This window comes from Ascaphus truei (genome assembly GCF_040206685.1).
Source record: "Ascaphus truei isolate aAscTru1 chromosome 12 unlocalized genomic scaffold, aAscTru1.hap1 SUPER_12_unloc_5, whole genome shotgun sequence".
Classification (NCBI taxonomy): Eukaryota; Metazoa; Chordata; class Amphibia; order Anura; family Ascaphidae; genus Ascaphus; species Ascaphus truei.
In genome coordinates, this window is record NW_027453841.1 from 23,067 (window position 1) to 95,155 (window position 72,089).

The window sequence follows — 72,089 nt, forward strand, 5'->3', positions numbered from 1 at the left end:
CTCATTGAATCCACCAGGTGCTAGTGTCGCGAGCTGGTAGATACAATAAGTCTCACGTCTACACAACTTTTTGAACCGATCACCCCCTAAAGTAAGAAGAGATATATACTCCAATCCTATAATTTTTAACGTTTTTGGATCTTTATTGTGAACCATTTCAAAGTGTCTATAGATCCCATGGCTGCTAACTCCGTTAACTATACTTCTTCGATGCTCCAAGAACTGAGCACTCAAGGGACGCGTGGTGCGGCCCAAATATTGTTTGCCGCAACCACACGTCAGCATGTATGTAATGTACATGCTTATACATGTAATAGATCCTACAACACTATGTGTATTGCCCTTGACAAAGGAGACAAACTGATCAGATGTTGACAGATGACTACAGGTGATGCAGCGTGTTCTGCCACACCTATGGTTACCAGCAGGCCTCAATTGAGACAAAGCAGACGGATGATTATTATTGATTTTAGTAGGTGCCAGAATATTTTTTATGTTTCTGGCTTTCCTAAACACTATTGAAGCTTTATCGGGTAGATGTGGCCCCAAATGGGGGTCACATTTTAAGATATCCCAATGTTTATTTAAAATTCTGCCAATAGTATTTGCAGATTGATTATAACCTGTTATAAATCTCAGGGACATAGATGTATCTGGGATATGTCTTGTATAATGCTTGATGTTATTTATCCTCTTATTTCTAGATTGTTCCAGAAGAGAGAATCTGTCTAGAGCAGCAACTCTGTCAAAAGATTGTTTGACGAGTTGTGTATCAAATCCCTTGTCCCTGAATTTCAACTCAAGTAGCTGTGATTGGGACACAAAGTCGCCATCCTTCGTGCAATTTCTCTTCATTTGATGAAATTGGCCCAGTGGGATGTTATTTAGCCAACGTGAGGCATGATTGTTCTCCGCACGAACGTAGTTATTAACACTTACAGCCTTGAAGTGTGTTTTAGTTAGTATATTAGCTTCTTCATCCACCTACAATACCAGATCTAGAAATACCACAGAATTGGCATGAATATCAAAAGTAAACTTAAGCCCTAAACCAATTTCATCAAATGATCTTATAATAGTTCTAAAATCATCCTCTTCACCATCCCAAATGAATATAAGGTCATCTATGAAACGGCCATAGTATACGAGACCCGCCCCCAGCGCCACATTCTGCCACACGGCCAACTCCTCCCAATAGCCCAATAGCCCATGTACAAGTAGGCATAACTAGGGGCGAATCTCGTACCCATGGCCGTTCCACAGGTCTGCAAATAATAATTGTCTCCAAATAAAAAATAATTATGTGTTAAAATAAAATTAATACTTTCCAATAAAAATGTTTTTTGATTTGAAGGGATGGTGGCAACCTGATTCAGCCAAAATATTATATTTATACATGCCTGGTTATCTTTAATATTTTTGAGTGAGCTTGTTTTCTCTCTCAATGTTTTTTTTATTAAATTTTTGTATGTTTTTACGCTATGGGTTGTGCGCTTTTTTTCTTCTGTCTAATATATATATATATATTATATATATATATATGTAGCCAGGTTCCCCCTGCCTGTCAACCCCCCTCACCTTGCTGGCGATCGCGGGGGCCGCTGAGCCCAATGGCGGTCCCGTCGGCCGATCGCAAGGTGGGAGCAGTGAGGATCCTGCTTCAGGGGGGTTGCCGGGGACGCGTGCGGCCAGTTGCCAGGGCCGCGATCGCGTTGCAAGGGCTCCCAGCGCTCCCAATGCAGGGCAGCAGGGCAGCAGGGCGCCGCCATTCCCTATGTGTTTGCGCATGCGCAGTGAGTCCCCGCATACGGCGGCGAGCCAGGAACATTGCGCATGCGCAGTGATTACGCGCGAGAGGCAGCCAATCAGCAGAGGGCTCTAGTTAGGGTATATGTGGGGCCCCTGCTACCTTCCAAAGACTGATGGAGAAGACTATCGGGGACATTAACCCTCGAGAGTGTCTCGTCTACCTGGACGACATCATTGTCTACAGAGGGACCCTGGAAGAGCACGAAGAGAGAGTGCTTAAAGTGATAGACCGTTTTGGGAAAGAAGGATTGAAATTGTCCCTCGACAAGTGTCGGTTTTGTCACACCTTGGTGACCTACTATATAGTTAGTGAGCATTGTAAAGTGAACTTCTACCTCTATCTAAATGTATACCATCTTCGTGTAAATTACTATAAAACTTCTATGTGCGTATTTTTTTTTTTTGACGTCTTAAATACTGACCAGTGTCTGTTTTTTATTAAAGCAAACTACCTTGAGTAAGAGAGTTGTGTAGCTTCAAATATAGTTGGAAAGCCATCAAAATATTTACTGTACATTTCCTTACATTTACATTTACACCCTACGTGTGACACATCATGTCTGCTCAAGGAATCGCCACCGACCAAGCCAAAGTAGAAGCGGTCGTGAACAGGCCCCGTCCCAGGAATGTCGCAGAACTACGATCCTTCCTGGGGTTCTGTGGGTATTGCCGTCGCTTCGTGGAAGGGTACTCTAGTCGAGCTAAACCCCTGAACAATCTGTTGAAGATATAACCTGAAGATACAGGAAGGAAGGCCACATCGGCCCGTCAACCGTTTGGCGATAAATGGACGCCTGAGTGTGAACAGGCCTTCCTGAAGTTGAAGAAAAGCCTGACCGAAGCTCCGGTGCTTGCGTATGCTGATCCCGATCAACCATACGTTCTGCATGTGGATGCCAGTCTCAATGGACAGGGTGCCGTCCTGCACCAGAAGCACCCCGAGGGCCTTCGGCCTGTAGCCTACATCTGCTGCAGTCTGACACCCAGTGAACAGAAATACCCCATTCACAAGTTGGAGTTCCTTGCTCTCAAGTGGGCGATCACCGAGAAGCTTCACGATTACCTTTACGGTGTTACGTTTGAGGTAAGGACGGATAACAATCCTCTCACGTACATCAATACCTCGGCCAAATTGGATGCAGCAGGACACCGATGGCTGGCAGCTCCGAACAATTACCGATTCTCCCTGAAGTATAAGCCAGGACCCTTGAATGTCGGGGCTGACGCCCTCTCCCGACGGCCAGGGCTAAGTGCTACTCAAGATGATGAGGAATGGGAAGAACTTCCATGACCAGGGGTGCGAGCTATGTGGATCACTGCCGCGATCATCAACGATCAAGTGGCCTTCTCATAATTACGGGTTGCGGATTCCTTGGGATGCCAGTCGCAGGCTGTCCCAGCCGCCTACTGCGATCCAAAGGGGATGAACATAACTCATAACAAAGTGCTACGGTGGAAAGATCTGGTAGACTACCAAATACGAGATCCTGTCATTAGTATCATTAGGCAAGCCGTTGAAAAAAAGAATCCAGCCCTTCTGAAGCGTGCTCCCAACGACTTGGTTTCCTCAATCATGCGGGAAGTGGACAAATTCGAAATCGATAACTGTTTACTCTATCGGGTGGTGCAATATCACAACCACCCAGACAGACGACAACTAGTCCTCCCTAGGAACTTACAGTACATGGTGTTAAAGTCCCTACATGATGAGCATGGACATCTCGGTGTAGAGAAGACATTTGGGTTTGTCCGAGACCGCTTTTTCTGGCCCAAGATGCGAGAGGCCATAGAACGCCATTGTCGTCATTGTTCGCGGTGTATCCAACGCAAGAATCTGCCTACCAGAGCAGCGCCTAAGGGCCATCTCAAAAGTTCTGGTTCCATTGACATTGTGTGTATGGACTTTCTGTGCATTGAGCCTGATAGCCGAGGAATATGCAATGTGCTGGTCATCACGGACCATTACACCCGGTATGCCCAGGCCTTTTCCACTATAGACCCGAAAGCTATCACGGTGGCAAAGATATTATGGGAGAAGCACTTCGTTCATTACGGCCTTCCAAATCGCCTCCACTCAGACCAAGGTCTGATGAGAGCACTCTGATCCGAGAATTGCTCAAAATGCTGAACATTGCCAAATCACGAACGACCCCGTACCACCCCGAAGGAGACACTTTGCCAGAACGATTTAATTGGACCTTGCTGGACATGCTTGGAACTCTAAAGGGAGCTCTGAAAACTGAATGGAGTTGACACGTGGAGGCCCTGGTGCATGCGTACAATTGTACCTGACACGAGTCAACTGGATTCTCCCCATACTTCCTCATGTTTGGACGAGAGGCGAGACTGGATGTACGCCTTAGAGTCTCGACGGATGGGATACATAATGCTACCCATTTCATATATGTGCAAAGACTTAAAGGCAGCTTGCAGCAGGCCTATCAACAGGCTGAGAAGTCTACAGCTAAGCTGAATGCTGACAATAAAAGGCGATACGATCATAAGGTCAAATATCGGGAGCTTCGTCCTGGAGACGCTGTGTTGCTTTGGAATCTGGGAGTCCCAGGAAAACCCAAATTGGCCGACCGATGGAGAGACGGTGTATATGAAATAGAATCTCAGATGCCTTGCCTCCCGGTCTATCGCATCAAAGAGGTTGAAATCCAAAGATTCCTGCGGTGCACAGCAAAATAGGGTAGAGGACCAGCAAGGTGTTGTTAAAAATCCTTTATTGAAACAGCATGGTACAGGGGACACACACTCTGACGCGTTTCGGACTGGTATAGTCCTTAGTCATAGAGCTGATCCGCACCATTCATCCCCACTGATTTAAAGGGCTAAGCCCGCCCCCCTACGTCATCGCGCTCCCTGCTTTTGGCGCGAAAATCGCTAATGTATAATCTAATTGGCTGGGACTCCCTGCGCACAGAATGACTAATTGCCGTGTATAACTTTGAAGGGGGGTGAAGTACCTCCCCCTGCGTCATCGCGCTACTCCTTTTGGCTAGAAAATCGCCAAGCTATAGCCTCATTGGCTGAGGCTCCCAGCCAATAGTAATGCCAGCTGCCCTGGGTATATCTGAGGACAGGGGGAATGACGCGCATCTGACTTCAGCGCCCAGACCCCTTTGCCGATACGTAGCACGTCGTTGCTAGGCAACGACTATAAACAACAACAGAGAGTCCTCAACACATAGCGATACATGGCTATGTAATGCAAAAAGGATGCCCAGGGAGGCAAGGAGGGATGGGAGAAGGAAAAAGGGGCGGGGGGGAAGGGGGGGGGGGAGAAGGGAAAAGGAATGAGAGGAAGGGGAGGGAAGGGGGAAGTGGGGAGGGGGGGGGGAGGGGGGGGGGAGGGGGGGGGGAGGGGGGAGGGGTTTTGACTTGCAAGAAAAGCATGTGGGGATGAACTAAACAAATAAAACTAACATGATAAAAACACACATTAAATCAAGTACAACAAAACATGAATAACATACAAATGCATAATGTGGCGAATCTAAAATCTGAAATGGAGGTTACATGTGTGGATTGGGGGAGAAAAATTGTTCACCAATATTTATCATGTTAGTATATTCAACTAATGTTCTTATTGATAATTAATTTTTGGTGATACATAAGTTTTGATCTATGATTAAACATATGTCATAAAAACATGTATAATGTAATAAAGTATCCATTTGGGACAATTAATTTCTAGCTGTGTGAACAATAACCCTGGTTTTTAACGTAAGGCAAGCAATGTTATTATATGAGAATGCACTGGACATTGTATATTCATATTGCATATTATCTAGTACATTTGAATAAACGAAAGCTACTCTAGGTTTTTGGACCAAAATCTAGGGTAAGTCAGTTGATAGATTGGGCTCATTAATCCTTTTAGATCAAGTTAAAAAATGTTTGAGCTCCCAATCTTGGTTCATGCCCCTGGGTGCCAATGTCCCAAGGGCATAAATCCAGAACATCTCCCTACGGTTTAGTGATGCTTCTCTATGTCCTCCTCTAGGGTGTATAGGGATGGTCTCAATGGCACTATACGTAAGTGTTTTAGTTGATCCTGAGGGACACGTGTTAAAATGACGTGCTACCGGAAAGCGTTCATCGCTGTTCTTTATACTCCGGATGTGTTCTGTGATCCTTACTTTCAAAGCCCTAATGGTCCTGCCTATATAGCCACTTCCACATGCACATTTTAGTAAATAAATTACAAAGTTGGTGTTGCATGTCATAAATGACTCCAACCGATAAATTTGCCCTGTATGGACATCTCTTACTGATTTTAATGGTTCAGCGTATCTGCAGAGATTACATAGGCCACATTTAAAGAATCCTTTAGGCAGAGGTTTTGTATTTTTAGCTTTTAACTCAAACAAACTAGGAGATACATAATTGCCGATGGTTTTGGCTTTCTTAAATACCATTCTAGGTTTTTGTGTGGTATAGGGATCCAAATCTGTATCTAATTTTAAGATTCCCCAATGTTTTTGGAGTATATGTCTAATCTGTTCTGCTTGTTTTGAGAACGTGGTTATGAACAGTGGACACTGATTGTTAATATTATTGGATAGTGTCTTTTTGGGGTTCCTCTTTTTCAAGAGGTACTCCCGATCGGTTTCTAGGGCATAATTAAATGCACTCTCCAGATCTCTCTCTACATAACCACGATCTCTGAATCTTCTCTTTAGATCCTCTGCCTGTGCCAAGAAGGATTCTCTTGTGGAACATAGGCGTCTTAACCTCAGAAATTGCCCTTTTGGTATTCCCTTTATAAGCGGTCTTGGGTGGGCACTGTTCGATCTGAGCAGGGAATTTTTAGAGTTTGTCTTCCTAAAGATATTAGTCTGTATTTTCTGACCCACATCAATGTACAAATGTAGGTCTAAGAAGTCAATCTGTGAGTCACTATAACAATGTGTAAATCTTAAATTATACGTATTGGCCTCAAGATATTCAAAGAAAGCGTGCAAAGTGTCATCATCCCCATTCCAGATAAATAATAAGTCGTCAATGAAGCGACGGTAGAAAATAATATTATCTCTAAAAGGGTTAGTGTCACCAAATATGTAGATAGATTCCCAAAATCCCATATATAGATTTGCATATGATGGTGCAAATGACGTGCCCATTGCTGTGCCTTGTGACTGTAAATAAAATTGTGAATCAAACATAAAATAATTGTGTTGTAACAAAAACATCACCGAATCTAACAAAAAAGTGTTTTGTGCCAAATTTAAATTAGAATGATTAAGAAAGTGACTGATTGCTCTCGTGCCCAAAGTGTGATCAATAATCGTGTATAAAGAGGTTACATCGAGTGTAACCCAAGTGTAACCATTGAGCCATTGAATTCTTTGAATATCTTGAAGCAAATCCGCAGAGTCCCTTAAATAGGCGGGTAATGTTTTTACCAGAGTTTGTAAGAAATAATCAACGTACCTAGATAGACCATCTCCCAAAGATCCAATGCTAGATATAATTGGTCTGCCAGGAGGACAAACCAAGGTTTTGTGGATCTTTGGGAGATGGTGAAAAATAGGCACAGTTGGGAATGGGTTGTATAAGTATGTTGACTCACGACTATTGAGTACTCCCAATTCCCTGCCCAGATCAAACAATTCACGAATCTCTGCTAGATATGATCGTGTAGGATCTTTATCCAACTTACAATATGCCTGTGTATTAGACAGCTGTCTCATGGCCTCTGTATGGTATGCTTCCGTGTGCATAATAACCACTGCTCCCCCTTTGTCCGCATTTTTGATTACAATATCAGACCTCTTCTTTAATGCATTAAGATTTATTCTGTCTTCTTTGGATAAGTTGTCAAAGGAAGGAGCAGTGAATATATAGCCCTTGGCAAGATCCTGTAGATCTTTCTCCACTAGCCTCTCATAGGTCTGTAAATGAGGACCCTTGGAGAATGATGGACAGAAAATGGATTTACTCCTAAATTGTGTGTGTTTCATACCACTCAAAAATAAAAACTGCTCCTCAGTACTCATGGAATCTGAAATATTATCATCTCTTTCAAGATCTAACATATCCTGAAGTACCCCATACTCTTTAAAAGAAAATCTCTCAACTTGAAGGTCGTCGACTGTCTGAGAGGGGTCTGTAAGATCCCTGTCAACCAGTGGAGGAGGTTCAGGGAGAGATTTATCTTTTGATGCAAAGCATTTTTTTAAAGACAATTTGCGGACATATTTTTGTAGGTCAATAACCGTGTTGAACAAGTTGAAGTTGTTCATAGGGGCGAAGTTGAGGCCCTTGTTCAACACGGCTATTTCACCCTCTGAAATGGTTATTCCTGAAATATTAATGACGTTATGGTCTTCCATCAGGGGTCGATTTTTCTTTTCTTTTGTGCCCCGTCTTTTGTTCGAGCGCCTTGTCCCTTTATGGAGTTTTTTGACGCCTTTTGACTCCTCAAGTCATATGATGTGGATGCCTCGCCATGTTTCGTATTCCGGGTTTCATAATCAGTATTCTCGCCGTATCTATCTGTATCTTCATCCGTGGAGAAAGATACTGTATGTTGACGGCTTTCTCCATCAGAGATGTCCGACATGCTAGAGGCTTCTGCAGATTTTTTTAGAATAGATCTTTTTGGTGTGGATCTTCTGGATCTGTCTTTTTTATTGTTATTATTCTGGACTCCTTTTTGACCAACTTCCTGACGTGCAGTATTTCTTGATGGTGGAGGTCTCTGCCAAACGTAGACTTGGTGACGCTCGTAGTCAATACGATCTCTTTCAAATTTTTGCTGTTTTTTTAGCATAATTTCACCTTCCACTTTCTCCACATTTTTTGACAACTTTTTATCCAAAACTTGAAAATCTTCCATTTCCTTAAATGTGTTGAGTTTCTGCTGTAGGTCTTTTATGTTCTTCTTCACAATTATCCTTTCTTGGATTTTTGTTTTAATAATCAAGTCCATTAATTTCATGGAACATTCGTCTAATGTACTAATCCATTCTTGTTCGAAATCTTTAGACGGAAATCCAAAAGATGGCGTCTTTTTGACGCGTAGACCTCTGGGAATCCTTTTTGTAAGGACATAATTGTCAAGTGTGGTAATGTCCCACCAAAGTCTTATGTTGGTTAACAATGTTTTTTCCAATTTAGTGAAGTAAAGTTCCAAGTCAGCATTATCTTCAACCATATCAAGGGGGACATTATCAAATAGATATGCTGCCCTGCGCCTCCTCCCTGAGTTGTCCGCACATTTGTATACAAAGGTTTCATTCACAGATCCCTCTGATTCAGAGCCTTCCATGTTGTCCTCCATTCACAGAACAAGTCACCCAAGTACCAATATTAAAAATAGAAAAATGAAAAATGTACACCGTCAAATTGACTTAAGCTGGTCCCTACATACATATGTTTGTATAATTGCTTGTTGTCATCCTCAGATGAGCGACTGTGTAAGTAACGTAATCGGTGGTTTGGGGCGTGAGTCCCAATCACAGTGCTCAATCCAAATCTGAACCTTTAGACAATAATCAATATAAGTCCACATATCATGGTAACAGGAAACTGTATCAGCCAGCAAGTAGAGTAATGAGACCCAGTGCTATATGAATGCAGCAAAAAAGACACTCAGTGTAATGGCAGTAGTCCATGTGTCATAATGGAATAAAGGTTAACATACCATTGTTGTATGGAGCTCGGCCATACCTAACCCTTGTGCTGCAGCACTATTCCAGGTCATCCAGTATCCCTGTGAGGGAGAAATATACTCACAGCAGGCTTGTTCCAATGCAGCGTGCAGCACGCTCAATATTCATGTAGAGGTTGAAATCCAAAGATTCCTGCGGTGCACAGCAAAATAGGGTAGAGGACCAGCAAGGTGTTGTTAAAAATCCTTTATTGAAACAGCATGGTACAGGGGACACACACTCTGACGCGTTTCGGACTGGTATAGTCCTTAGTCATAGAGCTGATCCGCACCATTCATCCCCACTGATTTAAAGGGCTAAGCCCGCCCCCCTACGTCATCGCGCTCCCTGCTTTTGGCGCGAAAATCGCTAATGTATAATCTAATTGGCTGGGACTCCCTGCGCACAGAATGACTAATTGCCGTGTATAACTTTGAAGGGGGGTGAAGTACCTCCCCCTGCGTCATCGCGCTACTCCTTTTGGCTAGAAAATCGCCAAGCTATAGCCTCATTGGCTGAGGCTCCCAGCCAATAGTAATGCCAGCTGCCCTGGGTATATCTGAGGACAGGGGGAATGACGCGCATCTGACTTCAGCGCCCAGACCCCTTTGCCGATACGTAGCACGTCGTTGCTAGGCAACGACTATAAACAACAACAGAGAGTCCTCAACACATAGCGATACATGGCTATGTAATGCAAAAAGGATGCCCAGGGAGGCAAGGAGGGATGGGAGAAGGAAAAAGGGGCGGGGGGGAAGGGGGGGGGGGGGGAGAAGGGAAAAGGAATGAGAGGAAGGGGAGGGAAGGGGGAAGTGGGGAGGGGGGGGGGAGGGGGGAGGGGTTTTGACTTGCAAGAAAAGCATGTGGGGATGAACTAAACAAATAAAACTAACATGATAAAAACACACATTAAATCAAGTACAACAAAACATGAATAACATACAAATGCATAATGTGGCGAATCTAAAATCTGAAATGGAGGTTACATGTGTGGATTGGGGGAGAAAAATTGTTCACCAATATTTATCATGTTAGTATATTCAACTAATGTTCTTATTGATAATTAATTTTTGGTGATACATAAGTTTTGATCTATGATTAAACATATGTCATAAAAACATGTATAATGTAATAAAGTATCCATTTGGGACAATTAATTTCTAGCTGTGTGAACAATAACCCTGGTTTTTAACGTAAGGCAAGCAATGTTATTATATGAGAATGCACTGGACATTGTATATTCATATTGCATATTATCTAGTACATTTGAATAAACGAAAGCTACTCTAGGTTTTTGGACCAAAATCTAGGGTAAGTCAGTTGATAGATTGGGCTCATTAATCCTTTTAGATCAAGTTAAAAAATGTTTGAGCTCCCAATCTTGGTTCATGCCCCTGGGTGCCAATGTCCCAAGGGCATAAATCCAGAACATCTCCCTACGGTTTAGTGATGCTTCTCTATGTCCTCCTCTAGGGTGTATAGGGATGGTCTCAATGGCACTATACGTAAGTGTTTTAGTTGATCCTGAGGGACACGTGTTAAAATGACGTGCTACCGGAAAGCGTTCATCGCTGTTCTTTATACTCCGGATGTGTTCTGTGATCCTTACTTTCAAAGCCCTAATGGTCCTGCCTATATAGCCACTTCCACATGCACATTTTAGTAAATAAATTACAAAGTTGGTGTTGCATGTCATAAATGACTCCAACCGATAAATTTGCCCTGTATGGACATCTCTTACTGATTTTAATGGTTCAGCGTATCTGCAGAGATTACATAGGCCACATTTAAAGAATCCTTTAGGCAGAGGTTTTGTATTTTTAGCTTTTAACTCAAACAAACTAGGAGATACATAATTGCCGATGGTTTTGGCTTTCTTAAATACCATTCTAGGTTTTTGTGTGGTATAGGGATCCAAATCTGTATCTAATTTTAAGATTCCCCAATGTTTTTGGAGTATATGTCTAATCTGTTCTGCTTGTTTTGAGAACGTGGTTATGAACAGTGGACACTGATTGTTAATATTATTGGATAGTGTCTTTTTGGGGTTCCTCTTTTTCAAGAGGTACTCCCGATCGGTTTCTAGGGCATAATTAAATGCACTCTCCAGATCTCTCTCTACATAACCACGATCTCTGAATCTTCTCTTTAGATCCTCTGCCTGTGCCAAGAAGGATTCTCTTGTGGAACATAGGCGTCTTAACCTCAGAAATTGCCCTTTTGGTATTCCCTTTATAAGCGGTCTTGGGTGGGCACTGTTCGATCTGAGCAGGGAATTTTTAGAGTTTGTCTTCCTAAAGATATTAGTCTGTATTTTCTGACCCACATCAATGTACAAATGTAGGTCTAAGAAGTCAATCTGTGAGTCACTATAACAATGTGTAAATCTTAAATTATACGTATTGGCCTCAAGATATTCAAAGAAAGCGTGCAAAGTGTCATCATCCCCATTCCAGATAAATAATAAGTCGTCAATGAAGCGACGGTAGAAAATAATATTATCTCTAAAAGGGTTAGTGTCACCAAATATGTAGATAGATTCCCAAAATCCCATATATAGATTTGCATATGATGGTGCAAATGACGTGCCCATTGCTGTGCCTTGTGACTGTAAATAAAATTGTGAATCAAACATAAAATAATTGTGTTGTAACAAAAACATCACCGAATCTAACAAAAAAGTGTTTTGTGCCAAATTTAAATTAGAATGATTAAGAAAGTGACTGATTGCTCTCGTGCCCAAAGTGTGATCAATAATCGTGTATAAAGAGGTTACATCGAGTGTAACCCAAGTGTAACCATTGAGCCATTTAATTCTTTGAATATCTTGAAGCAAATCCGCAGAGTCCCTTAAATAGGCGGGTAATGTTTTTACCAGAGTTTGTAAGAAATAATCAACGTACCTAGATAGACCATCTCCCAAAGATCCAATGCTAGATATAATTGGTCTGCCAGGAGGACAAACCAAGGTTTTGTGGATCTTTGGGAGATGGTGAAAAATATGCACAGTTGGGAATGGGTTGTATAAGTATGTTGACTCACGACTATTGAGTACTCCCAATTCCCTGCCCAGATCAAACAATTCACGAATCTCTGCTAGATATGATCGTGTAGGATCTTTATCCAACTTACAATATGCCTGTGTATTAGACAGCTGTCTCATGGCCTCTGTATGGTATGCTTCCGTGTGCATAATAACCACTGCTCCCCCTTTGTCCGCATTTTTGATTACAATATCAGACCTCTTCTTTAATGCATTAAGATTTATTCTGTCTTCTTTGGATAAGTTGTCAAAGGAAGGAGCAGTGAATATATAGCCCTTCTCAAGATCCTGTAGATCTTTCTCCACTAGCCTCTCATAGGTCTGTAAATGAGGACCCTTGGAGAATGATGGACAGAAAATGGATTTACTCCTAAATTGTGTGTGTTTCATACCACTCAAAAATAAAAACTGCTCCTCAGTACTCATGGAATCTGAAATATTATCATCTCTTTCAAGATCTAACATATCCTGAAGTACCCCATACTCTTTAAAAGAAAATCTCTCAACTTGAAGGTCGTCGACTGTCTGAGAGGGGTCTGTAAGATCCCTGTCAACCAGTGGAGGAGGTTCAGGGAGAGATTTATCTTTTGATGCAAAGCATTTTTTTAAAGACAATTTGCGGACATATTTTTGTAGGTCAATAACCGTGTTGAACAAGTTGAAGTTGTTCATAGGGGCGAAGTTGAGGCCCTTGTTCAACACGGCTATTTCACCCTCTGAAATGGTTATTCCTGAAATATTAATGACGTTATGGTCTTCCATCAGGGGTCGATTTTTCTTTTCTTTTGTGCCCCGTCTTTTGTTCGAGCGCCTTGTCCCTTTATGGAGTTTTTTGACGCCTTTTGACTCCTCAAGTCATATGATGTGGATGCCTCGCCATGTTTCGTATTCCGGGTTTCATAATCAGTATTCTCGCCGTATCTATCTGTATCTTCATCCGTGGAGAAAGATACTGTATGTTGACGGCTTTCTCCATCAGAGATGTCCGACATGCTAGAGGCTTCTGCAGATTTTTTTAGAATAGATCTTTTTGGTGTGGATCTTCTGGATCTGTCTTTTTTATTGTTATTATTCTGGACTCCTTTTTGACCAACTTCCTGACGTGCAGTATTTCTTGATGGTGGAGGTCTCTGCCAAACGTAGACTTGGTGACGCTCGTAGTCAATACGATCTCTTTCAAATTTTTGCTGTTTTTTTAGCATAATTTCACCTTCCACTTTCTCCACATTTTTTGACAACTTTTTATCCAAAACTTGAAAATCTTCCATTTCCTTAAATGTGTTGAGTTTCTGCTGTAGGTCTTTTATGTTCTTCTTCACAATTATCCTTTCTTGGATTTTTGTTTTAATAATCAAGTCCATTAATTTCATGGAACATTCGTCTAATGTACTAATCCATTCTTGTTCGAAATCTTTAGACGGAAATCCAAAAGATGGCGTCTTTTTGACGCGTAGACCTCTGGGAATCCTTTTTGTAAGGACATAATTGTCAAGTGTGGTAATGTCCCACCAAAGTCTTATGTTGGTTAACAATGTTTTTTCCAATTTAGTGAAGTAAAGTTCCAAGTCAGCATTATCTTCAACCATATCAAGGGGGACATTATCAAATAGATATGCTGCCCTGCGCCTCCTCCCTGAGTTGTCCGCACATTTGTATACAAAGGTTTCATTCACAGATCCCTCTGATTCAGAGCCTTCCATGTTGTCCTCCATTCACAGAACAAGTCACCCAAGTACCAATATTAAAAATAGAAAAATGAAAAATGTACACCGTCAAATTGACTTAAGCTGGTCCCTACATACATATGTTTGTATAATTGCTTGTTGTCATCCTCAGATGAGCGACTGTGTAAGTAACGTAATCGGTGGTTTGGGGCGTGAGTCCCAATCACAGTGCTCAATCCAAATCTGAACCTTTAGACAATAATCAATATAAGTCCACATATCATGGTAACAGGAAACTGTATCAGCCAGCAAGTAGAGTAATGAGACCCAGTGCTATATGAATGCAGCAAAAAAGACACTCAGTGTAATGGCAGTAGTCCATGTGTCATAATGGAATAAAGGTTAACATACCATTGTTGTATGGAGCTCGGCCATACCTAACCCTTGTGCTGCAGCACTATTCCAGGTCATCCAGTATCCCTGTGAGGGAGAAATATACTCACAGCAGGCTTGTTCCAATGCAGCGTGCAGCACGCTCAATATTCATGTAGAGGTTGAAATCCAAAGATTCCTGCGGTGCACAGCAAAATAGGGTAGAGGACCAGCAAGGTGTTGTTAAAAATCCTTTATTGAAACAGCATGGTACAGGGGACACACACTCTGACGCGTTTCGGACTGGTATAGTCCTTAGTCATAGAGCTGATCCGCACCATTCATCCCCACTGATTTAAAGGGCTAAGCCCGCCCCCCTACGTCATCGCGCTCCCTGCTTTTGGCGCGAAAATCGCTAATGTATAATCTAATTGGCTGGGACTCCCTGCGCACAGAATGACTAATTGCCGTGTATAACTTTGAAGGGGGGTGAAGTACCTCCCCCTGCGTCATCGCGCTACTCCTTTTGGCTAGAAAATCGCCAAGCTATAGCCTCATTGGCTGAGGCTCCCAGCCAATAGTAATGCCAGCTGCCCTGGGTATATCTGAGGACAGGGGGAATGACGCGCATCTGACTTCAGCGCCCAGACCCCTTTGCCGATACGTAGCACGTCGTTGCTAGGCAACGACTATAAACAACAACAGAGAGTCCTCAACACATAGCGATACATGGCTATGTAATGCAAAAAGGATGCCCAGGGAGGCAAGGAGGGATGGGAGAAGGAAAAAGGGGCGGGGGGGAAGAGAAGGGAAAAGGAATGAGAGGAAGGGGAGGGAAGGGGGAAGTGGGGAGGGGGGGGGGGGGAGGGGGGAGGGGTTTTGACTTGCAAGAAAAGCATGTGGGGATGAACTAAACAAATAAAACTAACATGATAAAAACACACATTAAATCAAGTACAACAAAACATGAATAACATACAAATGCATAATGTGGCGAATCTAAAATCTGAAATGGAGGTTACATGTGTGGATTGGGGGAGAAAAATTGTTCACCAATATTTATCATGTTAGTATATTCAACTAATGTTCTTATTGATAATTAATTTTTGGTGATACATAAGTTTTGATCTATGATTAAACATATGTCATAAAAACATGTATAATGTAATAAAGTATCCATTTGGGACAATTAATTTCTAGCTGTGTGAACAATAACCCTGGTTTTTAACGTAAGGCAAGCAATGTTATTATATGAGAATGCACTGGACATTGTATATTCATATTGCATATTATCTAGTACATTTGAATAAACGAAAGCTACTCTAGGTTTTTGGACCAAAATCTAGGGTAAGTCAGTTGATAGATTGGGCTCATTAATCCTTTTAGATCAAGTTAAAAAATGTTTGAGCTCCCAATCTTGGTTCATGCCCCTGGGTGCCAATGTCCCAAGGGCATAAATCCAGAACATCTCCCTACGGTTTAGTGATGCTTCTCTATGTCCTCCTCTAGGGTGTATAGGGATGGTCTCAATGGCACTATACGTAAGTGTTTTAGTTGATCCTGAGGGACACGTGTTAAAATGACGTGCTACCGGAAAGCGTTCATCGCTGTTCTTTATACTCCGGATGTGTTCTGTGATCCTTACTTTCAAAGCCCTAATGGTCCTGCCTATATAGCCACTTCCACATGCACATTTTAGTAAATAAATTACAAAGTTGGTGTTGCATGTCATAAATGACTCCAACCGATAAATTTGCCCTGAATTTTTAATATTGGTACTTGGGTGACTTGTTCTGTGAATGGAGGACAACATGGAAGGCTCTGAATCAGAGGGATCTGTGAATGAAACCTTTGTATACAAATGTGCGGACAACTCAGGGAGGAGGCGCAGGGCAGCATATCTATTTGATAATGTCCCCCTTGATATGGTTGAAGATAATGCTGACTTGGAACTTTACTTCACTAAATTGGAAAAAACATTGTTAACCAACATAAGACTTTGGTGGGACATTACCACACTTGACAATTATGTCCTTACAAAAAGGATTCCCAGAGGTCTACGCGTCAAAAAGACGCCATCTTTTGGATTTCCGTCTAAAGATTTCGAACAAGAATGGATTAGTACATTAGACGAATGTTCCATGAAATTAATGGACTTGATTATTAAAACAAAAATCCAAGAAAGGATAATTGTGAAGAAGAACATAAAAGACCTACAGCAGAAACTCAACACATTTAAGGAAATGGAAGATTTTCAAGTTTTGGATAAAAAGTTGTCAAAAAATGTGGAGAAAGTGGAAGGTGAAATTATGCTAAAAAAACAGCAAAAATTTGAAAGAGATCGTATTGACTACGAGCGTCACCAAGTCTACGTTTGGCAGAGACCTCCACCATCAAGAAATACTGCACGTCAGGAAGTTGGTCAAAAAGGAGTCCAGAATAATAACAATAAAAAAGACAGATCCAGAAGATCCACACCAAAAAGATCTATTCTAAAAAAATCTGCAGAAGCCTCTAGCATGTCGGACATCTCTGATGGAGAAAGCCGTCAACATACAGTATCTTTCTCCACGGATGAAGATACAGATAGATACGGCGAGAATACTGATTATGAAACCCGGAATACGAAACATGGCGAGGCATCCACATCATATGACTTGAGGAGTCAAAAGGCGTCAAAAAACTCCATAAAGGGACAAGGCGCTCGAACAAAAGACGGGGCACAAAAGAAAAGAAAAATCGACCCCTGATGGAAGACCATAACGTCATTAATATTTCAGGAATAACCATTTCAGAGGGTGAAATAGCCGTGTTGAACAAGGGCCTCAACTTCGCCCCTATGAACAACTTCAACTTGTTCAACACGGTTATTGACCTACAAAAATATGTCTGCAAATTGTCTTTAAAAAAATGCTTTGCATCAAAAGATAAATCTCTCCCTGAACCTCCTCCACTGGTTGACAGGGATCTTACAGACCCCTCTCAGACAGTCGACGACCTTCAAGTTGAGAGATTTTCTTTTAAAGAGTATGGGGTACTTCAGGATATGTTAGATCTTGAAAGAGATGATAATATTTCAGATTCCATGAGTACTGAGGAGCAGTTTTTATTTTTGAGTGGTATGAAACACACACAATTTAGGAGTAAATCCATTTTCTGTCCATCATTCTCCAAGGGTCCTCATTTACAGACCTATGAGAGGCTAGTGGAGAAAGATCTACAGGATCTTGCCAAGGGCTATATATTCACTGCTCCTTCCTTTGACAACTTATCCAAAGAAGACAGAATAAATCTTAATGCATTAAAGAAGAGGTCTGATATTGTAATCAAAAATGCGGACAAAGGGGGAGCAGTGGTTATTATGCACACGGAAGCATACCATACAGAGGCCATGAGACAGCTGTCTAATACACAGGCATATTGTAAGTTGGATAAAGATCCTACACGATCATATCTAGCAGAGATTCGTGAATTGTTTGATCTGGGCAGGGAATTGGGAGTACTCAATAGTCGTGAGTCAACATACTTATACAACCCATTCCCAACTGTGCCTATTTTTCACCATCTCCCAAAGATCCACAAAACCTTGGTTTGTCCTCCTGGCAGACCAATTATATCTAGCATTGGATCTTTGGGAGATGGTCTATCTAGGTACGTTGATTATTTCTTACAAACTCTGGTAAAAACATTACCCGCCTATTTAAGGGACTCTGCGGATTTGCTTCAAGATATTCAAAGAATTCAATGGCTCAATGGTTACACTTGGGTTACACTCGATGTAACCTCTTTATACACGATTATTGATCACACTTTGGGCACGAGAGCAATCAGTCACTTTCTTAATCATTCTAATTTAAATTTGGCACAAAACACTTTTTTGTTAGATTCGGTGATGTTTTTGTTACAACACAATTATTTTATGTTTGATTCACAATTTTATTTACAGTCACAAGGCACAGCAATGGGCACATCATTTGCACCATCATATGCAAATCTATATATGGGATTTTGGGAATCTATCTACATATTTGGTGACACTAACCCTTTTAGAGATAATATTATTTTCTACCGTCGCTTTATTGACGACTTATTATTTATCTGGAATGGGGATGATGACACTTTGCACGCTTTCTTTGAATATCTTGAGGCCAATACGTATAATTTAAGATTTACACATTGTTATAGTGACTCACAGATTGACTTCTTAGACCTACATTTGTACATTGATGTGGGTCAGAAAATACAGACTAATATCTTTAGGAAGACAAACTCTAAAAATTCCCTGCTCAGATCGAACAGTGCCCACCCAAGACCGCTTATAAAGGGAATACCAAAAGGGCAATTTCTGAGGTTAAGACGCCTATGTTCCACAAGAGAATCCTTCTTGGCACAGGCAGAGGATCTAAAGAGAAGATTCAGAGATCGTGGTTATGTAGAGAGAGATCTGGAGAGTGCATTTAATTATGCCCTAGAAACCGATCGGGAGTACCTCTTGAAAAAGAGGAACCCCAAAAAGACACTATCCAATAATATTAACAATCAGTGTCCACTGTTCATAACCACGTTCTCAAAACAAGCAGAACAGATTAGACATATACTCCAAAAACATTGGGGAATCTTAAAATTAGATACAGATTTGGATCCCTATACCACACAAAAACCTAGAATGGTATTTAAGAAAGCCAAAACCATCGGCAATTATGTATCTCCTAGTTTGTTTAAGTTAAAAGCTAAAAATACAAAACCTCTGCCTAAAGGATTCTTTAAATGTGGCCTATGTAATCTCTGCAGATACGCTGAACCATTAAAATCAGTAAGAGATGTCCATACAGGGCAAATTTATCGGTTGGAGTCATTTATGACATGCAACACCAACTTTGTAATTTATTTACTAAAATGTGCATGTGGAAGTGGCTATATAGGCAGGACCATTAGGGCTTTGAAAGTAAGGATCACAGAACACATCCGGAGTATAAAGAACAGCGATGAACGCTTTCCGGTAGCACGTCATTTTAACACGTGTCCCTCAGGATCAACTAAAACACTTACGTATAGTGCCATTGAGACCATCCCTATACACCCTAGAGGAGGACATAGAGAAGCATCACTAAACCGTAGGGAGATGTTCTGGATTTATGCCCTTGGGACATTGGCACCCAGGGGCATGAACCAAGATTGGGAGCTCAAACATTTTTTAACTTGATCTAAAAGGATTAATGAGCCCAATCTATCAACTGACTTACCCTAGATTTTGGTCCAAAAACCTAGAGTAGCTTTCGTTTATTCAAATGTACTAGATAATATGCAATATGAATATACAATGTCCAGTGCATTCTCATATAATAACATTGCTTGCCTTACGTTAAAAACCAGGGTTATTGTTCACACAGCTAGAAATTAATTGTCCCAAATGGATACTTTATTACATTATACATGTTTTTATGACATATGTTTAATCATAGATCAAAACTTATGTATCACCAAAAATTAATTATCAATAAGAACATTAGTTGAATATACTAACATGATAAATATTGGTGAACAATTTTTCTCCCCCAATCCACACATGTAACCTCCATTTCAGATTTTAGATTCGCCACATTATGCATTTGTATGTTATTCATGTTTTGTTGTACTTGATTTAATGTGTGTTTTTATCATGTTAGTTTTATTTGTTTAGTTCATCCCCACATGCTTTTCTTGCAAGTCAAAACCCCTCCCCCCCTCCCCCCCCCCCCCCTCCCCACTTCCCCCTTCCCTCCCCTTCCTCTCATTCCTTTTCCCTTCTCCCCCCCCCCCCTTCCCCCCCGCCCCTTTTTCCTTCTCCCATCCCTCCTTGCCTCCCTGGGCATCCTTTTTGCATTACATAGCCATGTATCGCTATGTGTTGAGGACTCTCTGTTGTTGTTTATAGTCGTTGCCTAGCAACGACGTGCTACGTATCGGCAAAGGGGTCTGGGCGCTGAAGTCAGATGCGCGTCATTCCCCCTGTCCTCAGATATACCCAGGGCAGCTGGCATTACTATTGGCTGGGAGCCTCAGCCAATGAGGCTATAGCTTGGCGATTTTCTAGCCAAAAGGAGTAGCGCGATGACGCAGGGGGAGGTACTTCACCCCCCTTCAAAGTTATACACGGCAATTAGTCATTCTGTGCGCAGGGAGTCCCAGCCAATTAGATTATACATTAGCGATTTTCGCGCCAAAAGCAGGGAGCGCGATGACGTAGGGGGGCGGGCTTAGCCCTTTAAATCAGTGGGGATGAATGGTGCGGATCAGCTCTATGACTAAGGACTATACCAGTCCGAAACGCGTCAGAGTGTGTGTCCCCTGTACCATGCTGTTTCAATAAAGGATTTTTAACAACACCTTGCTGGTCCTCTACCCTATTTTGCTGTGCACCGCAGGAATCTTTGGATTTCAACCTCTACATGAATATTGAGCGTGCTGCACGCTGCATTGGAACAAGCCTGCTGTGAGTATATTTCTCCCTCACAGGGATACTGGATGACCTGGAATAGTGCTGCAGCACAAGGGTTAGGTATGGCCGAGCTCCATACAACAATGGTATGTTAACCTTTATTCCATTATGACACATGGACTACTGCCATTACACTGAGTGTCTTTTTTGCTGCATTCATATAGCACTGGGTCTCATTACTCTACTTGCTGGCTGATACAGTTTCCTGTTACCATGATATGTGGACTTATATTGATTATTGTCTAAAGGTTCAGATTTGGATTGAGCACTGTGATTGGGACTCACGCCCCAAACCACCGATATCGCATCAAAGACACTGAAGGCCGGGTAAAGGTATGGCACCGTAAACATCTTCTCCCCATTCCACAAGTGGGAGATGAGGAAGCAGAAATACTGGCCACACCGCTCAACGGTGAGTCTGACTTACCAGAGATGGGTCAAGAGACTGTAAATAACGAGACCCACTCTGAAACTCCTGAAGACCCTATGGAAGGACCCTCTCAAATGGACTATTCCACAGAAGGGGCATCTCCCGGAGGAGCTACGGGTAAAGGGCCCCGTAGGCCAACGCCTACTAAGGTGGCACCAACAGGCCAGCCTTTGGATCCACAGAGCCTGAGCTTTGTGCCAAACAGAGACTGTTTAGAGACATTTCTCCCCTCAAGGGAAGAGGCTGAGCCTCAGGACTGTGTTTATTACTCCCCCGAGGGAGTTGCAGAAGAACAGCTCCGAAGGAGCCAAAGAGTCAGGTACCCTCCAAATCGGGTAACCTATGATCAAATTGGGGCACCCCATTATGAGGCTTAGCAGTGGTCTTGGAGCAAAATCCAATCTGTGATCATGATGCTCACAGAATTGTGCAACATCGTATAAAGTCAATGCGAATGTGCTAAGTTATATATTGAACTGCATTTTTATTATATAATTTCTGTAATTTCTGTACATGGTTGCGTTGTGTCACAAGCGAGGATGTTGGGGTTTTTTTTACCAGGGGGAGGATTTAGCCAGGTCCCCCCTGCCTGTCAACCCCCCTCACCTTGCTGGCGATCGCGGGGGCCGCCGAGCCCAATGGCGGTCCTGTCGGCCGATCGCAAGGTGGGAGCGGTGAGGATCCTGCTTCAGGGGGGTTGCCGGTGACGCGCGCGGCCCCCGCATGCGGCAGCCAGCCAGGGACATTGTGCATGCGCAGTGATAGCACGCAAGAGGCAGCTAATCAGCAGAGGGCTCTAGGTAAGGACTACATATCCCATGAGCCTAACGAGCACCCTACATGACCCCAGGGAGCCAATAGGGCTACGGCATCTCCCTGCAGAGGAGATTAGATACATTTTGCGGGCTCTGAGCACGTTAGTCAGTCGGCGTCAGGAGCAGCTAGGGTGCAGGAGTCAGTGACTCCCTGCACTAGGCCAGCAGCCCCCTAGGCCCCAGATAGCCCTGAGTCACCAGTAGCTTTGAGTGTTTCAGGGACAGGCCCCAGGTTAGGGAAAATAAACAAAAGTGCGCAACCCAAAAGAGACCAAATTGTGTTAAGAGACCAATGTCTATATAGTGAAACCTCTAAATTGAGTGAACCCTCCTTGATAATATATTAAAGACAATATTTCAAGCACAACCCTACTGTGGAAGTGATAAAAAATAACCATACAAAACCGTTGGTTCGTTGCGTATGCTGCTAGAGTTACAGAGTTGCTCAACACTCCAAAGAGCTAAAGACAAAAGACAAAAAAACAAGTGCAAAACGCAAATAGTGAAGTATATCAAAACTTGTTTAGTGTTAAAAAAGGGTAAGTATTCTGCGTACATCAGAAAAATAGAACATAAGCATTTCGTGTAACATTACACGAGTTACCACACAGTTGTCGACAGGACACACATGATGGAAGGGAATGTCTCAGGTAAGTGGACCTCCACACTCTCCAAGTGTCATCTGGCTTTGTAGTTGTGGTCAATCACCAGCATCCAAATCGTCTCTGGTTCACTCTCGTTGTAGTCTCCGTGCTGATAACGGGAAGTCTGTACTCCAAACAGGGCACATTATGTGTGTGTTAGGACAGAGTCTCTTAGTCCATACGAGTGTACAGGTAAACCCCGTTATAACGCGCCTCGTTATACCGCGATTCGGTTATAACGCGGTTTTCCCGTGGCTCCCGTTTAAAAAAAAAACACACACTGCTCATTGCTCACACTGCACACACTGACACACACTGCACACACACTGCTCATTGCTCACACTGCACACACTGCTCATTGCTCACACTGCACACACTGCTCACACTGACACACACTGCTCATTGCTCACACTGCACACACTGCTCACACTGACACACACTGCACACACACTGCTCATTGCTCACACTGCACACACTGACACACTGCTCATTGCTCACACTGCACACTGCACACACACTGCTCACACTGACGCACACTGCACACTGCACACACACACTACTCATTGCTCACACTGCACACACTGACACACTGTTCATTGCTCACACTGCACACTGCACACACACTGCTCACACTGACACACACTGCACACTGCACACACACACAACCCCCCCCCCCTCCCAATACACATATACATAAATCAGCCTTACCTTGGGGATGATTGGTGAGGCATGTGGCTGCAGGGGGGGGGGCTGCGTGCCGGTGGGGGTGGTGCTGCGGTGGAGGGAGGTGATGGCTGTGGGGGCCCCCGATGCTGCGGGGGCTGGTGTAATGGCCCGGTGCAGCGCGGGGGGGCAGGTAGGTCACACACTCTCACACACTTACACACAACAGCACCAACACCCGCTCCCCGCCTCCTCCTGCGCAGGCAGCAGGGACAACGGTGGGGAGAAGCTGAAGTGGGGACCGGAGGGGCATCCCCCTCCCATCTCCTGTCCCGCGGGCTGTCACGCGGTGACTGGGGGAAGCCGGGACAGGAGGGGCATCCCCCCTCCCATCACGTGGTGACAGGGGGAATCCGGGACCGGAGGGGCATCCCCCCTCCCATCTCCTGTCCCGCGGGGTGAATATGCGCTGATGCGGCGGCCATTTTTTTTCCCACGACCCCGTTACTAACGCGGTGGTCTCAGGGTGGACCCCGAGGACCACGTTATAATGGGCTTTACCTGTATATCGATAACGGGCAAAACACCACAGCGTGTCAGCATCCACGCCTAACAGTCTGTCGATCAGCAATGACGTTACACTTCGCGCATACGTGTGACATCACACAAAGGGCATACCTCCAACGGGAGACACCCGGCGGAATAACTTGTGCACAAAATAGCACGGAAATAACATAAAAAGGTATCAATAAAAGCAGTAATCCTATGCGTTTCATAGCTAAAATGCTACTTCTTCAGGGATATCCAAGTGCACCAACTATACTATATTATACTAACACGGGGTAGCATCCTGCGAGACGCAGTAGTTAGTGTCTCCTCTAGGGAGGGACACCTGTTGATTATTTGCACAAGTATGTTTGCACTAGTAAAGTCATTGGTTGTTTTACATGTGTGTGGAATATATACATATTGTCCTGCAATTAACCACTCCCCCTCTGGTGGGAGCCATCGCAGGTGGAGGCGCTGCACCGAGTATGAGGTTACTCATATTATTTATGCGTGCCCCAGGATCCCCGTAGCGGAGGTTTAGGCCTCCTGTGAGCCTAAAAGGTAAAGCACCACACCTGGTAACATTAGGTTCCCCGCACACACACTATATGCGATTGGGTGGAGGAATACCTGTTACATATATATATATATATATATATACACACACAGTGGTTGACAAATCACCAAAAAATCTACTCGCCACCTAGTACCAAACGTGTGCTGCTTGGGCCAATATTTACTCGCCCGGGGGTTAAATCCATTCTCCCGGAGCAAATGTATAGGTTTGTCGAACACTGTATATATATATAGCACCACCAGAGGGTTACCTTTTACCTTGACCTCTGGTTAACTGATTATTTAATCACACAAGGGTGATTTGATTGCGGCATCTATTGTGTGTTCCATATATTAATTTAGACTGGCCTTTCAGTCATTTCCAGGTGCCTGCTCAATCATCCCAGTGTGATATTAAATTTTTACAATGGACTTTGCTGGCAAAGAGTCTAAGCGTCTTGCTAATGCTGCAAGGATTTTCTCTATTACTGATAATATTGTGGATTTGACACAGCATCCCAGTGTGACTTCAGACCAGGATCAAATCAGGGAACTTACGTTATTAATGAGGAAAAGATTAAGAGTCTGGTGGAATAAAATAGCCCTATGTAATTATTTAGATTATAAAATGATACCTAGAGGGCTCAGAATACAAACTTTTCCATCATTCGCCTTTAATGACCCTGGTCTGAAAGAACGCTGGGAATGTGCTCTTAACACCTGTTCTGTTGAACTTATCAATACATTAATTGTTAATGATGAGGCAAGTCTCACAGAAACTACATCTGCAATTGATTCTTTACGTAAGGATATGGAATATATGGATAAAAGTGTTTTTGATACAATTGAAATTGAACTCGATAAATATGAAGGTGAAATCGAATTGATGAAAAAGGGTAAATTTGATAGAGACTTATCTGATTATAAGTTAGGTAAAGTCTATAAATGGAGCCATTCTAAACCAGGCTACCGCAAGAAAAAGAGGAATCTCAAATCAGGAACCTCTGTATCAGCAGGATCTACTACCTCAGAAATGGACTCCTCTGATTGTGACACAGTGAATCCAGCATCTACGGCAACGGGATCAGTTCCTTTTTTATACCAAGGACCAATGGGCACAGGAGGAGGAGGACGAGGCGGGGGAGCAGGAAGCCTAAGGGACAGGGACCAGTTTGGTTACAAGTTCCAGAGGGGCAAGCATCAACGGAAGTAAAACCCCTTGCTGTCGTTAATCTATCTGAAACAACGCTCAGTCCAATTCAGATCCAAGTGTTAGAACGTGGCTTATCGTTTGCTCCCACACACTATTGTGTCGCTTTTGAATGGATTAAGGATGTCCAACTTTTTTGCTTCACAAGCATTTCCTTAAAGTACCTACTGAGGAGGAATTATTAGAATCTGGGAAAGTTATTTCATCCTTAGGTTCCCTGCCGTCCCTGCAAGATTCAGATGTGGTGATCCCTGATACCAATGAACTCGGTCCTGTGTCTAACTTCAAGGCAAAATCTGTCTTCTGCCCTCCTATCCAGGCAGTATCACAGGTGGAGGTATTTTCCAACATGGTAATCCGTGATATTAATGATTTATCTGATTTTGCAGGTTCAAGTAACATTTCTAGGCAAGAATGGTTAGCAATTAAAGAACTTCAATCTCTGCCAGACATAATAATTAAGCCTTCCGATAAGGGGGGCAATATTGTTTTATGGCCTAGAAGGTTATATGAAGTGGAGGCATTCAAACAGCTTCGTAACAAACAGTGTTACAGGGAATTGCAGGGTGACCCTACCACCAAGTTCAAGGAAGAGCTTGACGCTCTGGTTCATGAGGCATTGACTGAGGGTGTAATTACTAGACGTCATTATGACGGTCTAATTACTAAGTACCCAATTACACCGACATTATATCTTCTGCCCAAGATCCACAAAAACCTCTCCCACCCCCCAGGAAGACCAATCGTATCAGGTATAGGAGGGCTATGTGAGCCCATAAGCCGTTTCATTGATGCATTTTTACGCTCATCTGTAGAAACTTTACCTTCGTATCTCAGGGACAGCATGGATATACTCTCAAGGCTTGATAACGTGTTTGTTGACAACGACACTATATTAGCCACCTGTGACGTTGAAACGTTATATACTTGTATCCGCCATGAAGATGGCATCTTTGCCACAAAATTCTTTATATCCATGCTGAACCTGAGTACAAATTTAACGAATACATTAATACATCTCCTGGATTTTGTACTAAGACATGATTATTTTTTATTTAAAAATACTTTTTATTTACAGATCAGAGGAACGGCTATGGGTGCAACATGTGCGCCCTCCTATGCAAATCTTTTCCTGGGGTGGTGGGAACGTGAAGAGGTCTTTTCTGAAGCCAATAGTGAGTACACGTCCCATCTGCTGTTGTGGTTGAGATACATCGATGATATTTTCATTCTATGGCAGGGCACTGCATTAATGTTGCAACAGTTCATCGATGTTCTCAATCACAACAGCATTAACATCAGGCTCACCTACACCTCGAGTACTACTAATGTTAAATATCTTGACCTCAGTATTAGCATCGCCTCTGATGGTCGTGTAGTGACTGACATTTTCCGTAAAACGACATCTTGTAACACCTTACTGCACGCCAGCAGCTTTCATCCTGCTCATCAGATAAGGGGCATCCCCAATGGCGAATTTATCAGACTTCGCCGTAATTGCTCAACTATGGAGACATTTAATACCCAATCCATAGATATGAGCAAAAGATTTAAGGCAAGGGGTTATAGCCAATCGGCCATAAAACGGGGTCTTAACAACAGTCAAAAACTAAACAGACAAACTCTACTGCAACCTAAACCTAAACCAACACCAACTAAAACAATAAGGTTCATTGGAACTTACAATAATAAATGGAACAGTCTCAAAAACATCCTTCAAAAACACTGGGACATACTTTTGGCAGATCAAGATCTCCGGGCTATTCTGGGTGACAGAGTTAGCCTCACTAGTAGGAGAGCACCTAACCTAAAGAACCTGCTGGTCAGGAGTCATTACACTACCCCTCCAAAAGTTACTTTCCTCAACCAAGTAAGCTTAAAAGGTTTCTACAAATGTGGACATTGTTCCGCGTGTAGACACATGAAGCAGACTGATGTCTTTCATAACTCTAAAGGCACCAGAAACTTCAGAATCTTTTATTTTCTAAACTGTAAATCCAAGAATGTCATCTACCATCTGAACTGTCCCTGCGGTCTGATTTACATTGGCATGACCACCAGGGAATTTCGTGTAAGGGTTTTGGAGCACACACGTAACATTAAAAATGCAACTAAAGACCTGGCGTGCTTCAAAAAAATCACTAGTGTGGCAAGCCATTTTCGTGATGTGCACAAATCTGACCCCTCATCCCTGGTGGCCTTTGCCATTGATAAAATCAACATAGGCATCCGCGGCGGTAATGTGGAGCAGCTCCTACTGCAAAAAGAATGCAGATGGATAGTTCAATTAGGGACCATGATTCCAACTGGATTAAATGATTACCTCAGTTTTGCAATGTTCCTTTAGCTTTTCACTCATTTAGAGACTCTGTCTTGTTTTATGTAACTTACCCTGCTTTCCCTAGAAATCTTTTATTAAGTCTCAATCACAGCTTATGGTTCATCTCTCCTTTGATCCTCCATATTTTATGTCTCTGTGTAGTATTGTCAATACTTGGTATCTAACTTAGTATAATGCCATTTCATTGGACATTCTTCAAGATATTGTCAATTTAATCACTCTTCAAATTAGCTTTACTTATATTTTTATTCATGCCTCCTTGCTTTACAACACTCTGCTTAGCAATTATGCTGATTTTTAATCACATTATGCCACTTCCTGTGTCTTTTTATGTCTGTCTCTTTAAGGATTACTGCCTCCAAAGTTCTGCTCACTTCCACATAGCAACAGCTGACACGGTTCTATTTTTCAGAATTTCTTATTGGCTGTTGGTCACGAGTGAACTTTTGGCGGGAAAACGGAGCCCTTTAAGAGTGTTTGTTTATGCTGACACTGTATGCTCCCGGAAGAAGCCTTTTTGGCGAAACGGCCGTAGGAGCAGAGCTGTGACAGCACCCCTCCATCCTGTGACCCGTGTGCCTTACCATACTGCGTGAGACTTTCCTCCGTTTTACTGCTGATGTCCCACTGCAAGACTTTGGTCTTTATCATCTGATTCTCCTGCTGCCTGACTGAGTAACGCTGGTATTTATCACTGGATTTCCTCAGTGCTTTGTGCACACCACACACAGCAGTGCTCTATGTCCCTGTGTTATTCACACACCACCACTGCTCATTATTTTTGAGCTCTGTATCTCAGGGGACTTTATATGAGCGCTACCAGTGCACTTTATAGATCTACCACTGCTGCTACTTATCTTACATGTGCAGCTCAATTTGGGCATCACTTTATTCAGCTGATTTACAGCACATTTAATGGTCACAACTTTATGTATTTCTAGCTATGTGCCTACTGTAACTATCTCTCATCATCATTAAGAGGTTTATGTATATTTACTACAATATATATCCAATCTTTTTCTTGTGGTTTGTATCTACTTACCATTTATATTCATTGCTACTCTTGTTCTGGATCGGCCGATCTCAGTAAACATTACTTGGGGAGAAATATTTTTCCCCTAGTTCTGTTATGTTATATTTGTAATGATATATTGTTACCCTGCTTTGGCTCTTATCAGACCAATTGTACCTCTTTGATGTTTTTACGTTGTGTCGCATAGCGATCTGACATGTGATTTGTGTGGGTCTGTCTTTTGTGTTTTTTATACTCTTTGTTAATAAAGTCCATTTCTATTTTTCACAATTCAGCATTTGAGTGCACCTTTTTGACCCTACTCTCCCTCCTTTTTAGTCATATTATTCCTTTGGGTCGGTAGCACCACCAGAGGGTTACCTTTTACCTTGACCTCTGGTTAACTGATTATTTAATCACACAAGGGTGATTTGATTGCGGCATCTATTGTGTGTTCCATATATATATATATATATATATATATATATATATATATATATATATATATATATATATATATTACATACACACACACACACACATTTACTACATTCTCTGTATCCAAGTTATACAGTGTTTCCCCTTCCAGACATCAGACAGTGATTAACTCTTTTCTGGAAGGAGTTACACAAAACATTACACATATTGGCCAAAATGAGCCTCACACTGGCGGCCATTACACACAGTTTTGGGACAGTCTGCCAGGCTTCACCTTTATAATGGGAGGCTGACTACCCCTCCGTGACATCTCACCCTTTTAGATAAAGGCTCTGGGGCAGCCACCACATCAACTATTGTGTCATTCGGGAGAAGGAGTGGCTCAGTGAGTAAAGACCCACTGGCATTGAGAGTGAGTTTGAAGCCTGGTTCAATTCCTGGTGTCAACTTCTTGTGACCTTGGGCAAGTCACTTTATTTCCCTGTGCCTCAGGCACAAACAACATAGATTGTAAGCTTCAAAGGACAGGGACTGTGTCTGCAAAATGTCCCTGCAAAGTGCTACATAAAACCAGCAGCGCTATACAAGAACGTACTATTATTTTTATTATTAGAATTATTATTATTTTCTGGGGATAGTGATCCTGATGTAAAGATGTTAAAAGTTCTGGTCTCTGGTGACAATGGTCACAAAACATGGCAGTTCCTATACAAAGTGCTAATAGTGACATTACATAGTTATGTAACACACAGGGTGACTAATAACCTAATCTTCCATTAATATCACATACGTATTTTTTAATAACTGACATATAAACATATTTATAATACTTCCCAATTGTATTATAAAGCTTAAACAAAATAGTTGTTTGATTATTACATTATTAAAATATATTTACTGTCATTCACATGATGTGTATGTTACTATGATTTTGTTTTTAGAAAACATAATGTTACATACATATATATTTCTAAACTATTCATTTGCAGAACAGATGGAATACAAATCTTTTCGAATCTCCCATTTAATAACCAATATTCATAACTGACAATGGAATAATACAGAGCTTAGTACCGGGGAAATGGAACAACATGAAATAGCAATGTACACTGCACAGGAATTATTGTGCTACTTGTACATATATAGTGAATCCCGAGACCATGTTTATATATTTATATGCACATTATTTTAAACTGATACTGTAGAATAATATGTCCTTAGTGTCACTGTATGAGGATGGAGGTTGCACATTTAGTCTGAGCAAAGTAAAAGTGACAGAAATAGACAGATATGAATGAAATCTGGCAAATCCCGGGCTACAGAGCCGAACTTTCACCCATTATTCCTAATTGTGTTTGTACTTTCCCAGCAGAAAAATGATACAGCAGTGAAGAGAATATAATTCCTTACAAATTGCATGCAAGAAGGGGGGATGTTAGTAATAATTAGGGGATAAAATGCACTTTTCTTGCAGCCTCAGAAACACAAAGTCAGAGCAGTGTTTGTGATCCGGGAGGATGAGAGTCAGGGGCGGGGCTTAGTGATTATACCCAATGAAAGAGAAGCTCACTCCGATAACTAACCAATCACAGAGCAGCAGGCTCTCTATATAAGTCCCGGCAGGTCCCGGCCCCCAGTATAACTTTCTGTCAGTGTGTTGGGGGATTTTACCTGCAGCTGCAATGGCCGAGACCGCTCCTGCTCCTCCAGCTGAAAGCGCCGCCAAGAAGAAGCAGCCAAAGAAAGCGTCCGGAGCCTCGAAAAGCCGCCCAGCAAAGTCCGGTCCCAGCGTGTCCGATCTGATAGTGAGAGCTGTGTCCGCCTCTAAGGAGCGCAGCGGGGTCTCCCTGTCAGCTCTGAAGAAGGCTCTGGCTGCAGGAGGCTACGATGTGGAGAAGAATAACAGCCGCCTGAAGCTGGCTCTCAAGGGCTTGGTGAGCAAGGAAACCCTGATCCAGCTGAAAGGGAGCGGAGCCTCCGGATCGTTCAAGCTGAATAAGAAGCAGTTGGAGAGCAAGGAGAAAGCGGCCAAGAAAAAGGAAACGGGGAAACCCAAGAAGCCAGTGGCAAAGAAACCCGCCAAGTCCCCCAAGAAACCCAAAAAGGCTCTGGCGGGAGTGAAGAAAAGCCCCAAAAAGGTCAAGAAACCGGCGGCCGCCAAGAAGCCAGCAAAAAGCCCGAAGAAGTCTAAAGCTGCCAAGCCCAGGAAGGCTGTGAAGAGCCCGGCGGCTAAAAAGGCTGCGAAGCCAAAAGCTGCTAAGAGTCCAGCTAAGGCCAAGGCAGCCAAACCCAAAGCAGCAAAGCCCAAGAGGGCGGCAGCTCCTAAGAAGTGAGACCGACAACTTCAGCCTCTTACAAACACAAAGGCTCTTTTAAGAGCCACCACAACCCCACATAGAGAGCTGTGCACATGGTGTGTAACTGTGAATGTTTCTCCAACTTGTCCCATGCAGGGGTTTGTGTTACACTGCCAGAGCACAAGTGTATATGCATTGATACTGCGAGCACTGTAAGGTGCATGTGTAAGTTTGTAGTCCCTAACCTATTGCACGAATAAATGTTTCTCAGACAAACTGACATATTAGGTGACATTATGGTTTTGTTTGTGTCTACATAATATTCACAAACATGGTTTATATAAAATTAAAATAAAAAAAACGTAGTTTACATCAGAAAAACTTATTTATCACTGTTATAAAAAAAAGTGTTTACATCACATTGACAGCATCAAGCACATGCTATTTCATAACATTTCAGTTTGATCACCAGTGGCACATTGGAGGGGGGACATTTACAGGTTTGTCTTTATGTGCACACATATACATTATGAAATGGTGACAATGAATACATAAATATTGAAGGTGCGTTTATCTATATTGTCACACATCAAGTACAAGGATAACACACTTCTTTAATTCTCTATATTGAGATCAGTATCCGTGTGTTAATATTGATCAGGCAATTTCATTGAAAATGTGGTGGCTCTTAAAAGAGCCTTTGTTTTTCGGGTGTAAATGAAGTCAGGGTGCAGCCGGCCTAAGCTCTCTCCCCTCTGATCCTGCAGGCTAGCTGGATGTCCTTGGGCATGATGGTAACCCTCTTGGCGTGGATAGCGCACAGGTTGGTGTCCTCGAAGTGCCCCACCAGATAAGCCTCACTGGCCTCCTGCAGAGCTATGACAGCCGAGCTCTGGAAGCGCAGGTCAGTCTTGAAGTCCTGGGCGATCTCCCGGACCAGGCGCTGGAAGGGCAGCTTGCGGATGAGCAGCTCGGTGGACTTCTGGTAGCGGCGGATCTCCCTGAGAGCCACAGTACCGGGCCGGTAGCGGTGAGGCTTCTTCACTCCGCCGGTGGCCGGAGCACTCTTTCTGGCAGCCTTGGTCGCTAGCTGCTTACGGGGAGCCTTCCCTCCGGTGGATTTCCGGGCGGTTTGCTTGGTCCGGGCCATCCTGTGCTGCTGTGACAGTGCGCATCTCCGGTCAGGAACTAATAAAGAAAAAACTGACCGTTCTGTTCTTACTGACAGATTAAATCTGTCAGTGGTGATATTGGATACCGAGGCTTGAGCCTCATTACTCCAAGTTCTCTTCTTGAGTGTATTGTCGCACACTTTAGGAAGCTTCTTGATCTGTGTTACTTGCCACAGTTGAGTTGGTTTCACAGGGTCAGTGCTGTGATGGGTCGTGGGTAGCAGTCAAATGGGTTTGCAGAGATCGCAGCAAGCTTCTTGATCAGCGGGTTTGAGTTCTGGTCCAGTTCCTTGTAGAATTTTTTGTTGAGCTTCTTTAGATGTTCATCTAACATCTCGATGCCCAGTTCCCTATGAAGGTCTGCTATTCTTGTAGGAAGTGGAGCGTTGGACGCAATCCGCAGCGCCTTGTTCTGTAATTTTTGGAGAGATGATCTTTGCCGTTGGTGGCAACCACTCCACACCGGGGAGGCGTATGTCATTGTGGGTCTAATGATTGCCTTGATCACATTGACTTTGCTCTTGATGGGCATGGTCCTTGTCTTCAGCAGGGGGTACAGTGCTGCCAGCTTGGTTGTTGCCTTCTGTTGGATCTTCTCAATGTGGTTTCTCCAGCTTAGCTTGCTATCTAGGATTACCCCTAGGTAAGAGCTGTTTGGCTCCCATTTGATAGCCTCTCCGTTGAGGGTGATTGGCGGGTGTGCCTTGATCCTCTTTTTGGTAAACAGTGTAGCTGTAGTCTTGCTGGAGTTCAGTCCTACTTGCCAGTCGCTGTACCATGTTGATAGCATGTCTAGTGCTTTCTGTATGTTCTTAGCTACTTCTTTCTCTCTGAAGGACTGGCAGATGACTGCCACATCATCTGCGTAGAGTGCCAGTTGAGTCTTGTGGAGGTCTGTGGGGATGTCATTCATGAAGAGGTTGAACATGAAAGGTCCCAGGACTGATCCCTGTGGCACGCCTGCGCGGATGGGGCGCGTTGTTGAGAGCTCTTCCCGCACAGCCACGTGGAATGTGCACTCCCGCAAGTAGCTTGCAGTCAGCTTAATCAGGTAGTTTGGGAATTTCAGGTTGATCATTTTGTGCAGTAGTCCTTCATGCCAAACTCTGTCAAACGTTTTGGCCACGTCCAAGAAGACAACTCTAGTTGATTTGTGGATGTTGAATCCATGGCTTATTATGTCAACGACTCGCAGCAGCTGATGGTTGGTTGAGTGGTCCTTCCGGAATCCAAAATTGCTCATTTAGTAGAATGTTTTTACCAGAGGCAAAGTGGCGGAGGCGCGTAAGAATAACTTTTTCCAGGAGTTTCGACAGTCCAGAGAGCAGGCTTATCGGACGGTAGTTTGCAGGATCCCTCAGTGGTTTTCCAGGCTTTGGAAATACAATGACCTTGGCTTCCTTCCAGGATTGAGGAAAGTGCTGGAGCCGCATGCATGCATTGAAGATTTCTGTGAGGCATTCCATGGCTGCCGGCGGAAGCTTCTTGATTGCCAGGTTGGTAATTCCGTCACTTCCTGGTGCTTTGCCATTTGCCAGCTTTTCTGCAAGTTGCGTTATCTCAGTCCTGGTGCATCCTTCAAGGTTTTCCGCTTCGGTCTCTGGTAGGTGCTCGGTAAGATGCCTGTTAACTACTTGCTAAACTTCCCGTGCTATTTTGCTGGCTTGGTTAGGCCTAAAAGTTGTCTCCAGTGTGTCAGCGAGAACCTCTGCCTTGTCCTTGTTGCTACATGCCAGGTGGGTCTGGCCCTGGATAGGTGGATTTGGCTCTTTCTTCCCGGTCAGGCGTTGGGTCATTCTCCAAACAGAGTTGTCGGATTCCTTCAGCTTGGCTGCTGCGGCCTCCCACCACTCCACCCGGTGTTGGCTGATTTGCTGTCGCAGTAGTCTGGCAAGTTAGTTGTACTTTACCAGAAGTATTCTTTTCTTGGGGTTGAGGAGGAGCGCTGGATCTCGTGATATGTAAAAAAATATAAAAATATATATAGTGCAGATGGTATTTCACTGCTTTAAACAATGTGTAACATAAGAAATGAACTCACAAAAATCGTATAAAATCACTGCATGTCAGAGATCCTTCTCTCTCTGACTGGAGCCCTTTGTGTTACTGGAGTCTGTATCCTCTCAGTGAAGTGGATGATATGAAAAATAAAGAAAGCCACAAATAGTGCAAATAGTATGAACTATACAAATGTATTGTGCACAGGTTATCAGGAAACTCACATTTTCCAATATAAAGTTGGGTGGTGGAGAGAACCGCCAATAGAAGCAGGCTGCTGCAGCAGTGAAATACCATCTGCACTATATATATTTTTATATTTTTTTACATATCACGAGATCCAGCGCTCCTCCTCAACCCCAAGAAAAGAATACTTCACATCCTGGGATTAGGAACGATCCCATCAGAGGAAGTTGAGCTGCTGCTGTACACTGTTTTTTATTTTATTTTATTTCACTATATGGTGATAGGTTTATTGTGTGTACTTAAGGTGTGTCACTTATCACACTGATTACTATATTGTTTAGGAAGCGCCCAGTCCATCCACTCCCCCCACTCCCCCACCCACTTTACCAGAAGGTCAGGTGTGCGGAACTTTTGCCACTGGCGTCGGGCCCTGTTTTTCTCAGCAATTGCTTGCTTGATCCCGCTCGGTAGGTCGTAGATGGAGCAGCGTTTGGGCATCTGTTTCGGGACGCTGTGCTCTATTGCATGTTGGACTGCGGTAGTAAAGGTGTTAACAGCATCATCAATGTCTCCGTTGGTGTCCAAGGGGCGGGGGTTTGTGATGTTGCTCAACTCTTCTTTGTACAGGCTCCAGTTCGCCCTGGTGAAATTGTACCTGGGTGTTTGCTGGTGGGTTTCCATCTCGTCGCCAACAGTAATGGTAACTGGGTTGTGGTCTGAGGTCAGTTCCGCCAGGGTTTCCAACTGGACAGAATGTTTCACGTTCTTCAGTAAGACAATGTCCAGGACATCTGGTGTGGCTTGCAGTGCCTGGGTAGTGGGTGGGTTCTGTAGGGCCAGCCACTACAAAGTCAATCTCCTTTGAGTAAGCAAGAAGAGCTTGTCCCCTGGAGTTTGCTGTCCTTGAATTCCAGCACCGGTGTTTGGCATTTAGATCTCCCCCGATGATGGTTGGGACAGTGGAGTCCAGCAGAGCTTCCAAGTCTCCCAAATGTAGCTTCACATTAGGGGGGCAGTAGGTGGCAATTAGTCGCAGTGGTCCTGTTGCAGTCTTTACCTGTACTCCAGTGGCTTCAATACTCCGGAGGGGTGGTAGTGCAATCTCATTATGGCTGGCCCGTGCGTTAACAATCACATAAAGAAAAAACTGCTGTAGCTGGGTATTTATGGACTGCAGATCGCTGTGATTGGCTGCTTTGGTCCCGCCCTTCACTCTGATTGGTTCTATGAAAGCCGTTGCGATGTTCAAAAACCCCGCCTCAGACCGATATCGTCCTAATAAAGTTATTATTTATTTAGTGCTTGTAAGTGGGACAATTAAAAAGATTTAATGTGATAACATTAGTGTTTGCACAGATACAACACAGAGCTCTCTGACATGGAACATGTACTTATACCAAGTATTCAAATGATTTTTAATCGGTGAAATGTAATATGAGGGGTTTTCTTTCCCAGATCATTGCTTCAATGGGACTTTCTTGGTTCATCTTCTTCTAATGTTCACATTGTGTTATTATTATAAACCCGAACACAGAGACACAAAGAAGCGGAACCGCGCGGCTCGTTTCCTTAATGCCTGCAGTTCCCAGATCACAACACGGTGGCAGTGCTGCGCTATTAATGGGGCTTCCCTAAATGTCTTCTCACTGTCACTGCTCTGTGTGATCTGATCAGCTCCTAACCGGGCTCTTTGGCTTCCTTCTAAGGCCTCGGTCCCAATGCGCTCGTTGGCGTGGGCGGCCATGTCGCCTGATACCATTAATCCTATTGTACAGACATTGTCTACAAGTGAACAAACACAACTATTGGACTTGATGTCACTAATGGATGAGGGCATTACCAATACCAACGAGAGTATATCTATACAACATTCATTATTCAAACCTAATTCTGTTTTTCACCCTTATCATTCTAGGGGACACCATATTGATATATTCAATAAACTGGTCGAAAGGGAATTTCAAACTTTGGGACAAGGGAAAGGATTTCTCACGAATAAGAACTCTAACCTAACTGCACAGGAAAGACATGCGCTAAAAACGCTACAATTAAATCCTAATATAATTATACGTGAAGCAGACAAGGGTGGAGGTATAATACTTCAAGACAGAGTAGATTATTGCAGAGAAGCGGTCAGACTATTGTCTGATCCACTGTCCTATTGCAAATTACCCAGAGACCCCACAGCTGCATTCAAACTAGAACTAAATGTACATTTGGAATCCGCCCTAACATCAGGCGTACTTAACAAAAAAGAGTTTGAATTTTTATGCTGCACGGCTCCCACCATCCCTATTATGTACCATTTGCCCAAGATTCACAAATCACTCACTAATCCACCTGGGCGACCCATTATTTCGGGTATTAATTCTCTTACTGTCAACCTTTCTTCTTATGTAGATTATTTTCTTCAACCTTTAGTACCACTATTACCTTCACATTTACTCGACACTACTTCTCTTCTCACTATTCTTACAGATTTCACATGGAAATCTTCTTATCATCTAGCCACTCTTGATGTTCAATCACTTTATACCTCTATCCCACACGAAGGGGGTTTGGATGCTATTGATCACTTTTTGGCACTACACGGCACTTTACCTTTTCTCCAACGTAGGTTTATCCACGGCTCTATTGAATTTATATTGAAACACAATTATTTTCTTTTTGAACACGAGTTTTATTTACAATTGTGTGGCACTGCAATGGGGACACGTTTTGCACCATCTTTCGCAAATTTGTACATGGGATGGTGGGAATCGTCCAATATATGGGGCATTGATGTATCTGCGCCACAGTTGATTATGCCTGTGTGTGCGCACGTGTGTGTGTATGAGTGCGTGAGTGCCTGCGTGTGTGTGTGTGTGTGTGTGTGTGTGTGTGTGTGTGTGTGTGTGTGTGTGTATGAGTTCCTGCGTGTGTGTGTGTTTAAACGTACCCTCAGCAGCTCCAGCTCAAGCTCCAGCCCGAGTCAGTGGAGGGAGGGGGGGGGAGAGTAGCGGGTCCCCCCGCTCAAGCCACGCCCCCCTCCCTGTCAAGCCTCCCACTCTCGCCCACCTCCTGCTCTGGCTCCCGCTCCCTACAGACCGCATATCGCGGTCTGTGTATGTCAGCGCACCGCCTGTCAGCAGTGCGGGTGCGCTGACTCTGGGAGCGGGGCCTTAGCCTAATGCTCCAGTCACAGTAGTTTGCTTTTAATTAAAATACCAAGTCTGTATATGTATATACACAATGTGTTACAGTTTAAGCACAAATTAAATAGTCCATACTATATTATGTATTTTCTAAATAAAAATTAACATCTGATGTAGTAATATAACTAGACTGAACAGGGGCCTGTATTTAAAGATATCTATTACACGTATCCTCATTCCTTATTTATTGAATTATATCACTGCATTTGAAATATTAAAATTACCAATGTAAATACACACTTAAAAAATCGAATACATTTAAACATAAGCTGAACTATATCAAGAGTTTTTATTTATTTTTTTCAGATACAATATTAGCATTTAAGATGACTATTTAATTATGCATTAATTGTTGCTGTGTTTTTGCATCTATTTTCCAATGCTTGTCAAACTATTTCGCCATTTAGGCAGATCTGGATAAGGATATATTTCCATTGTTTCTATATGTTTTTTTTTTTATTATTATTATTAATTAATTTATCTTCTCATACTGTTCATTCTTTTTTCAACTATAGATTTATTATTTATCCTGAATAAATCAGTTAGTTAATTGTAACTACAAATTGAAGAGATATTTTCCCCAAAGCTGCACTCAATATCCCATTCTTAATAAGCCTTCACTTTTAATACTTGTTACACTATTACTATGAACAAACATTACACATGAACCTACCAATCTTTACTTTAAGTGGTGAAGAGAAAAACATTTTTTTTCTCAATAGTTCACCTCCTCTAATTAATATATTATCTATAACGTATCCAATGCTGTTTTTGTTCTTTTATTATTTATAGATAAAATGCATTACATATGTATTGGAATCAATACATTAAATACTCTCATTTCTTGGTGACCATAATCTTTTCCCCACAGAAATAAGTAAAATAAAATTAATACATTGTTTGTGACAACCTCAGTGAATGAAATCTAACATATAATAATAATATTAATTACTAAAGGGAATGAGGCCGCTCAACCTGTGGTGTACACAATAATAAAATATCGATAGCAGGTGCTTATGGGATGATTGATATTTAATTACAGATATGATCCAGAGAGGACCAGAAAAGAATCCCCAAAGAAACAAAAGCACTCATGCCAAATAAAGTAGAGTTAGATAACAATGATCTGACAGGTTCAAATTACCTGCATTACAATGTATATGGGGATTAAGTAACCCTTTGAGTCCCACCAGGTCCGATCAGAAAAATAATAAATTTTTATTTAGTTAATTATTTAAAAACACAAACATAACATTCATACTTTTAAAAATCCCTCAAAACGGAGGTGGCTATTGTGATCAACAATTGTATCAGGAATATACCCAAGTTAACGTATGTCCTGTTGACTCACAGACATCTCTGTCGGTATAATCTATTGTTTACCGAACTAGTAATGAGATCCTTAAATAATCCCCTAGGTTGTAAATAAACAACAGGCTGTATATCTTTATATGGTGTGCAGCTGGTAAACTCTATTATCTGTGCTGCATACAAATTTGAATAGCAGTACCACTGTGTCCAGTTCGTATATACAGTCAATGTATTGAGTTAATTGTAATGGATACAACCTGTAGTAACTTGTCACATATAACTGAACTGTATCGTGGGTCAGTATATCGATTCAGAAATAGAGTGACTATATACATCTAGGACCTTTATAAGTCCTCTTCTAGCTAAGATGACAATGCATTATGCCCAATGGTATGATCTGTGATCTCGGCGGATCATTGCCAGTGTATCTCTTATACAGCACCGCTGTATATACAAGTCTGTCTTCACTAGGGTCTTAGGATCGCGGGGATGTCGCCACCTCAGATGACGTCAGCTAGTGACGTTACTTCCCGACGGCCGTTTCACGTAGGGTTACGCTTCATCAGGGGAGGAGGAGTTACCCTGAGGGCTTGGTGGTGAGTATATATACAATTTAGATAATTGAAAGATCACGCCCCTTTGAACGTCAGGGGGCGGTTTTATCCGTGATTCCGCGATAGTATCTGGTATTTGCACCAGGTAAAGCGTTGAAGTCCTACTAATTAACAACTTTGTTCCCTATAATAAAGAAATAAATAAATAAATATCCTAGGTGGACTGTATTGTCTAATTTGTTGTGTGGTGTCAATCGTGGGTATGAGAGTGTGGGATGTCGGTTTGACAATGGCATTGTTGGTAAATATGCTTAATGTGTTACTCGTTGGCTGAAAAGTAACACTACTATTAGAAAGGTTAAGTAATGGTGAGTATATTAATTCTGTTGTTAGATCATTGTGTCTCGGCATAGTGTGTCTAATTGCAGATATATAGCACATAGGGATTACAAGCCAATGGATGATTACAATGATGTTCTCTCTTTTGATAGTGCACATGTGTGTGTGTATTGTAGTAGTGAAATATCAAATTAGATGATCTGCTCAAAGGGTCAATACAGATCTAGGTTTGTGTTACATTATATACCTGGATCCCCTTATACATCGTGATAGTGTCTAAATAAAACAATCTGGGTGAATAATGTGTGTCACTAAACAAAATTATAAGAAAGCCATATGAATAATTGTAAATATAAATAACTATGATATTGTGTAGTAAGAGTGAAGTGATAGCTGGCTGGTCTGCCCATAGCGGTCATTGCAGATCCATGCATTTATTAAACTGTATACCTGGATCCCCTTACCCCCGTGGTGATATTTATAATGTTAGTAGTGAGGTTCTAATTTTACCCTCTTGCAAACCCTTATAGCGGTTGCAAAGTTGAGCAAATTTGGACCTCTTAGGTTTGTATTGCATTATATACATGGATCTCCTTATGCATCGTGATGGTGTCTAAATAAATATAAGCCAAGTGGCTATATCAATCTGGGTTGATAATGTGTGTCACTAAACCAAATTACCAACTGAATGATATAAATATAAATGACTGTGATATAGTGTAGTAGGAGTGAAGTGATAACTGGCTGGTCTGCCCATAGCGGTCATTGCAGATCTATACATACTACTAACATTATAAATATCACCACGGGGGTAAGGGGATCCAGGTATACAGTTTAATAAATGCATGGATCTGCAATGACCGCTATGGGCAGACCAGCCAGCTATCACTTCACTCTTACTACACTATATCATAGTTATTTATATTTACAATTATTCATATGGCTTTCTTATAATTTTGTTTAGTGACACACATTATTCACCCAGATTGTTTTATTTAGACACTATCACGATGTATAAGGGGATCCAGGTATATAATGTAACACAAACCTAGATCTGTATTGACCCTTTGAGCAGATCATCTAATTTGATATTTCACTACTACAATATACACACACATGTGCACTATCAAAAGAGAGAACATCATTGTAATCATCCATTGGCTTGTAATCCCTATGTGCTATATATCTGCAATTAGACACACTATGCCGAGACACAATGATCTAACAACAGAATTAATATACTCACCATTACTTAACCTTTCTAATAGTAGTGTTACTTTTCAGCCAACGAGTAACACATTAAGCATATTTACCAACAATGCCATTGTCAAACCGACATCCCACACTCTCATACCCACGATTGACACCACACAACAAATTAGACAATACAGTCCACCTAGGATATTTATTTATTTCTTTATTATAGGGAACAAAGTTGTTAATTAGTAGGACTTCAACGCTTTACCTGGTGCAAATACCAGATACTATCGCGGAATCACGGATAAAACCGCCCCCTGACGTTCAAAGGGGCGTGATCTTTCAATTATCTAAATTGTATATATACTCACCACCAAGCCCTCAGGGTAACTCCTCCTCCCCTGATGAAGCGTAACCCTACGTGAAACGGCCGTCGGGAAGTAACGTCACTAGCTGACGTCATCTGAGGTGGCGACATCCCCGCGATCCTAAGACCCTAGTGAAGACAGACTTGTATATACAGCGGTGCTGTATAAGAGATACACTGGCAATGATCCGCCGAGATCACAGATCATACCATTGGGCATAATGCATTGTCATCTTAGCTAGAAGAGGACTTATAAAGGTCCTAGATGTATATAGTCACTCTATTTCTGAATCGATATACTGACCCACGATACAGTTCAGTTATATGTGACAAGTAACTACAGGTTGTATCCATTACAATTAACTCAATACATTGACTGTATATACGAACTGGACACAGTGGTACTGCTATTCAAATTTGTATGCAGCACAGATAATAGAGTTTACCAGCTGCACACCATATAAAGATATACAGCCTGTTGTTTATTTACAACCTAGGGGATTATTTAAGGATCTCATTACTAGTTCGGTAAACAATAGATTATACCGACAGAGATGTCTGTGAGTCAACAGGACATACGTTAACTTGGGTATATTCCTGATACAATTGTTGATCACAATAGCCACCTCCGTTTTGAGGGATTTTTAAAAGTATGAATGTTATGTTTGTGTTTTTAAATAATTAACTAAATAAAAATTTATTATTTTTCTGATCGGACCTGGTGGGACTCAAAGGGTTACTTAATCCCCATATACATTGTAATGCAGGTAATTTGAACCTGTCAGATCATTGTTATCTAACTCTACTTTATTTGGCATGAGTGCTTTTGTTTCTTTGGGGATTCTTTTCTGGTCCTCTCTGGATCATATCTGTAATATAATAATAATAATAAGTGCCTAAACCAACATGGTGATTACTTTTACCTAAACAGGTGCTCAAGTGACCAAGTTAAAAACACTAGTGTGATCGTTTTCTATGCAAATAACTACTTAGTGCTCAAATGTGTCACAATCTCCACTAACCAATCCTACTAAGTAACTATCTCCTATACAATTGCTATCATTAGCTACTCTTACAAACTAGTGTAACGTTGATATATGTTGCAACCAATCTTACTATATATTTCTGAAAGCATTGTATGTATGTATGTTTCCCTGGTGTGTTCCCTGTCCCTAGCGGCAATCTCATTGGTCCCAAAGTGTCTAATAACCACACAAAGGATACCATAAATATTCACACCACTGTTGGGTAAAATGGAAGTCTTCTTGCCACAGACTTTTATTCAATGTTTAGAGAGTTGAGATTCTCCTATAGAAGGTCCAATGTGACAAAGCTTTTTATGGACATTGTGTTTGACTTTGAGAAGAGCCTTTATGTTTGTAAATCCTTCTCCAAAGCCCAGATGTTTAGATCACTTGTTTGTGGCTCTCAGTTTTGTGTACTCTCACCCTGCCACAATTCTTGCACAGGACACCAGAACCAATTGCATTGAAATGATAAGGTAGAGTGACCATGTAAGTCTGCCAGGATCTTCCGGGAAACATAAAAGTTTCTTATGCAAAATAGTAGACTGTCAGGTTTGTGCTCGCCACAAACCTGGACCGGACTGCGGGTCTGAGGTGGGGATGGATATACACCAACCTCAAACCACAAAGCTGGGTCCGAAGTGCGAATTCCGTGGTCAAACGTAGCCGGGTCAGGATTGGAGAAGGGGCAGGCGGCATAGGAGCATAGGTTGAGGTCACAGACCGTGGTCGGCATCAGGAAGAGCGCCAGCATTGGCACTTCAGCAGAAAGCTTCAGCATAGGCACTGCAGTGCAAGGGGAGGTGCAAGGGACAGGACTCCTGCAGCACAGGGGGGTCCAGCAGGTGCTCCAGCACAGGAGGTCCTCAGGAACTGGAAGGGCTTTGGCAAGGGCGCTTCAGCGTAGATGCTGCAGCGTAAAACGGTGAAGACATTAGAGAACAAGGAAGTTTCAGCACAGGGGATTCGGCAAAGGAATGTCCTCTGGACAAAGGAGGCTCCAGGATACAGGAAGCTTCAGCACAGGCTTCAGCACAGGAAAGCCAAGAAGGGCCAAGCAAAGGAAATGACGCCAGCACAGTAACACCAAGAAAGGATTATGCTCAGCCACATCATGGTGGAAAGGGTGGGAGGCATCTGCCTGAAAATCAGAGTCTTTGAATGTTACTCATCATGGCACCAAGCCCAGCGGGGATATTCTGCCATCCGGGAAAGGCATTGCTGAGCTCCCGCCTGTAGGCGCTGCTGCCATTGACCAGTTTGTATTTCCCTCCAAGACCTTTAACTTGCGTTTGCACCACCTCCATCCTTGATTGACCAATTCAGGCACGATTGGTTCCAGGGCAGCATCCGTGCTGTGATTGGTGCTGTGATGTACGGGTAGCCAGCCTCACATAATAAAGGTGAAGCCCGGCTGGAGCCACCAGCCGTGTGTAATGGCCACCTCTGATCAGAGTACCAAGCAAGTTTTGGAGTTGATCGGAGATGCTACTGGCAGGTTTTTTGAAAATGCTATTGGACGAATAGCACTGAGAAGCAGAAGGAGGAGCTAAAGCAGGCCCCTGCACCTAGTTCAGTCTATATTATTCTCTTCCAGGCCCCAGTTTGTGAGTTTACATTGTGTGATTTGTATGTTTTCAAGATATACATTTTTGTTTATTCAACTATTGTGTCCTGTCATTAAAAGTTTTGGTCTCCTGTTACAGTTGTCATTTCCCCTATAACAAATTTCATATGACAGGGGTGTGTCTTAGTGGAACCTGATCAGAGGGCCAGGTCTCTTTGATCCTAGCGTGGAGGTGAACTAAGTGGTGTGCTCCAAGTCCGTGCTGGAGACACCTGAAAATGAACTGGGAGCCTAACCGAGTGTGACATTATAAGTGTTTCTGTGCCGAGTTGCCAGGGAAGCAGAGAGCAGGACTTTAAAGTAGAGAATTTGAATGTGCTCTGCCACAAATTGCACCCCAGAGGTGTGCGAGGTCCCTATCCCCTTACATAGATTACCTTGTGACCAATCACAGGGCAGATTTTGCAGAGCAACCAATCAGGAAATGTGGCACTCCCCTGTTTTGTCCGTAAAAAATTCCCACCACTTCTGGCCCTGCGCTTTGGGCAGTGCGGGTAGCCGTAACCATGTGTGTGCTTGGTCCATCTCAGTTGCAGCACACTCTGGATTGGACAGCTGATTAAAGGGACAATGCTGAATGGCCTTGCTGCCCCCTCTCCATGGTTTTGAATGAGAACCAAACCTATACTAGCCCAGCAAGACTTCCAGAGATTCAGAGAAACTCTGCGTCTGGTGGAACCGTTTGTTGACTGTTTTGAAGCAACATGCTGGAGGTCCTCACCCAAACCTTTCTTTCTTTAGAGGCCTCACAGGATAAGCAAGCTTAAGCGACATCATGAACTCTAGTAAGCGTTTATATTCTATGTTGTCCCCTTTTATTTCTATTGGTATAGGCCTGTACTATTACCTGTTAATAAAAACTCGGCCCCCTAGGATCCCTAGAAATGGTGCAGTCTGCATGTGTGTTATGACAATGCAAATGCAGAAAACACGTCCCCATCAAGCTCTTGCAATATCCACAACTGGGTGTCATCTCTCAGACAGAGGTAAATATGGTTTATGTGCAATGCAAAACATACAGGACACCTACAAGCTCCTATTGAACCCCCAAAATAACCACAACATATATATAAGCATACAAGTGTCACAGAGGAGTGCTACTGAGCATGACCATATATATTTAAAACCACAGACAGAACATAAAACACAGACAGAGCTCAGTGTACATACAGTGAAACTTATACACTGTACGGTGCCTACATATATATGTATAAATATCTATTAATAGCACTCCTCTGTGACACACAGATACATACATACATACACACATACATACATACATACATAGCCATGTATAAAAATGGTATACAGTTCTGTCTCATGCTGGCAGTAAACCTGATAAGTATGCAGGATTGCCAGCCTCAATCATGGAGGTTTGCCCTCACACCCTGGTGAGGTGTCATATGTACCCAAGGGGAGTGGTAACATGCTCTGTGTCCACTATTAGTGACACAAGAGGTGTGGCTATTTCCTAAGTCTATATAAGACACAGCACTGCCAAAAGTTAGTTGGTTCAGTAGTGGTTGGAGAACGTTAATCAAGTTAATCAAGGGATCCGTTATGATCCAGTTCCAGAGGTCTGCAGCAGTTAATGCTGTCAGATATAATTGATATCTATCTACACTGTGTTCAGGGACCTGACACAGGCGGTGATCTCCTTGAGGGGAGAGGTGACCCAACTCCATCAGGAGGGAATAACCTTCTGAAAGGACAGAGTGCACGGAGAGAATGAGCGGCTAGGACGACTGTTGTGAGGGGCAGTCTGCCTATGATGACAATAAAGATGCCCTGTTTCACAAGACCCTTGCTGTGTATGAGTGAAGTCATAACACAGAAGGAGGTACCAAAGAGGAGGTCCTCATCAGTCACACCCCCCTAAGCAAAGTACAATGGAGCCCACATTCTATTTGGTTAACCATGGACGTTATGTCCCTTTATTCAGTTATCAGACATGACCAGGGGGTGGCAGCGGTCAACCATTTCATTGGGGGTCCAGACAGCAATCAATTTCACACTGCATTTATTTTAGATGCCATTAATTTTTTACTCACTCACAATTATTTTTTATTTGACCACAAATTTTATTTACAGCAACAGGGCACGGCAATGGGCACAAGTTTTGCACCGGTGTATGCGAATTTATTTATGGGGTGGTGGGAGTCACTATTTATTTTCACCAGCACAAATCCTTTTCGGAAATATATCACGTTTTATAGAAGGTTTATTGATGACCTGATTATGATTTGGGAAGGGGATTTAGACACATTGCACAATTGTTTTCAGTATATTAATTGTAATCATTTAAATTTAGCTTTCACTCGAAATATCAACACACACCACATTGACTATCTGGACCTCCGACTGTTCATTGATATTGAAGGCCAAATTCAAACAGAGACATTTAGAAAACCAAATTCAAGGAATATGCTGTTAAGAGCAGACAGCTGTCACCCACCTGCTGTTATTAAAGGTATCCCCAAGGGCCAATTTCTCAGACTGAGGAGGAACTGCTCCACTGAAGAGGGTTTTTCCCGTCAGTCTGAGGAGTTGTGCCACCGATTCCAGCAAAGAGGGTACAACATGAGGAATTTAACCAATACCCGCCAAGAAGTGGCATCAACGAATAGGGAGGATCTCCTTCAGCAAAGGCAGGGTGGTCCACCTAAGGAAGCAGTTTTTTCTACCAAGAAAAAGAATTATGAGATAACAAAAGAAGAGGTTCCCCTTATAATCACGCAATATAACAAATGTAGCCAGGGAGTCCAGAACATAATCCCCAAACACTGGAACATCCTTTTAATGGATGGGAGTTTAAAAGACTGCGTCAAAAAAGGACCCCGTTTTGTTTATCGTAAAGCAAAAACTATCGCCACTTATGTGTCACCTAGCTATGTCGCTTCCTCACCTCCCTCTATTAGAAAATTTGTAGCGAAAGGTTCGTATAGATGCGGAGGTTGTAAAATTTGTCAATTTATGATTCCATCTCGACATTTTGGGGGCTTTATGTCCAATCAGGAATTTCCGATTAAATCTTTTATAAACTGTGAACCACAATATGTCATTTATCTCCTAACATGCGGGTGTGGAATTAATTATGTAGGGAGGACAATCAGATCTCTTAAGAATAGGATACTTGAACATGTCAGACTAATTAAAAAAGGAGATGTATCCCACCCGGTCTCTAAACATTTTTCAAACTGCCCCAAAGGTGGTATTAAGGGGTTAAAAGTACAAGGAATTGAAAAGGTCTTTCTGAGAGAAAGAGGGGGGGATTTACTCAACATTGGACCGCAGGGAGGCTTACTGGATCTTTATGCTCCAGACCAGAACCCCCTGCGGTCTAAATATGGAATGGAATTTGGGCCATTTCTTAAAATCTTAACATACTAATCCTGCCAGAGTATTATGAAACTGTTTTCTGAGTTGAATTGTACTATTAATCTTGTTGTTGCTTTTGTGTTGGGACTTGGTATATTATTGAGCATCCATGATTTATAGTATATTGATGTTCTCTTATGCATATTAAATATGTTGGAACCTAATAGGTTGCATATATGCTGCTAAATACATGCGGCATCTGTCACTCTCAATAACTTTAGTTGCCCAAAGCTAAAGTAACAAAATTGCTGATATTAATTACTGTTAAAAATGATTGCTAATTATTGGAACTATAATTTAGCTTTGAAATGTATTTATATCAGTGAATACACTTTGTGTAATAGACTGAGATAGTTGATTCATTGATTCTTCCTCCCCCTGGAGGTAATTCAAAAAGACTGACAATAAGAAGGTCTTAAGATCGTTTAACTTTGTTTTTAATTTTCTGTATGTATTTTTTAGGGAGACGTTGTATGTTATGTTTTGATTATGACGTCTGTTATTGTTGTGGATCTAATATGAAGTCCGTTTTTTATATGCTGAATGTCTTTGTATTTGTGGGATTTGCAGCGAGGAGGTACTATATTATCACTGGGAGTGTTTATGAATTCGCCTTTATTATTAGTTCGCCCGCAGTGTACTTTATATTTTGCAGTCTAGCTTTATTAAGCACTTTGCGTACCATTACGCCCACTTGTGTATGCCTGCTGGGGTGTTTCCGATTGGGGGTCGCATCATCTACTCATCATACTCATTGGTGGTGTAGCGGTGCCCCTCAGCCTATCCGAGACCTGCAGTGACGTCACTAGGGGCGGAATTGGGAGCAGAGATCAGTACTGGAACTTCTGTATTTATGCCTTATGTGGGCATGCGCAGACTGGAACGGGGGGCGGTCTGTACCCATAATCCCTAGGGCTGGTGTACCAACGCCCCGTGTGACGTCATGCGCATGCGCAATAGGCATTTCGCGCGATGTTACGCAGATTTGTCCAATTATCCTAATAACAGGACATGTATATAAGGTACCTCATCCCTGCATATCTCAGACTCCTTGATAAAGGACCTATCGGTCCGAAACGCGTAGGAGGTGCTTGTTTTTGTCCCCCAAGGGGTGAATATGTCTCCAACCGTGCACTGAATAAAGGTACTTTTTTGTAACCACCTGGCTCCCTGGCTGTGCGTCATTAATTTTTTCTACATCCCCCTGCGGCCGCATGGATCCTGATGAGGTGGAGGCGCTGCATCAGATGTAGGTAGGACTAAGCACACTACCTCAGCTGCCTGTCTTGCTGATATCCCCATAAACATCATGCGGGAGACTCAGGAGTCCTGTTGCCAACAGGTGCACCCCAACACACTTCCATGTAATGGGGACCAGTTAGATCATAAGGGCCCAGGTGAGATTGGGTGGGTCCAAAAACACTGTTACATTTGGAGGCGCTGCTGAAATTCCTATCAACAGGACAAGCTTTTGCTAGGCACACTGGGAAACAGGAGAGTGTATGCTGCCAGTCAGTGCTGTGTTTGGGACGGAGCCTAGGGGTAGTCAGGGACCTGATGGAGGTGTCAGCTCGCAGGGACAACCTAGGATCCTGAGTGGAGTTAAGTGGGTCTGGAGACAGGGCTATAGCTGTTCTAGTCACCTTGTGGCAGCTAGTTGGTAGGATGCCTGAAGGAATAGCCTTTTAACGTGGTCAGGAATTCTGGAGAGGGTCTGCGCTAGGCTTGCCAACAGAGGTAGATGCCCTAGTACTGCATGGAGAAGCCAGAGTACTCTAGCCAGTTCCAGAACACTTACCACAGAGCACAGACTGGGGGAAGGTGGACACAACATACACAGAGAGAGTGAGCATAGCCTGAGGTAGTGCAACATGAGTCAAACGTACATTAGATACACGTAGGTGGTGCATCATGGCATTCTTTATTGCATCGGAATGGCAGCTGCCCCGCAGAGAGGAGCTCCATGTGCGATATAAGAGATTATAAAGTAAAGATTGCGACCGCAAGAAGGGAAGCTCCGCGCAGTGCGGAGAGTCCAAGATGGCAGACCGCAGCTGATGGAGGGAGCACACGTGGTGTGTATGCCACAGAAGAGCAAGCTGCAGAAGGAATTTTTGCCAGCATGCTGTGGAATGGCGCCAAGGCTGTGGCCGCGCCGTTTTGGTCCTGCCTAGGACTACGGGGTGCTACCCTGGAGGACAGTGTTGCAAGGAGTTCGCCGGGATTGGGTGGGTCCAAAAACACTGTTACATATATTTTGTGGTTATTTAGGGGGTTCAATAGGAGCTTGTAGGTGTCCTGTATGTTTTACAATTCTTGTTCAGCTAGTCTTAGCTGATTGGAGGGTGGCAACCTCCTACCTAATTGAAGCTTACCCCCTCCCACATTTAAATGGTTAAAAGCTCACTCCATAGCATCTCCCACTCTCAGGGGAACTTGCTTGCTTGCAGTATGATTGTGACAAATCTAATACAGAGTGCTTTTCCTGGTAATGCACAGGTTAATAAAAGCTTCAATCAGACTTAGAACTTTGCAACTAATTTTGACAGATTTATTATAAATCATTCTTCCTGGTAATGCACAGGTTATTAAGAATTTATATTACTGTTAGGGACCCTTGAGATGTGGTCTGCCATGCAGTGGCTCAGGGGCTTAAAACAATTTGGCCAAAATGTTAAACTAAAAGACCATTTTATTTAATAGATATTTATACATATATATTTAGGCACTGTACCGTGTATAAGTTTCACTGGATGTGCACTGAGCTCTGTCTGTGTTTTATGTTCTGTCTCTGGTTTTAATTATGTGCAATGCAGCAAGTAAACTGTGGCCTAGATTTCCATATCCCAGTGTTCAGCCAACTACGTTACAGATGCACATCATACACAGATACAGCTGTATTGAGGCATACTCACAGACACCATGCAATGCCGGTTTGGCAACCCATTGTTTCCTGGCTGGCGAGAGCTGTTGACCCCTATTTGTAGTAGCACTGGTACTGCTTGTTGACTTCCACAATGGAGGTTAAGTATTGCCGGTAGACCGTGTAATCTTCAGCAGCACACCTACAATTATAAATGCCATTTACAATGAATGTGTTGTATTACATACAAGCTTCATTACCCTGTCAGAGAGATGACAATACGTCCAAGGGGTATGGACATTCCAAGAGCTTGATCGCAACTGTTATAATGCAGACAAATACTTTTTGAACTCAGAACAGCTCAAGATACTTCAACAAGTGGGGCGGATTACTTGGCACCGAAAGTCCCCTATGGTCTATTATGGAGACTGAACCAAAACAACATTGTAATTGTGCATTAGGTGAGACTTATATTTGTTTGTTGAAGGGAATTCTAGGAGAAATACATCCAATTATACCACTATCCTGCTTATTATTGTAGTTTATATGCACCTCATAGTATTTTTTTAGATTTCTGAGGCATAAAGAAGTGTGGTAACTTTGCCACATAATCCTACATTTCCTATAAGGATATGAAATGATAGCTCAAACATTTTCATAACTGCTCAAAAAAAAAATATATATGTAGCCCCGAGGTAAATTTTCTTTTTCTGGCCCCCCTCCGCGAGTGCCGTGCGGTAGCGGGTGCCGCCGGAGGCCTTGACGGACCCGCCGGCACTTCGCGAGGGTGGGGGCCAGTGCAGGGAGCGGTGCAGGCTGGTTGCCGGGGACGCGATCGGGCCGTCGCTAGGGCCGCGATCGCGTTGCCACCGGCTGGGCGGCTTGCAGAGAGTGCGCCGCCATTACAGGGAGTCTCGCGCATGCGCAGTAGGCGGCAAGCGCAGGGAAGGCCCCAGAGAGATCGCGCGAGAGTAGGGAAGGTAGCAGAGAGGTTGAGGCGGCCATTTAGGGGTTCGCGCATGCGCGGAAGAAGCGCGCACGCGGCCCCAATGCTTTAGGCAGCCCCTGGGAACTACAATTCCCAGGAGGCTTAGGGAGACAGGCATCAGGTGCCTGAGTGTAGCCAATAGGGCTGGAGGAAGCTCAGCCCGGGAATATAGATACATTTCCCGGGCTTTGCAACAGTCAGTCAGGGCAGAGCAGAGGAAGGAGTAGGAAGGGTGCAGGGAGCGCGTGGCTCCTGCATCAGGTAAGGGTCCTCCCTAGATTCCCAGGCAGGCCCCAATTCCCGGGTAAAGGGCAGGGGGTAACTGAAGAGGGACGCCTTAACTAGGGAGGTGACCCTTGAGTGTGGAAGGTGCTGGTTTGGCAGTGTCGCAGCGGAGAGAGCTGTGGGCACTGTCAAAGAGGCACAGTGTGCTAGCTGTGTGTTTGCTGCGGGATCCAGGGGCTGTGTGTGATTGCAGCTGTCTGTGAGTAGTGTCGCTGTATGTGCTTGGCGCAGTGCGTGCAGTGTGTGTGAAGTGTGGATCCCTGCAGGCTGACAGTGTGAGCGGTGTGTCAGCTGCAGGTGCTTTGGGAATAGCTAGTTAGTAGCTAGTAGCAGTTACAGTTAGGACTGGGTAGCTGGGGGAAGGGGGGCAGGTTATTGTTCACAGGCCCTAGGAGTTTTCCCCAAGCCATCCCAGGTTGCGGTTCCTCAGGGACAGGCCCTAGGTTAGGGTTGCTGTCACTCTCGTAGTAGTTAGTGATAGGGATAGCGGCGGTTGCTGTTCCCATGCGGTTGGTGTTGCCGTGATCCGGTTGCAGTTCCCGTGAAGCGGTGGGACCCTCGTTGGGGTCCACCGGCAGAGTACCTGGAAAGGATCAGACGGACGTCTGACCCTTTTAGAAGAGAGTTGTGGTCCCGAGCATCGGAGTGCTCGGAAGGTATCTTCAATATTATAAAGTGCACCAACTGGGCCCTAGCTTAACATAGTGACTGCGCAGTCACCCACGACCTTTCGCAGGATTGCGGGACATTGGGTGTGGGGTGATCACAGGACACTGGGTGGGGAATACCAGACATTGGGCTGAGGTGATGCGGATAGAGCATCCGGTTATGTTATGATGTTATGTACTGTGTTATGTGTTATTAAGTAAAGTGTTAGCTATTGTTTTATATCTACGTGTGTTATGGTATTTCTTATTCAGGGCTATCTTTCCTAACGGGGGATCCTGGGTAAGTGGAGGCGCTGCACCAGGTAACGTTAAGGGTTTCCCCAGGCTCCCAGCTAGCGGAGGCTCAGATCTCCTGGAGCCACAGGTGTTACGCAGTACCAGTAGTCCCTTAGAGCAGGTGTGTTGCAGGGAAAGGGACCGGTTAGACCACGAGGGGCCAATGTGATATTGGGTGGGTCGGCCGGTTCACAAAAAGGGCTACATATATATATATTTATATGAAATAGTTCATTCTGTAGGTGTCATTTTCCCATGTGACAGGTGGTGAGAGCTCCTATACTTCCTGCGCTCAATATTCAAGACTGAACATTTTGATGCATTGTACCATAATTTACCCCACCGTTGTTTTAGCATAGCACAATTATCACCACTGTATGTATATTTATCTCCCCTGTGCCTTATTCTGTCAGGTGGAATTGCTTTCACTTTCTCTAAGCTATGTTCTTGGACGAGACACACACACACTTTCCGCTGGGGAGCAGTGATTGGCAGGAGGGAAAGTTTAGGTGCCTGGGATTTTTCCTGCCCGGGAAATATATATATATATATATAAAAGCTATCTCGGGGGTAGTTTGGACAGACGCTCTACAGAGGGTCACTGTGTCAGTGCAGCTGCAGTATGTATGTTTTTAAGCACGTGTCTGTCTGTGGGGTGTCTGCATCTGCATGAGGTTTCTTGTAGAAATGCAGTGTCACTGAAACATCCTCACACTATACTGTACGCAGAGATGTCAAATACTGTTGCGTGTGTCTTTGCCCCACTGACATGTTTCTTCAGTGAACGCAATTTTACATACAGTACATAAAAAAAAACTAAATCTGTGTGTTAATGATTGTTCATATTTAGAAGAGACCTATGGGGTTTGGAAAGCTGTGTGTACTAAAATGTCATATAGTAAGATTGATGTTGTTCCATTAATTATATTGTGAAATGGGCCAATGGGGATCATATTAATAAAGGTTAACCCATTGTCTCTACCTATCTTAAGGGATCCTCAGGGGGTTAACCCAGTATCCCAGAGAATAATGTGATTTAGTTTATGTACCGCCCTGATTAGAATGAGTATGTTTTGCTGTTGCCCATGTGTGCAGGGCTGGTAATCACTCAGCGAGCCTGCCCACACAGAGATAGGGTCCTGCTATCAGGAATGTGGGTGGGGAAGTGCCCCAGCCATTGTTAGGAGTGGGGAGGAGCGCTGACTCAGGTCTGGGGAACAATGTCTCACCGAGTGGCGCTATTGTTCAGTCCAGATTCTGAGGCGCCTATCTCTGAGGGATATATTGGGTTGTCTTGGGGAACCGTTGCTGGGTATGAGCCCCGTAGGTACAATTTCTATTTGTCAGTTTGAATTTCCCACACCTCTTCAAACCCACCTCTGTGGGGTGTCTTAGGGGCACAGTCACCTCCTGTGTCCCGGATTGGCCGATCAGACGAGCCTCTGCTCGGTGATTAGTCAGCATCCTGTCTTCCATGCTTTGCTATTAAGACAGGTAACCTATGTAAAGACAGAAAGTCAATCCCCGATATTCTCCCTTTGGGTAGCAATAAATGGGGAAATAAATATACATAGTGAAAACTAAATCTATAAGACAAAGGAGACTTTTGGTCACATCCTTTGATCAAATAATACCAAGCCTGCTAACCAACGTCAAGGTAAGTATCAATAGCAGGTCCCTATGCTAAATGCATATACATGTTCTGTGAAATATACCCTGAAGGGGTTAATATAATAAGCTTATGTAACTATGTGCAGTTAAAAACTGGTATATACCAGTGAAGATACTTGCATGTAAGTAAATTGAAAAGTGAATTTACAGGGACCTCACTGTGAGATTATATACCTTGAAAAAGGAGAGACTGGCCTCCCACAAGCTGCTTAATAAGCAGCTGCAAGTGGATTGGCTAAATACATTATTCACACCCAAATAGTGGTGCCCTCTAGGAGCGTGCTGCTAAGGATTTAATTCGGCACAACAGAAAATGTAAAACAAATATATATTCAATGCGTTTCTCCACGTAAGGAGCATGCTGCTGGTGAAGGGATTGGCCATACAAATTTGCAAAAAAACAGATAGTTTATCCCTGCACTTCTACCATTGGTTAGCAATAAATGGGGAAATAAATATACATAGTGAAAACTAAATCTATAAGACAAAGGAGACTTTTGGTTACATCATTTGATCAAATAATGCCAAGCCTGCTAACCAACGTCAAGGTAAGTATCAATAGCAGGTCCCTATGCTAAATGCATATACATGTTCTGTGAAATATACCCTGTAAATAGCTGCCAATTTCTCATTACTATGCCATCCGAGGTTTGTGCCAGAGATAAACCAAAGTGAGGCTTGTAAGTGGAGGCGAGCAGGCGATTTGAACTTGCTATAGTGCAAATATCATCACTGGATTACTGCGCTACCCACAGCAGACGGAGCGTGGAAGCCTCCCGGGTTAGCCTTGGAAGCGGCACCTAGTGTAGTTGAGAAATGATTCCCTGTGTATTCCCTGTTTGGGTGAGTTTGTGCCCAAACTGTGGGTAGTGCCGTCTGTCGACCTCATTCAAAATGTGTGTGTGTGTGTGTGTTCCCGATGTTAAGTGTCCTGGTCTCCTGTGACTGATATCATAACCTGCAAATAATATTCACCTCCCCAGGACCAGCTGTGAGATGAGGGCCGGATCTTTTCCTGGGAGTGCGTCTGTTTCTCTCCTGGGCTTTAGATGTACAGTAGACCCTTGGCATCTCGTTTCTCAAGGTTACGTTTCCTAGACAATGGAAAATTAAATAGAAATGTGTTATTGGGAGTTTTTAAAACCCACTATTTTGGGGTGGGGAGGGGGAGATATTTTGCACACCCACAGGTTCCTAGTTTATGGTTGTGCTACTCCCCAATGTTGCTGTGATTAAGGATAAACAGCTCCTATAAAAATAAGAGTTTTCTAAGAGGTTTGAAATACGATGTTATAGAAAAAAAAAGGTAGCGCTAATAGAATAACCTGGTAATAGCCCGCAGCCTGGGATATAACTCCGACACCCACGGTCAGAAGAGACAGATGCAAAACATGTTATATCAATGGCGCTGGGCCCCAAGTAACATCAAATAAAGGATCACCAATATAAAGGATATAAAGCAGCCTGAAGGAAGTAGAAAAAAATTAAAAACATAGTGTAATACAGTATATGACATAAACACACAATTGACACCACTAACAAACACTAAAACTAACGTATGCTGAGACAGACAAATGACTGAAAAGTAAAAAAGGCATTTAATATAATAACTGATAGTTCAGTACAACTTAAAACACACAATGTGAGAAGTCCCTATAGTATCCTGTAGCTAGCTGAAATGCCTGCTTACCAGAGCCCAGCTGGTAACAGGCAGTGAATAATCGGAGAGTATCCCCTCTCATGCGAAACCGGTATAGCTCCTGCCCGTCTCCTGGGTGTCTGCCACGTGTAATCGTCCGGCTGCCGGGGAGTCGGTAGATGTAGCAGCTGTCTCAGCTTCACAGGAGCAGAACCAGCCGTCTAAGCTCCTTTCCTCCGTCCTCCGTAATGCTGACATGCGCAGAAGCGCTCGGCGTGGCAGGACATCCACCGCCGTAACACCAGCTCCTCGCGGTGAAGGGGGGGGCTAATGGCGGCAAATTCAAAAGTGCTCCAGTGAAGGAGCTGCTCAGCTTGGCTAGCGGGGCTCAGATACGTTGCATAAAGCGCTCAGTGATAACAGGGACCACCCTACACGTTTCGGAAGACTACGCTTCCTTCCTCAGGGGTAAAAAAGTAGTGCCTCAGTCTCTGAATGTCTGCACATATATAGTCCCGATTTAAAGACACAGTGACAGTTTTAATAAAATGGACATGCGCACTAGTACCAATGAATGGTGTCTCAGCATACAAACAAAAACATATAAAACCACATGAAAGACAAAGAAAAATGTACACAACACTTATGCAATACATAGATCTGCTGATAAAATATCAAAATTCATGCTAACCTCCAACTATTGAATGGAAGAGGAGATCTAAATAGAGTGATACATAATACATGCTAATTAATTACATTAAGTGATCCATATTAACCCTTAAATCCATATCCATTAAAGGATATGCACTAAACATATACATGATAATATACATGAGAAAAAACAGTATATAGCCCATATGAAAACACAATATTGAATAAACAAGTGTAGAATGGACAGTATGCAGCAGGAACATCAACCCAAAAAACCACAAAAATGGAATACCAACTGTTCTAACATGAACAACACACACAGCATAGCCTATACCAAAATGTCCAGCGTCCAGTGCAATACCATCCATAACTCACAATATCCTACAAATTATAATATTATAAAATGTGAAGAGACAGTGATAGAATAATTTTACTTACAAGTAGTCATGTGATATATAGAAAGAAAAAGTGTCCTAACACTAATAAATATATAACTACATATACATGAACATATATACACGTGCACATACATGCATAATACATGAACATGTACATGAATAAACATATGTGATAGAAATTAGCACCCAATATACTGAATTGTGATATAATGTGTAATGCAGACTCCTGCATAGTAAATGCCTTATATAATGAAATACTAAAATGTAATTTACTAATAAGAAAAGCCTTAAGGTCGAACTCAATGTTTAGGCCAAGTGGCATAAGCGTTTAATCTTTTTATATTTTGTTTGTATCTGCTTGGCAAAGCAATCTTTACTTACTGGAATGTGTGGTAGGCAGTAAAAGGGTACCAGGGTTAAGGGGGGCTGAAGAGCGCGACCGCCTTCACACAGCACCAGCAACAGTGGCTCACAAACTTAGGGCAACAGCCAACATGGAGAGCTGAAAAAGGGCTCTAAGTGGGATACATAGTCCCCAATCCCCGGTAGACGCGCTGTAGCGCCTGCGCAGGCGCTACAGCGCGTCTACCGGGGATTGGGGACTCAATCATGACGTGGTACTGATTTTGGCGCCAAATCGGCGGATATTCCTGTATATAAGGTATGTGTACTATGTTTTACGACACTTCTTGATAAAGTGCTATCCATTGCACGAAACGCGTAGAAGGTTTTACCACCCTCTATTTTTATGATCTCCTAATCAATAAAAGATTTTTTTGCCAGACCAGCTTCTATATTCCTTGGCTGTGCGCTGCACACATATACTACATTGAACCTGCCAATGAGACTGATGGTAAGTGGGTTGCACCATATACCACCTGTCTTCAGGAGGATAGTACCCATATTATTACACATTAGGTACTATATCAATTGTTAGTACCCTGGTTTAGTGGTTTGGCTTATTTTTGTTATTATACCTGCATTTGAGCGCTTCAGCTATTTTCCACATCTATATTGGTAATATTAGATTATGCCACCCGATATCCGGTGGCAGTTCCCCTACGTAGCATCTCTGCTAAAAACATAGCAAAAGAGTTAATAGTTCAGTTTACCAGGGTCAGAATTCCTAAAGAGATCTTAACTGACCAGGGTACACCATTTATGTCCCAAGTAACAAAAGAGTTATGTAAACTCCTAAAAATCAAGCATCTCAGAACCTCAGTCTATCATCCACAAACAGATGGTTTAGTGGAACGGTTCAATAAAACCTTACAGATCAAGTTACGCCGGGCGGTCGATAAGGATGGGAAAAACTGGGATTGTTTGTTACCATACCTGTTATTTGCTATTAGAGAGGATCCCCAATCATCCACAGGCTTCTCCCCATTTGAACTATTGTATGGCCGACACCCAAGGGGATTACTGGATATAGCCAAAGAGACTTGGGAACACGAGGTTACCCCATACAGAAGTGTAATAGAGCATTTTGCCCAGATGCAGGACCGCATAGCTGCAGTCCTACCTATAGAGGGAACACATGGAAAAAGCTCAAGAGGCCGAGTGGAATATGTATAATAAGGGTGCTAGGGTCAGAATTTTTTTTCCAGGCGATAGGGTACTAGTTCTGCTTCCCACCGTATAGAGTCAATTCCTTGCTAAGTGGCATGGGCCATATGAGGTCTTGGAAAGAGTGGGAGAAGTAAATTATAAGGTGAGACAGCCAGGTAGGAGGAAACCTGACCAAATTTACCATATAAACCTACTTAAGCCCTGGAAAGATAGAGAGGTCTTGTTAACCCTAGTACCCCCAGCTCCATCAGAGAATCGAGAAACTGACCCAGAGGTTAGCATAGCTGAAACCCTGTCCGTTCATCAGAAACGAGAGGTCCAGAATTTAGTGAGAAGAAACAAAGAAGTCTTCTCTACACAACCAGGTAGAACTTGCGTAATTGAACATGACCTACTCTCTGAACCGGGGGTCCGAGTTAACCTTAAACCGTACCGAATCCCAGAGGCCAAAAGAGAGGCTATAAGTTTAGAGGTTAAAAAAATGCTAAAACTAGGCGCAATTGAGGAATCCAAAAGTGGGTGGAATAGTCCTATAGTTTTAGTCCCAAAACCAGACGGTACAACAAGGTTTTGCTATGACTACCATAAACTAAACGCTGTGTCAAAATTTGATACTTATCCTATGCCCAGGGTTGATGAACTGGTAGAGAGACTGGGCAAAGCCTGATATCTCACGACCCTAGACCTAACAAAAGGGTACTGGCAGGTTCCCCTCACAGAAAGGGCAAAAGAAAAGACAGCCTTCTCAACCCCAGACGGCCTCTTTCAGTATAGGGTGCTGCCTTTTGGCTTACATGGAGCTCCCGCCACATTCCAAAGAATGATGGATACAATTTTAAAACCACATGCTCGGTATGCTGCCGCCTACCTGGATGATGTGGTAATCCATAGTGAAGATTGGCAATCCCACCTTCCAAAGGTCCAAGCTGTGCTTGACGCAGTTCGGTCTGCTGGACTAACTGCTAACCCCGCTAAATGCACTATTGGTCTGGAGGAGGCCAAGTATCTGGGGTATTCTATTGGCAGATGTTTACTCAAACCCCAAACACTCAAAGTAGAGGCGATACAAAATTGGCCAATGCCAGTTACAAAAAAAACAGTAAGGACCTTTTTGGGATTAATTGGTTACTATAGAAGGTTTATTCCCAATTTTGCAACTAAGGCAACCCCACTAACTGACATCACAAAAGCAAGAGGGCCGCTAATGGTAAAGTGGTCCCCCGAAACCGAACAGGCCTTTAGAAGCCTGAAAGAAGCTCTCTGTGCCCAACCAGTGTTGGTCACACCTGACTTCTCTAAAGAGTTTTTAGTCCAAATCGACACATCTGAGGTAGGGCTGGGGGCTGTACTCTCCCAGGAGTCTCAAGGTGAGGATCACCCCATCCTTTATTTAAGTAGGAAACTAAATCCCCAGGAGAAAAATTACTCCATAGTCGAGAAAGAGTGTCTCGCAATAAAGTGGGCTGTAGAGATGCTCAAATACTATCTGTTGGGGAGAAAATTCCGGTTGGTCACAGATCATGAACCCCTCACCTGGATGTGTCAAAACAGAGAGAAGAATGCTAGAGTGACCAGGTGGTTCCTAAGCCTACAACCCTTTAAATTTTTTGTGGAACACAGGTCAGGGCACAAACATAGCAATGCCGACGGGTTGTCAAGGATGCACTCCCTAATATCCATGGTAGCTCATCCCTCAAGGTCTGTGCTGGGGGGGAGGATATGTGACAGAAACCAGGGTATGGTGATAAATTCCATATATAGGGCTCCCAGGATACTGAACAGTTTCTATACTGTTTAGGCTGGAAAGTGCAGCCTCGGAATGTATGCACTCAATCCCACAGTTTGGCAAGTGCTGGAACTGAGGGGTGAAGGATCCAGACCAGAGTTTGTCTGCTGCCTGATTTCTGTCACCAGTCCTGCTAGTTAGAGATCAGGTATTCAAGGCTGATTTCCTGGTTCCTCTCCCCTCTCCCCAAGAGCCTGGAGGCAGGAAGGCTGCTGGAAGCAGAGAGGGGAAACGCCTCTCACCAAACAGATTAAATCATTCTGTTCCTTTTGTCTAAGACTGCAAAGATCCTTATTTTTGTTGTTGGAACTTGATAAGCCAGTCCAACCTCAGTCAGGAAAAACCTTAGTTACGTTATTGCTCAGACGAGCAGGGCTTTTGTTTGCTTATGTATTATTTTGAATTCCGTGTGGCAGTCTCAGTGCCTGGGACTGAATAAACCAGGCAATAGCCTGTTTAAAGGAACAGCACATTACGCCTCATCATTTAACCTACCCTAAAAGACCGTGTTCTAACAGTCCCGGACAGACGGCGGAGCCCCGGAGTAAGCCGTTTGTCACAATATATATATGTATATATATATATATATATATATATATATATATATATATATATATATATATATATATATATCAAACATACAGGATATATTTTCCTGTATGAGATGGGTGGGGTAGGACGAACAGGTAGACCATTGAAACGACGTCTTGCGGAACATGTTTACAACATTAAAAGGGGTCTGGAGACACATAGTGTCTCCAGTCACTTTAAAAATAAACATGGACAAAATCCGGAAGGGTTAATCTGCAAAGGGATTGAATGTCCCAAGCAGAATTGGAGGGGGGGTGATAAAATAAATCTTATATCCAGACGCGAAAGCTACTGGATATATACCCTTATAACCATGACCCCGAGAGGACTTAACATTGAATTTGACTTGGCAGCATTCCTGAGGGATAGTTAGATCTGTATACTGCTGATGTTGATTATTACCTAACCAGGTTACCTGATTTTTATATCCAAAGCATTCTCTTTCCACCTCTGGGTCCTCTATGCTGACATTGGCAGGGAGCTAGCACAATAGCTATCTTGCACATTAATAATAAGAAGCCACAAGGTTGTTAATTACTTTTTATTTCTATATGTATTAGAGTTTTATTCATGTATTTTATTAGATGTATTGACATCAGGATGTATCAATAATGTCCTTTTAAAACATTTTATAGCATGCCAGAATGTATGTATTTAGTACTTATTGCTGTCCAGGCATGAAGTGGTTAAACCTGTTGTACACAAATTGCCCGTCATCAGTATATAAGTGGACAATTAGTAGGAGTTTCCAGTGAGGACATTTATCCAATGGAAACCCCTCGACGGCTATGCACAAAGGTATAAATTACCTCCAGTGCCCCCACAGCTCCATTACCCCTGAAGAAGTGACGTCAGAGTCACGAAACACGCGTAGGGTGGTGCTTGCAGGACGTACCGCGACGTGCAGACCCTGTGTGAGGAGAAGAGGTTGATTGGCAGAGAACGTCAGCGGAGGAGGGACCAGGCGCTCCGAGTCGCGGCCACGAAACGGGGATCCACGCCGACTCCAGCCTCCTTCTGCAATCCCTCGACATCCTCGCATGTTAAGCGGACGGCACGTTGTAGGACATGCATAGGGCGTTATATCATGTGAGTGCATGTTTTTAAGCCTGTTATTTTTAACAATAAATGTTTATAGTATCACACTATTGGTGCCCATTTCTGTTCCCAATCGGTGTATGGCGTTGCTGATGCTGGAAAAAAGGATCGTGTTACCAGTAGCAGGAATCAGTTGGAGCCAACCGTGAGGAGAATAAAGAAACCTTTTGAGGCCCATTATTATCTATTTTTAAGTAAGTAGATAGCAACGGTGGGGGTGTGGAACACTGACCATAGGGTACTGCGCAATGGTTGTTTCATTTCTATTTCCAGACAAGTCTCCAATCTAAAAGAACGGGACATTGTGGACTGTGGATCTCATTCTTATCATCAATTGATTCATGGGACTACTTTCATCAGTCAGGTTTAATATCTGATAGTGCGCCAGGGAATCACTGTTTGTATTATATGTATCTGTGCTTTTTTGTCATTATTTGTGCTTTGTATACATTCCTTGTGGATAGGTTTGTTTTCATTCCTGAGGCAGCCATTCCCCAATCTGCTAAAATAGGTTGTGAGGGATCATTATTAGGGTTTCCCACATAGGGGTTCCCCTTTTTGTTTGTAGAGCACCTGTTTATATCACTTATATATAGGTTTAAGTTTTTTAGGTTAGAGCGCTGATTATATGCTTTTAGTTTAATTTTCTTCACCACTAGTTGTATCCATTTTTGCATACCAGCAGCCAACCATTATCACCAATATGTCACTTTTTTCTAGTCGAGCACTTCGTAGTTGTAATCTAGATAAATTATTTTCAGATGACACAGATGTAGAACACATAGATGTAGACACTGAGAATTTAGATACACTCTTTAATAAAGTAGAAAAACTCCTCACACAAGAAATGAGGCAGATCTGGGAAGTGGTAGCATTGAGGAAATATATAGAGCATAAGAGAATACCAAGGGGACTTAGGGTCCTCAAGGTACCCACTCTGGAAACTGAAAATGAGATCTTTATGAAAGAGTGGAATAATCTCCTTGACACATGTGCATTCGGTCTAGTTCATCTGTCTATTCAGTATAGAACAAAATCCCTAGAAGTTTTGGATAAAGAGATTATTGAAATCCAAGAAAAATTGGGCCAATTCTCTGATCTAAAAGAGTACAAAGCACTAGATGAAAAAATTACACAGAGAATAGAAAAATTAGAGAAAGAGGTCATTAGTTCAAAACAGAAAAAAATTATTGGGATAAAAAAGATTATGAACAGAACAGACAGAGAGACTGGAAAACGGAGAAAAAAGTTAACATCATAGAAGATACATCCATAGTTGAGGTGAAATCCACTCCGACTAACAAAGGGATATCAAAGGAAGATATCAAATCAAAATCTAAAAAAGACAATGAAAAAACAGATAGAACACCAAAGAGAAAGATGGGACCCCATAGGCCCTACATGGGAGCTAGGCCACAAGCACCTGTAAGGGATGATCATCATAGATACCATGGCCCACCACGAGGAGGGTATTTCAATGGTAATGGTGGGTATGGGCATCATGATTACCATCATGATGGACCCAGAGAGACATATAGGGGTTATAATAATAGTGTATTTAGATCTAACCACAATTTCAGACCCTTCAATGCACCATCTTTTGATCATGGAAATAACCAACATCAATTGTCTTTTTTAGACCACGACAGGGAGTACGACTTCCCTATACGGAAAAACAGCGAGATAGAAAACCCAGTGGGGAGACAAGACACCCCCAGGTCGGCGAGACGCAAAAGAATAGAGGATTCAGAGGAAAAAGAGGTGGAAGAAGGAAAGAGAAAAAAGTCAGAGCAGCCAAACCACCGGTAGAGGTTAGTAATATATTCAACATCAGCAGCTACAGAACCACTGAGGTTGAGGAGAAAGTTTTGTCCAGAGGCCTTAACTTCGCTCCATCCAAGGGACCAAATATGTTTGACTTATATATAGACACACAAAAGTTTGTCAGACAATTGACATTAAAAAAGTATTTTATAAAAGATGCTGTAAGTAGGGAGACTCTTCAGAACAATAGCAAAAGTAGTGAGAATAGAGCGATCTCCACCACTCAATTTAAAAGGCCCTCAGTGTTTTATCCTAAACACATTAAGGGTAGTTTCTTAGAAACATTTACTGAACTAGTCATTCAGGATATGGAAAAGGCAACTAGTGAGTTCAAAATCCCTAAACATAATCTGAGTAAACTAGAAAAAGATGCAGTTAAGAGTCTAGAAAGTAATAAACAAATTGTAATTAAGTCTGCAGACAAAGGGGGAGGCATAGTCATAATGGACTCTGACTATTATAAACAAGAGTGCTTGAGAATCCTAAGCGATGGAACTACATATAAAAAACTGCTGTGCAATCCATCCATAGAGTTTAAAACAGCACTTCAAGAATATCTACATAAGGGATTCTTGGATGGAAATATCTCCAAAAGTGAATTGGAATTCTTGGATGTATCACAGCCAAGGATTCCAATTTTCTATTTTATTCCAAAGATCCACAAAGATCTTTGGAATCCCCCCGGACGCCCCATTATATCGGGGATAAAATCACTGACATCCAATCTGTCGCAGTTCATTGACTCCTCTCTGCAGAAATATGTCCCCAAAATCCCGTCTTTTCTAAGAGACACAACACACGTACTGAATTTGGTTAGGGACCTGAAATGAGATGATCATTACATTTGGGTCACGTGTGACGTGACGTCTCTGTATACCGTTATAAATCACGATTTAGGTATCAGAGCAATTAGAAGGGTGCTAAATCAAGATGACAGTCTTGAACAGGGATTTAGAGAATTCATACTAGAGGGGATACGCTATATACTTACGCATAATTATTTCAGTTATGACAACAGCTTCTTCCTCCAGATATGTGGCACTGCCATGGGTACAAGGTTCGCCCCCAGTTATGCCAACATTTTTATGGGCATGTGGGAGGAGGAGTATATCCATTCCGGCGGCCCATTTGGGGCGAACCTTGTACTATGGAAACGCTATATAGATGACGTGCTATGTATCTGGGGAGGAGACACTGAAGAACTTGGGAAGTTCAAAACATACTTGAACAATAATAATATGAATTTAAAATTCACATTCAACACTAGCCCATCAAGTATAGACTTTTTAGATCTCACATTGTTCATCGAGAAAGGGTCCATTGAGACTAAGACCTTTTATAAAAAGGTAGATGCTAACACGTATCTTCTGGCATCTAGCCATCACAACCATAGATGGATTAATAATATTCCTAAGGGCCAGTTCCTAAGAACCAAAAGGAATTGCTCTCAAACGGAGATATTTGAGATGCATGCCAATGATCTTAAGGATAAGTTTATCCAGAGAGAATATAATCCAAATATGGTTGTGAGAGCCTTGAAAACTGTAAAAAGTATCAATAGAGATGACCTTGTCTGTATGGACAATAAGAGATCAAAACAAGCAGATGGTGTAGAGTTCATTCCCTTCATTACCAAATATAATTGGATGTCAAACAAAATAACACAAATAATTAGGAAACATTGGGGCATCCTACAGGGTGATACTATCCTCAAATCAATATTACCAAAACACCCTCAGATAGTGTTTAAAAAAGCCGATAATTTAAAACTTAAATTATCCCCGAGCTGTCCGTTCAATTCCATGAAAGCACAAAATACAACATGGCTAAAGGAATTGGATGGATTCTTTACATGTGATAAATGTATCGGCTGTAGATACAGCTTCAAATGTAAGCAATTTCAATCCAATGTCACAGGGATTAAATTTCCCATTAAATCATTCATTTCCTGCAAGACTCCTTTTGTGGTCTACCTGTTAGAGTGCCCATGTGGACTACAATATGTAGGGCGAACAGGTAGACCATTGAAACGACGTCTTGCGGAACATGTTTACAACATTAAAAGGGGTCTGGAGACACATAGTGTCTCCAGTCACTTTAAAAATAAACATGGACAAAATCCGGAAGGGTTAATCTGCAAAGGGATTGAATGTCCCAAGCAGAATTGGAGGGGGGGTGATAAAATAAATCTTATATCCAGACGCGAAAGCTACTGGATATATACCCTTAAAACCATGACCCCGAGAGGACTTAACATTGAATTTGACTTGGCAGCATTCCTGAGGGATAGTTAGATCTGTATACTGCTGATGTTGATTATTACCTAACCAGGTTACCTGATTTTTATATCCAAAGCATTCTCTTTCCACCTCTGGGTCCTCTATGCTGACATTGGCAGGGAGCTAGCACAATAGCTATCTTGCACATTAATAATAAGAAGCCACAAGGTTGTTAATTACTTTTTATTTCTATATGTATTAGAGTTTTATTCATGTATTTTATTAGATGTATTGACATCAGAATGTATCAATAATGTCCTTTTAAAACATTTTATAGCATGCCAGAATGTATGTATTTAGTACTTATTGCTGTCCAGGCATGAAGTGGTTAAACCTGTTGTACACAAATTGCCCGTCATCAGTATATAAGTGGACAATTAGTAGGAGTTTCCAGTGAGGACATTTATCCAATGGAAACCCCTCGACGGCTATGCACAAAGGTATAAATTACCTCCAGTGCCCCCACAGCTCCATTACCCCTGAAGAAGTGACGTCAGAGTCACGAAACGCGCGTAGGGTGGAGCTTGCAGGACGTACCGCGACGTGCAGACCCTGTGTGAGGAGAAGAGGTTGATTGGCAGAGAACGTCAGCGGAGGAGGGACCAGGCGCTCAGAGTCGCGGCCACGAAACGGGGATCCACGCCGACTCCAGCCTCCTTCTGCAATCCCTCGGCATCCTTGCATGTTAAGCGGACGGCACGTTGTAGGACACGCATAGGGCGTTATATCATGTGAGTGCATGTTTTTAAGCCTGTTATTTTTAACAATAAATGTTTAAAGTATCACACTATTGGTGCCCATTTCTGTTCCCAATCGGTGTATGGCGTTGCTGATGCTGGAAAAAAGGATCGTGTTACCAGTAGCAGGAATCAGTTGGAGCCAACCGTGAGGAGAATAAAGAAACCTTTTGAGGCCCATTATTATCTATTTTTAAGTAAGTAGATAGCAACGGTGGGGGTGTGGAACACTGACCATAGGGTACTGCGCAATGGTTGTTTCATTTCTATTTCCAGACAAGTCTCCAATCTAAAAGAACGGGACATTGTGGACTGTGGATCTCATTCTTATCATCAATTGATTCATGGGACTACTTTCATCAGTCAGGTTTAATATCTGATAGTGCGCCAAGGAATCACTGTTTGTATTATATGTATCTGTGCTTTTTTGTCATTATATATCAAACATACAGGATATATTTTCCTGTATGAGATGGGCGGGGATGGCTACATACAGTATTTTGTCCACAATCACTAAGAGAACCACCAAAGATCAGTACATAGCAGTAACTGAAGAAGTAGTTACGTATAGATAGAATGATGACTTTTTCCTTTGACATTATATTGCTGCCTGTATAAATCTAGGTTATGCGAATATACAATGTATTCCAGTACTAATATCTTATTGTCTAGCCAAATGTCACGGGAGCCCAGCACTTTTAACACCTTCTATACCTTTCAGGGATCAATCAATAGGCAAAACAAGATAGTGGAATAAAATGGGGTTTATTTGAGTGAAACTCGCGGACAAAAATGAATTAAAAAAATACAGAAGAAATACACACTTACTAGGGGTCTGGGGTCGAAAACTAACCTCAAATACGTGCAGGGCGCCTGCTTTGAAAGGCTTACTCTGACTGGGATGTCCTCCCTGGCTTCCTGGTACTCTTTTCAGGTAGAATACCAAACCGTGACTGCCACCTTCTATTTTCAGAACTTGGTCCCAGCGTCTGACTTAGGGGCCTATGCAGAGAGCTCCGATAAATCAGTTCTCGCCAGGTTCCCGCCAAAAGTGCTTCTAGCTATTCAGAAAGCTGCGTTAACCTGGTGAAAATAATCAAATTCGCCTTTTTTTGGCGTACAAAAAAATCCTCCAAACCTTTGGCGAGAAGCCCTTTTATGCAGCGCATCGCCAGTTTCTCAAACTCATGCGATTCTAGGAGCCCTGATCAGCTTCTCGCTGCTGTATGGGGCTCTAGAATGGCGAATTTACTTCCAAATTGCCCTGCCACAAAAAGTTGTAAATAAACTGGGGATGAGCGGATCCGCCAATACTGCACTTAGTAAAAATGTGGAATTCATTACCCATGGAGATTGTGGTGGCAGATTCAATATATTTGTTCAAAAACAGGTTGACATCTTTTAAGATAGGAAAGGTATGTATACCAAATAAGTATACTTGGGAAGGATGTTGATCCAAGATGTTGATCCAAGGATTCATCCGATTGCCAATTCTTGGAGTCAGGAAGGAATTTATTTTTCCCCTTATGAGTTATCATTGGATTATATGACTCTGGGTTTTCTTTGTTGCCTTCCTGTGGATCAATAAGTAAGTATAAATATAGGATAAAGTATCTGTTGTCTAAATTTAGCATAGGTTAAACTTGATGGACGTACGTCTTTTTTCAACCTCATCTACTATGTAACTATGTAACTATGTAAAAGGAGTAAAGGGAAAATGATCTAACTTGGATGTCAGAGATTAGAAGAGCAGAGTAGGAGGGCAATTGGGGCAAGAAGAACAAGGACAAAGCAGTTTCCACCAAAAAGTCATCATTTTTATTATTTTGTTTTGTCAAGACCATTTATTAAAATATTGAAGAAAGAGAAGGAGCAGAAGAAAAGTTCCACTGGTAACATGCAGTGCATGGTGTTCATTCTATTTACATGGAAAAAAAATAGAAAGCTTTTTCCTGATTTTTTCAAAATCTCCTAAACCAATAGAAAATGACTCTATCTTTAGTTTAAAGAATTAATAAGTGTCTGGTCTTTTACACAAAACCCTCTTAATTATTGTGTAGGGACAAAGGAACATATACTGCTGCGGCCCCTTTTATTCTAAAACATCACCGCATTTTTCCTGGATTTTGTTTTGGATGCGACGCACTTCACCGGGTGCATACCGCATTCATGTTGCGTTCTCAGCCGCGGGTCGTGCGCGGTTCATGCGCGGTTCATGCGTTTATTTAGAATGGTTTGGACTTAATAGGTTGCCAGATGGCAGATATTCATGAATTGTAATGCGCATGTGCTTCAGTAATGTGTCGACTTGCAAGTGTTTCGTTTAAAAAAGATACCACAATGTGCTATTGTAAATTGGCCTTGGGACTGAAGGAAGAGGTTGCAAAAATGTATCAATTTAGGCTTTTCATATTAAAGAAAGACAAAGACCAGTTTCGCTTACTGTATTCTCCTGAGACCCGCCGCCCGCCATGAATGTTCAAGTGCAACCCGTTTTCCAAAACCCGTCAGAACGTATGCATATTTAATATTGGCCGCGATTAATGCAACAGATGATAAGATGGCAACATTTGTTCAAATTTATCAGTATTTTATCGAAAACTATGACTTTTACAAATTTTCGCCAGCTGCTCATGTGTGGAAGCGTGCAATAAGGAAAAGGTTATGTAGCGATCCATGTTTTTATCGTATTGATCCCGAATTTATTGGAGGGTATTGGTGTGTATCACCGGCTTTTTCCTGTATCTATGATTATGCAGACGGCAAAAGGCGAAAGGTCGTGTTAAAACCAACTAAGAAACGACAGTCGCTGGCAAGCAATGCGCCAGCACCAGCACCGGCTTCCAATAACGGTCCGAACGTCAGTGACAACCCTTGCTGTCTGTCCACGCACAGATACCTGCAGCCTGAGCCGGATTTTGCGTGCAGTTTCGATCAAGCTTGCATGTACCTAAGCGATTTCCAGCCTCATCAGCTGACTACAGGTGTAGTAGTCCCGCTGCCAACTGTCAACGTGTATGATCAAGAATACGGGACTGGCAGTGGCCCGGCGCCGGCACCAGCTGATTGGGAAATTCTATGGTGAGTAATGTTGCCATATTTTTTTATTTTGAAAATATCAATATCGGTGCGATTCAAAAGTCAAGCGATTCTCCTGTAAGCAATATCATTGGCTGAGCGGCTTCTACAGTAGATACTGCACAATTGGTGAAAAGCTAGGCACATGCGCATTGGAACCTTCTTGAAACGCATATGCGTGTCATCACATCGACGGTAGGCGCATGCGCATGTGAACAGGAGACTCCCCCCAAGAAAATTATTGGTGGGACTGACTGGGAACTTCTTTAGGGGACTGACCATTACAGTAAAAGTTTTCTTTTTGTTTTTCTTCAGAAAAGAAAACGATCAGCAAATGGAGGTTTTTCGATGGATAATATCGCTTTGTGTAACAATGTCTGCACATTGCTGAATCGGATTTTAAAAACTATGTACCGGAGTCTAGAGTTTAGTGGCCGTTGTTATTGATTAAGATAGAATACCTGAAACAGTATGCTGATGTTTTCAGACCGTACAGTATACAATACAGTACTTTTTTATATATACTGTGTAATAAACCCGAAAAAATAAAAAGTATGCATTTATTCTACATGTATTACAGTATGTGTCTTCTATATAGTACCAGTACATACTGTACAGTACAGTATGTGTCTTCTATTTTTTTTAATACTCTTGTGAAGTGCAGTACTGAGCATGCCTACAGTATACAGTACAGTATGCCTGGACAGTAGTGTACATTCTAGAAACACTGTATTTTGTTACAGTATCAAAGGAGCCAATGGAACAATTTAAAACAAATCAACATGTTCTTTTATTGGTGGAGTAAGTACAAAAACATTTATTTACAAATACTGTACAATGTAAAGATGTTTTGATTTGCTGTGCACTTAAAATGTTAACAGGTGTATGGTTTACTGCTAGTGAAAACATTTATGTACAGAAAGTAAAAACATTTACAGCACCTGTAATTAAAAAAAACTCTTTATTCATAAAATATACAAAATGCAACATCTCCTTTATTTAAGTACAGCAGGTCAAACATTTACAGCAGTCAGTCAGGTCTGCACAACTTCAGTCCTCTAGGGCCCCAAACAGGCCCGTTTTTCAGGATAACCTTGAAAACCGGGCCTGTTTGCGGCCCACCGGTACTGGAATTGTGCAGGTCCTGTGAACAATAAGGAAAAACATTTATTTATTAATACCAGTTAAAACACGAAACATCTCCTTTATTAAAGTACAGAGAGTCAAAACATGTACAGCATAACAGTATGGTGTTATTAAAAAAAAATCTTTATTCATAAAATTAAAAAAACGCAACATCTTAAAGTACAGAAAGTCAAAACATTTACAGTAGGATGGTGTACAGAACAGTCAGTC

At 42.6% G+C, this 72,089-nt stretch overlaps 2 protein-coding genes across 2 annotated transcripts; one reads left to right on the forward strand and one right to left on the reverse strand.

Moving 5' to 3' along the window:
• Positions 1-31,343: 31,343 nt before the first annotated feature.
• On the forward strand, positions 31,344-32,105 carry LOC142473732 (histone H1A-like). The gene has a single exon (XM_075580769.1). The coding sequence runs from the start codon at positions 31,370-31,372 to the stop codon at positions 32,018-32,020; it is 651 nt and encodes a 216-aa protein (XP_075436884.1). The 5' UTR covers positions 31,344-31,369; the 3' UTR covers positions 32,021-32,105.
• A 618-nt stretch (positions 32,106-32,723) lies between these two features.
• On the reverse strand, positions 32,724-33,134 carry LOC142473723 (histone H3-like). The gene has a single exon (XM_075580761.1). It carries the CDS (start codon positions 33,132-33,134, stop codon positions 32,724-32,726), a length of 411 nt encoding a protein of 136 aa, XP_075436876.1.
• Between the last annotated feature and the right edge of the window lie 38,955 nt (positions 33,135-72,089).

Bases quoted from the DNA above. Each gene is read 5' to 3' on its own strand.
- LOC142473732 (XM_075580769.1), top strand. From the start codon at position 31,370: ATGGCCGAGACCGCTCCTGCTCCTCCAGCTGAAAGCGCCGCCAAGAAG.
- LOC142473723 (XM_075580761.1), bottom strand. From the start codon at position 33,134: ATGGCCCGGACCAAGCAAACCGCCCGGAAATCCACCGGAGGGAAGGCT.